A 72,089-nucleotide genomic window follows, 5' to 3' on the forward strand; every position below is an offset into this window, starting at 1 on the left:
AGTTCATAGATTTTACAAAAGAGAGCATCCAAGGAAGAGAAAGCTGGTTTCTCTTCACCCAGATTTTCCCTCTTGAGGATCACAATTCACTTAATTATTTATTATAAAAGTAACTATACGCTGCCAACTATCAGAACTTGTGAGATGAACCTAACAGTGACTGGTCAAGTTCCAAGAAGATGAAAAGGAATTCTAAAGCTCAGAATTTATAGTATTTCACTTGCTTTGCTAAATCTTCCTTTAATTTATTTGTTGCCAATTTTCTTAACTGAATGCTTTTTTCGGATGGAGGGAATAGGGAAGGCTGTCGTTTTTCCCAGAATGTACCTCAATAAATGTTTACTGAATTAATTATTATTCATCTTATTCATCTTCTTTCATATTGATTTTTTTGAGCAACTGAATGGAACAATTTAACCTATGCATTCTATTAAAAGCCATTAAAAGCTGAACCTAATATACAGGACTCTCCAAGTATTGTCTATCACATCCTATAGTGATGGATTTCGATTTGTGATACTGCAAAGACTCTGTATTTGATTTCAACATCTTGATAAGCATGGTTCATGACTTTGTCTGGGTGTATTTCTTTAAAATATGTGTAACCCTTTCTACACTGAAATGTCCAACTCATTGAGCAGAGGAAACTTAATTTCATTATTATTGATCCCATTTTTAAAAATAAGTAAGGTGGTCAAATAAATTTTGAAATAAAAACTGAAGCCATCTTAGACTGTATGCTAATGTCAGCAAACACGACAGAACATTCAGATACAAATCCATTTGGGAAGCAACTGCCAAACATTTTTCCAATTCATTGATTTTCTATTTTGAAAACACAGTTTCCAATTTGATGTTATATAGTGGGGAGCAGAGTGATAAATGGTGACAGGTCACCTTTCCTGGGGATTCTCAACTGGATTCAAGGGGAAGGGGTAGGAGATGATGGGGGGGGGGCTTATCAGATTGATCTGTGGAGGTTTTTTTCACAATATACCTGTAGGACCGCAAGAAAATCTGACTATGGGACATGTAAGAGAGATGGCTACCTGTGTGTATGTCTCCACCTCCCAAGTTTGAGAGCTGCCTATGTTCAAAATCTAAGCTATCCTGGGTAATATTTATGCACACTCCATATTTTAAAGGCCCTTTGGGAGATTGAGATTGACATATACACACTACTATATGTAAAATAGATAACTAATAAGGACCTACTGTATAGCACAGGGAACTCTACTCAATACTCTGTAATGACCTATATGGGAAAGGAATCTGAAAAAGAGTGGATATATGTATAACTGATTCACTTTGCTGTACAGCAGAAATTAACACAACATTGTAAATCAACTATACTACCAAAAAAATTTTAATATAAATAAAGGCCCAAAAGAAAATTTATATGCAAAGGAATACCCCTTTACAATGAAGATACAATGGTCTCAAACATAATAGTTTCCATACTGTATAGTTGATATAATGTCAACTTTTCCCCCGACCAACTCTAGTTGGTCAAAAACAGCCTAGATACAGCAGAAACTAACACAACATTGTAAAGCAACCATACTCTAGTAAAAATTAATTTAAAAAATAGCCTAGAAAACTTGATAGTCATTTTTCATGTCTAATGGCATCCAAACTTCTTTATAGAAATTCTGTTAGTTGGTAAATGTACTTAAGTTAGTGATGCTGTGTTTACATAATGCTGATTTCGTACAGGCACTGTTCTAACTGCTTTACATATATGAGATGATTTAACCTCACAACATCTCAGTGAAGTAGACACTATCATTATCCTCTTTTTTAATAAATTTATTTATTTATGTATTTAGTTTTGGTTGCATTGGGTCTTCGTTGTTGCGTGTGGGCTTTCTCTAGTTGTGGTGAGCAGGGGTTACTCTTTGTTGTGGTGCACGGGCTTCTCATTGTGGTGGCTTCTCTTGTTATGGAGCACAGGCTCTAGGCGCATGGACTTCAGTAGTTGGGGCACTCGGGCTCAGTAGTTGTGGCTCGTGGACTCTAGAGCACAGGCTCAGTAGTTGTGGCGCACAGGCTTAGTTGCCCCACGGCATGTGGGATCTTCCTGGACCAGGGATGGAACCCGTGTCCCCTGCATTGGCAGGTGGATTCTCAACCACTACAACCAGGGAAGTTCCTATCTCCTTTTTTACAGATAAAGAAACTCAGAGGAGTTATGGAACCTGTGCAAGGTCTCAAAGGTAGAAAGTGTAAGGATCTGAACGTGCACTTGCAAATTTAGCAAAGTCCCTTTCATAAGAATGTGTTACAGAAACCAAATGATTTTTTCTGTACCTATAGAACCCAAAGAACTATCCAAGAATGTCAGATGAAAAACATGATAATTGAGGTCATTTTAAAAACAGGTAAGGAAGTCAAAGCTCAGGAGAATTTAAGTTATGTGGACTATCAACTTTCCTTGATTTTCTTTCTCTTACGGGGTCTTCCATTCTCTATTTATAAGAATAGGAAAGCTGAAAGTATCCATACAAAATTAAAAACAAAATACACATTCCTTGTTGAAAGTTGGGGTGAAATCAGGTATCTTATATCATCATTATTCTTCCCACAGAGCTATTTCAGAATGGGTCCTGAATAATTGCATGTGAATAGCATAGAGTAGTTCAGGAGCCATTGATCTAATTGTAGGTATACTTTAGGATTTTCAGAGATGAAACAATGTATCTCCATACAATTGGACAATAGCTTCCACATACCAGGTAAACCTCTGTCCCACAATAGTTTTATGCAAGAGGAAAGAGGCAGGGAGGGGATGCTTAAGAGCAATTCAAATACCATCAAGATATGTTCTATATATATATATATATATATATATATATATACACACATATTTTTTAGCCAAATATTATCATTATTATTGCTAATGTTATATTGTCTTGCCCCCTTCTTTCCTCACCCAATGTGAACATGAAATCCTTGCCACCAAGAGGATTGGCTGGAGAGGAAAGGCTAGACTGATGACACAAAATCACTCATCTTCACAAGTGTGGACCTATTCTGTAGAAGCATCATTGTTGGAATATGAGTACAAAAATCACCTTAGAGGCAACATGGGTGACAATGCCTGGTAAACAGCCTGTGATGTTGAAATTTCTGTATCAGTCAAAGTGTATATTCAAGATGACAAAGCTATAAAAGAAAACATGTTTTTGGATCTCAGCCACAGATTGATCATGAGGGAGAGAGGAAGGGCAAACACTCTTTAGACAAGACAAAAAGGAATGAAAAAGTATTTCTAGCTTAACAATATTTTGAGGGAATTGAGGTGGGAACTGGATTTCTGATGGACAAGCATTTGGGTCAGCCAAACAATCAACAAGACATAATCCGGGGAGGCCACTTTGTCCTTCATTCCATTGGAGGCAAAACTGTGTTGATGTATAAATGTGTCTCCTGGCTTCCAACTGTTGTTCTCACTCAGCAGTGAGGCATGAAGCCTGGGAAACCACACATATTTGGATCTAAGAAGGTATTTTATTTCCCTTCTCCAGGGCTGTAGAGTGGAAAATACACAAGGGTACTTTATCTTAGTCCTGCGAGTTCTCATGGACCTATAGCTCTCTTCCTCTGAGCTTCAAGGTTATTAACTTGACCTGTATGTAATTTCATTATCAAGTGGGCTCCCTCATACACACATCCTGGGCCAGGAAGAAGATGAGTGAATTTCTTCCCTCGTCAAAGGCCACACACCTTATCCTTCTAACTTTTCAGGTGCCAGAAACAAACCACCGTAAAGCAAAGCAGGAACAATCTCTTTGCCTAGTTATTTACCGTCCATAGGCTTTGTTTGAGAAAGCGTCTCACTGAAAAGGAGAAAAATGGTCCTCAGCCCTCCCAACACACACACACACACACACACACACACACACACACACGTGCACACACGCACACTTCCTTTCCTGAAATCTCCATATCATCTTAATTCCTTCAGGACCTAGTCAATCCCAGTGTCTTCTATGGGGTGGGGGGGTGGGCGGAGGGGAGACAGAGCAGTGGATTCAGGGCTTCCCAGCATGGTTTTTATTTTCCTGAATCCACAGAGACTTCCCTCCACAACTTTTTCCCAGCTGTACTTGGAAGCAGTAACAGATCCAGAGACCATTTTAGAACCTCATTTGTATTATCCTGACACTTAGGAATCCAGTTTCTCTTACAGGGATGTCATCAAAGTTGGTGGGCTCAAAACATGACCTACTTTTTAAAGCCCATCTGTTAGGAGCCTATAGATTTTCTTGGTTTGTTTGTTTCTGACTGTCTACAGAAAGGGCAACAAAAATGTTCTCACTTTCCAAGCCCACCCCCAAATAGCAATCAACTAAATGCTCACCATGAAGGGGATGAATGCCTTCCAAATATGCAGCAGGCCAAAAAAAAATCCAGAAAACACTGATTTTCCTTAATCTGGAGGGAAATGGGTGAGGGCAGGAAGTAGTATTCAGTTTAATTTATGCACATGTAGGCCATTTCCCATCAAAAATTCACTCCAGACCAAAGAGCGGTATTTGAAAGTAGAGCGCGAGATCTACCAGTTAGCTTGCCAAGCTTTCACCACCGTGGGGTCATGAGGTTATGCTTCCAGCTAACAGTGAAGTTCCGAACATCATGGTGCCAAAGAAGGAAGATTTGGGGACTGCAAATTGATGTTAATGAACATAACATAACATAAACCACTAATGGCCTTGGATAGTATCTCTTCGGTGTGTCCTATCAATCGATTTTTACCCTAGTTCCATGGCTAAATGTACGCATGTGTGAATACACACACACACACACACACACACACACACACACACACACACACGTGCATGCAATGAAATCTCTAAGTTCCCCAAAGTGATCATTCCTGGATTTGAATAAAGCTACAAATAAGGAGGGTAAAGAGGAAGTAGGGAGGGAGACAGAGAAGGAGGGGGAACACAAGAAGGAAAAACAGGACTTTCATATATAGTGACTATTCAGCTAAATTGTTCATCTCTACCTAAAAGTCAGGTTCCAGATTCTATTAACAATCAATTTTACATCAAGGGCACCCCAACCCAGTTTTAGTTAGTGATTCAGGCGTTCACCGTAATATGGTTCAGGATCCTAGTTTAGAGTCTTTTGATTAAAGCCCAGCCTCCTCACGTTCCTACCTCCGACCTGCAATTCTGTAGCATCTCCCCTCTCTACAGTTGACCCTACACGCCACTTTACCCTTACGACTCTTTTTTTTTTTTTTTTTTTGCGGTTCGCGGGCCTCTCACTGCTGTGGCCTCTCCCGTTGCGGAGCACAGGCTCCAGACGCGCAGGCCCAGCGGCCATGGCTCACGGGCCCAGCCGCTCCGCGGCACGTGGGATCCTCCCGGACCGGGGCACGAACCCGCGTCCCCTGCATCGGCAGGCGGACTCCCAACCACTGCGCCACCAGGGAAGCCCCACCCTCACGACTCTTAATGCTTAAAGCTGTCAGTGGTTCTGTCTGGCCCCCGGGAAATGTCCGCAGTTCATGGTCTGACATACAAGATCTCTGCATCTTGCTCAGATCTTCCATTTTAAACTTATTTTTAGTACGCCTTGATTTTGATGTTCACAAAATGTCTCTTCTACCTCTGTGATTATATCTGTGTTTTAAGTGAGCAGAAGAATAAAGGTGGAAGGGAATAAGAAATCAAAGGTGACACTTGTGGCACAAAGGAAAGCAAAACTTTTTCAAATTTTTTCAAGCACATCAGTTTATATCTTACTGGCCTAAAGTCTTCACATAGCCAGTAACAGCTGCAAAGGAGTCTGGCAAAGCAAATAATTCCCAAAAGAAAACTGAAGTTCTGATAATGAGGAAGAAAGACAGAATGGTTACTGGGTAGGCAACTTGCAGTGTCTCGCAAAGAGTCCAAAGTCAATAGTGCAGAGAGGTTACAGTATATTTTGGTAACAGAAATTAGACAAATACATCAATCGAGCAGGGATAAGCTCTGCATAGCAGCCTGCGAAGTGACATAGGATTTTGTTATAACCAGTCAACTCTAGACAGATGGGATGTAAAAAAAATTATTACATCCAGATATAAATATTTTTACAATCTTTTTGTTCTCTTTTCTGAATTCTGAGACCAAATCATGAATTGCTAAGAAACAGAAGGTGGTATACCCAATGAGCTAAGTTACCAGAACATTGACTACTCAACTATTCTTCTTAATTAAAAGAAACCTAGTCCAGGAATAAAAATGAATGTCAAAATCACTCAGCATTGTAGCAAACTGCTTGAGCTCAGGCACATTGAGGTGATGGATATTTTTGCATTGAGTCAAGCAAAAATTGTATATTTACATAGCATCAGTCTGAAGGAAAAGAATCAGAACGACAATAAATCAGTTTCTATATGAGGATTTGCATTAAAATGGAAAATAAATGCAAGTGTGGTATTTAAAAAAAAAGTATCCTCCATCGCTTTCAGATAGGTCAACCCTAGATATGACGATGGGCAGAAGCAACTGTTTTTGTGATCTGGCCTGCAAGCTCAAGTGAGTCACATTCTCTAAGAACTCTGGTAGACGATGCTGAAATGTGACCTGGAGGGAAAAAAAAAAAAAAGGCGTTTTTTCATGACCACCTCGAACTATGCGAAAGCATTCCTTAAAGGAACTCTGGAGAAGTCTTTCCTGGGTGTGGCAACAGCAGGAAATCTTCCCATCCTTCTTCCATTCTGTCACCAGTATCTGCTAATTTGGGCTGGGCTTTCTTGCTGGTACTCTTATTTTGGCCTCTGCACCATCTTCTCTTTAAAATATAAGCTCCCAGATGTCAGGGTTTTTTGCTTTGTTTTCATTTCAGCAAGCTTCTAAGCCAACCCCAAAGATAAGTGTTCAATGCTCAGATCTGAAGAAACGCAGGCACAGCCCAGGGACTCAGCTTCCAAGCTGCACTTTGCGACTGACTCACCGTGCGGGCTTCAGGCAATTCATCTCTTTCCTTCCATTCACTCATCTTTGCAGTGGGAATAATAGCAGCCGTCCTCACTTACAGCGCTGTTTCCTTTGTCATTAAATATTTATTAAGCCTCCACATGCCTGACACAAAGTTGGAGCTGTACAGGCTATACCAGACAGACCCCGTCCCTGGCTTTAAAAAGCTTTCGTGATGCAAAACACAGGCGGAATCTGAGCACTTAAGTACAGGGCAGGAGTGTGCAGATTTGTGTGTGTGTGTGTGTGTGTGTGTGTGTGTGTGTGCGCGCGCACGCGCGCATGCTTGTGCACTAAAGAACAATACCTTTAGCTACGTCTCATTGGCCATCTTTCTAACTCCATGTGCTTGCCTTGATTTTAGGTTATCTTTGACCATTAATATATGGAAATATATTTGAATTTCCAAAGCCCTGGAGTTCACAGGAGAGCATAACCAGATTCTGCCTCCTTTTCTATTTGCCCAAAGGGCATTCCCAAAGATGTTCCCAGAAGGTATTCACATAGCAAGTTCTCAAGGTGACCCTCACAGAAGAATAAGGACAGACATTCACAGCACCAACGAGATTTCTCACGTGTTGGTGGCACCTAAGTGCATATGACCACAAGGGCATCATTCTGTATGATAGAGGTCAACATGAGACTGAACTATAACAGCCGTTTCTGCTAAGAAAATACAGTCTCTGGGCAGAAGTGGGCATTTAAGGGAGTGGAAACCAAGAGGGTGCAGAATGGTTGTTGCTATGTTAGTAAGTGTCCAGCTACGAAGCTCCAGTCCTTCCCATTAACCTTGGGTCCATCTGTCTTAGCAAGAGACAGTCAATTACACGAGGTACGCTATCATTCTTTTTTTAAGCGAGTAGTTGGAAGTCTTCATCCGGGCCCTAGCTGCGTTTCCCCTGTTTGCTTAATCTAGGCTTCCGCTCTTCCCGAAAGATGAAAGCCTGCCATTTTAGCCTCCATGCCTCCTAATATGTGCGTTAAACCCAGCACCGCCTCATTATTTATTAATGTCAAGTTATGATACTTGAATGGAGGATGGGAGCTGAAGCCGCAATGGTGACAGATGTTCCAACAGATCAGCTTATATAATGAGAAGTTGGGCCAAATCTGAGGAAAGGGGTGTTTTTTAAAAAAACACACTGACTTCAAAGAAATGAGTTGTGGCATCTGTAACATCTAGGGCGCAGCGCCAGCGGAGGCGAACGGGGCTGCAGCCGGGGGGGAGCAACTAGTGCGCTGATTGGAGCTTGCGGCGGGGCTGGAACAACATCTGGGCTGCAGCACGCCGGCCAGGACGTTTTAAAAGAGCTCCTGTGGTGCCTCAAACTTTGATTTTACAGAGCTGCCAGGAAAGAAACAGGCTGCGTTCAAGAGCTCGTGTGTTTTGGCTCACACGTTTGTCCTCGGACGCTGGGACAGGCCAGTCCGCTGGGGAATCAGGGACGGGCTTGGACCGTCGTTCTCTGTCCACTCTGCTTGCTCTGCGGGTCTATGCCTGGGCCTGGGCAAGTGATCCCTGCAAAGGGTATAAAATAAGAAATACCTCTTGCCAATCCATGAAAATTACACTTATTCTTTCTCAGCAAGAAACTGCTCAAGGGATGCATTTGTGCAGGAACTTGACACCTATAGCTGGTTTTGGGTAGTGCGCCAGTTGGCAACGAAATAGGGTATTGTCCGTGTGTGTGTAGTGAGGGAATGAGGACCGTGTCCTGCAGCTGGGAATTAAGAATAGCCATCCATTCCCACAGTATACCTGTATCTATTCCCAGCATCACAATGTTCAAAAAAAACTTTTTCCCTGCCTCCTTTCTAGAATATTCATTTATTCAACACATATTACTGTGAAAACAACCCAGTGTGACATAAAGTACACAGAGTCCTGGACAGGGACAAGACCTGGGACTGAATCGCAGCCTTGCAGCCCCCCTGCTCTGTGAGCCTCAGTCACTGCTCAGATGCTTTGGAAACCCTGACGTTCGCTAACACAGCACAGGTGGTGGGATAGCACGGTGATGAAAAGCATCATTTCTCCGCTTCCCTGCTGGCGCAGTGGTTGAGAGTCGCCCTGCCAATGCAGGGGACACGGGTTCGTGCCCCGGTCCGGGAAGATCCCACATGCCACGGAGCGGCTAGGTCCGTGAGCCATGGCCGCTGAGCCTGCGCGTCCGGAGTCTGTGCTCCGCAACGGGAGAGGCCACAACAGTGAGAGGTCCGCGTAACGCAAAAAAAAAAAAAAAAAAAAAGCATCATTTCTGGAGCCAGAGTCCTTGGGTGCAAAACCTACAGGTTGTGTGACCTTGGGCAAAGTATTTGATCTCTCCTTGATACTCAGTGCACATCTATAAGATGAGGGTCATAGTGATAGTAATAGTAATAACAGTAACCTATTACAGAGCTTTATTCTTATGACCAAATGTGTTAATACGTATGATGCATTTGGAATTTTACTTGGCACGTAGAAAGCCTCGTATAAGTGATTGCTCCTTTAAAACACACATCTGCACGCTCCTGTGCGCGCACACACATATACACACACACACACACAAGAAAGGTGTTATTTCAGAGCTGAAGCCATCAGATGAGAACATCAAAACTTCCCTTTCTTGTTTCTGCATCCTTCTCTTTTCACCCCTCACTTGGCCCAATTCTGTCCTGGATTTCCTGATTCCCTTGTTTTTACAACTTTGTGTGTGTGTCTTTTAATCAATGTAAGCTTCCTTTGCCAACTTTTTATGCATTATAAATTTTGGAAGCTTTCCATTCCCAAAACACAAGCAGGAGCAGAACCCAAAGGGCAGGTTGTACGTATAAATTAGAGATGGAAAAGGAAGCACAGGAGCCTGGAGAGAAGGCAGTAGGTAGAGGAAGGGGCTGGGGCCAAGGAGACTGAAGTTTAAGACTCTCACTTACTATTCCCTCCTACATTTAAGAACCCTTGATAAAGTGGGCTTTGGAAAGAATCAGACCTGGTATGAGTCTTGTCTTGAATAGTCACTAGCTGTGTAACCTTGGTAAATTTTTTAATCTGGTTGAGTCTTAGTTTCCTCATCTGTAAAATGAGGGTAATGATATTTCCTCCCTCCTAGCACAGTTACATAGGTTATATGATATAAAGTAGTGGAAGGACTTAAGAGAGTATCTGAAACATAGAAAGTATACAATTAAGAGCAGCTATGACTATTGCCACCGGCTACCCCTTAGTCAGGGAGGAGTGTAGGGTAGGAATTGCCTCCACCAGGAAGAAGGAAGAGAAAGGAAACCTCCCAGGTCTCTGCCTTTCTTCCTTTCAGATACTGTTAAGCATCTGAAAAAGCCTTCTCCTCATGCTTGATAGAAAAGAAATGGGCTAAGGAGAAACCCCAGGCTGTTTGCTCAGGAAAAGAGACTTACCTTTAATAGAATCAACATGAAGACCAAATTTCAAAGAATTTAGGAAGAAAATCTTGTTTTGTAAAGGCCAGTGACCTCAGTTCTCTGTGCCTGAAACAAACAAGCAAGCAAAAACCCAAGCCAAATAGCCAATAGAGCGGCAGAGCTGGGGGAATTCAAGAATGACTTTAATAGGATCATAATCTTCACGAGCTATTGTATTTGTTCCATTCTCAAAAAGTGACACTCATCAGGGTTGAATGGTTCAGCTTCACACGCTTCAAGGACTTACAGAATCCTCCCACTGTGGAAGCCCATAAATGAGTCACTTTGGGAACAGCACATTTTTCTCTTCTTCCTACAAATGCAGCAACAGCAGAAAGAGATCATAGTCTCTAGAAGCTACAGTGATAATCCCTCTTATCCAACCTATTTTCACTTCAGGAGGAAAGATGGTGTTGAGACCCAGCAGATTTTTCTTGAAGTTTATGATGGGTCAGCTAAACAGACATAAAGTCCAGCTTCCTCTCTGATAGCTGCCTTTCCCCCCTTATCTAATGCCAACTCTACTTTTTATTGGATTTCCATTACTTCAGCGCTCTTCATGGAGACTCAGCTCCTGTAACTGTTACAGCTGAGGGTATTTTAGTACTTTAAACATCATTAATTAACTCTCTGCATCGTGCAGGCTGGACACATTTCCATCAAAAGTTATCATCTTGTCCTCCAGCCTTGTCTTGGCATGGTGCCCTCTCAGAAAGCCTGGATTACATCTAAAACCATGTGGCAGAGAGAGAAGCCAAAGATGGGCTATCCTGGGAAGATTCAGGCTGGGAACAAACCTCTACTGTCCAAACAATAGGGAATCAGAATCAACCACACTCAAAACAGCTCCACTGGCCAGCCCACAAATTTCCACATTTCTCTGAGCAATTTTACTTGCTTCCATACCAGCTGCCCCATCGTGACCCCCTCCACTTCTATTATAGTGGCAAATAAATCCAAAATCCAGTTTCAACTATGTCTTCTGTCCAAAATACATACCACTTTAGCATACCAGGTATACCTAACACTTGTCATAAGCCAATAATCATTTTCATGGAGTATAAAAGAAATTCCTCTTTTCTGCAACAATCTTCCAATGGTTGTCTTTACGAGAATCTATCCTGAGTCACAGCCATTAGTCACCCATTGGGATAAATAAGCTTGTTTCTATCCTTTTACTGATTAAGTTATGCATGGCTACTACAATGGATATGAGAAAAGAAGTAAAGGGTATTAACACTTAGTAAGTACCTATTATGTGTCAGTCCCATTCTGTGACTTTAAGGATCTCACATTCATACTATTTATATAAGGCTAACAAATTCACAGTAATGGCTACTGCCTTTTTTTTTTTTTTTTGCGGTACGCGGGCTTCTCACTGTTGTGGCTTCTCCCATTGCGCAGCACAGGCTCCGGACGCGCAGGCTCAGCGGCCATGGCTCACGGGCCCAGCCGCTCCGCGGCATGTGGGATCTTCCTGGACCGGGGCACGAACCCGTGTTCCCTGCATCTACAGGCGGACTCTCAACCACTGCGCCACCAGGGAAGCCCGGCTACTGCTTTTTAAGACATCACTTGCAGTGATCCTGTTGTCTGCTTCTATGAGTTTCTCTTCTCAGCCTTTACTTCCTAAAGAAAAGATGCCCTTTAGCTCCAAGTCCCATTCAAGCCCTCCTGGGGATCACAATGCCCACACTTCTCATTTTTCCAATAACTTGGGTATAAGACTGCATATGTTCAAGTGTTTAATAGAATGAAATTAAATTCCCAAATCACAGAGATCTGGCTCTCACCGAAGCTTGAGGATTATGCTGTCCAATATGGTAGCCACTAAACACTGGTGACTGTTAAGCACTTGAAATACTGCTCATGTAATTACAGAACTAGATTTTAAATTTAACTCAATCTTAATTAATTTAAGCTTCAATTTCAAAACAGAAGCAATGTAAAATATTTTTCCATTAAACAAAAATTTAGTTTTGAAAGGGCTGCCCTGAAAATTTAGCATCCAAACTGAGATGCACTGTTAGTGTGAAGTAGATACTGGCGTTCAAAGACTTAGTCCAAAAAAAAACAGAATGTAAACTATCCCATTACTTGTTTTTATATTAATTCCATTTTAAATGATAATATTTAGAATATATTGGGCTAAATAGAATACTTAATTAAAATTAATTTCACCTGTTGATTTTTTTAATGTGTTCGCTAGAAAATTTAAATATCCACATGTGGCTCGTTTTATATTTCTATTGGGTAGTGGTGCTCTGGAAAAGTATTATAAAGAGAATTGAAAGAGTAGTTTCTACACTGAAATGTAATGAGTAACTATTCATTTAGCCCATCTAACTTTATGAAAGGAAAGTAATTTTATTTGAGACAACACCACTGGCTCATAATTCCCTGTAGGGTTAATTTTCCATTCCATGTTCCTAACCAAAACCCTTCACTGGCCACTTCTGAGTGGTGAGATTGTTCTGTGTGACACTGACTAAATGCCTGGACATGACATGTCCCCTCCTCTTATCAAAGTGCTTCAAATGGTATAATAAACACACAGCTTACAGTAATGGCATGAAATGTTTCCCTACAGGGTATCTGTGTGGAGCTTGATTAGATGGAAGGATTACAGGAAAAGTTTGTGTCATAACGATTCTTTAAAGTGAAACCGTAGATCAAAGTTCACCACTGCCAAATATACAACTTGAGAACAAACTCAAGAGCTGCTATTAATCATGGTTTCTGGGGATTTGATGACACAGATTAAACTGCTGTAAAGAATACTGCTGTGCATCACGTTCTTGCAACTGTCATCAACGCTTCTGCCAAGTGTTCACAGAGCAGGAAGAAAAGCTGTTCAGCCTTTGCTGTAGGGGCCTCTCTCACTGAGATTAGTCAAAAATCGGCAGCAGGTTTAAGTTCATGACAACACCTCAAGGGTATCTGCAAAGCCTCTGCTTTCCTAGAAGGAGAGAAAAGTCTTGGACAGATTGAGAGACAAAGTGGAGGTGGAACATAGGGGGACAAGTCAATTGAGATCAGATAACACATTTAATTTCACTTCCATTGAACTTCCAGTCGGATATAAGACTTTCCATAGAGATTCTATAACGTGTTTTAAGTAACTTATGGTAGATCATATTTCAAAGATCTGAGGATATGTAACTTTTTTTCACATTTTGAACATCTTCCAAACAGAAATACTTCTTCAAATTGATGGCATCTTATAGCCGCTGTAGCCAGGCAGCAGCTACGATGAAATCATTGTTGCCTGCACGCCGTGGGCCCATTCAGTCATACTGGTCTTATTTTAATCACTTTCTTTGAGTTCTATTCTTTTTAAGAATTATTTTTAAAAATATTTATTTATTTATTTGGCTGCACCAGGTCTTTGTTGCGGCATGTGAGATGCTTCGTTGTGGCACATGGGATCTTGCAGTTGCAGCATGCCGGCTGTTAGTTCTGGCATGTGGGATCTAGTTCCCTGTCCAGGGATCGAACCCAGGCCCCCGGCATTGGGAGCACAGAGTCTTAACCACTGACTGGACCACCAGGGAAGTCCCCCTTTGAGTTCTTTGCACTGTTGGTACAACAAGGGCTGAGTTCAACTGCAAAATAAAATGTCTCTAAGAAGACTACGTAAGGATACTGTGTTGAAACAAAAGGCTATTGCCTTTTTGTTGCCTCGCATTATGTTTTGTAACACAGGGATTACTGTGAAAACAAATCTGGGATCAGATGGATTTGAGTTCAAATCCTGATTTTGTTCCTTTCCAGCTGGGTGGCCCTGACTAGGTGAAACCCTTATTTTGCTTCAGTTTGCTTATTTATAAAATTGTACTAAATAATACTTGTTAGGATTTTTTTGTTTTGTTTTTTTGTGTTTTTTGCGGTACGCGGGCCTCTCACTGTTGTGGCCTCTCCCAACGGAGCACAGGCTCCGGACGTGCAGGCTCAGCAGCCATGGCTTACGGGCCCAGCCGCTCTGCGGCATGTGGGATCTTCCCAGACCGGGGCACGAACCCGTGTCCCCTGCATCGGCAGGCGGACTCCCAACCACTGTGCCACCAGGGAAGCCCCTTGTTAGGATTTTAAAAATTAAAACACATAAAGGAGCTTTGGGATCATAACTCATGTTAAAAGATTTTCAGGCAATGACACCAACCATCATAATATTTAAATTTGAAGCTGGTGCACTTTTCCTTGAGCCAATACGGCAAGATCAGTGAACTTTGGCATGAGGTCAACTTTTCCATCAAGAAACAAATTGATACAATTCTCCTCCACTCTATCTTCACTATCTCCACATATTTGCTCCCTTTTTTAAGAGGCGTAGAAAAAAGACTTTTCTCAGATGAAGGCTTGACTTCAGAAATAATGTCCCATAGCATTTTGACATTTTGTACACATATTTCCAGGGGGATCATAAGAGGAAAAGCTGACCATTTCATTTTTCCTCTTTTCAATCCCTTAAATTGAAGTAAACTTAAATTAATTACACAATGAGGCCATTAGACTGCTGCGGCTCTAAGTTCACCTATGTAAGCAAACCCAAATCTAAGCCTGCAAAGGCTTCAAGGTTCCGAAATCAAACTCCCAGGGACAGCCAATCAAACAGCTGACTAGGCTGGGCTGTGAGCTAATAGTCAAGCCGTAATTCCCTCCCTTTGCCTTGCTTTGGAGTTTATAAAAGTCTGACCCCGAGGTCCTGTCTGTGGAGTTCTCCTAACCACTTCGGTTTAGCACTGCCAGGTTAGAACTGATTTTCGCTCAGATAAACTCTTAAAACACTTAATATGCCTCAGTTTATCTTTTAACAACTCTAAATTTAACCAGGACTTTCCCACTGGCTTCGAGCCAGCTCTGAATCCCTTAGCTACCCATCCAAGGTAGGGGCTGCTCCCGGGAAGCTGGTGAAAAGAGGGAGGAAAGCTGTGGTGAAGGGTTTGTTTTGAGGATTATTCCTGCCAACCAATTGCTTCCCCTGGCAGGAGTTTCGGTCATGCGGAATCAGCAAGGAGCACTTTCTTTCCCTTTTTTCTCTTCCCTCCCCTCCCAGTCAGGCTCTCCCCTCAGTCATTATTTTTGCCCCAATCTCCTTCCTTCCACGCTGTCAGACGCTCTTCAGGCAACAGCAAACAGGCTGAACCCCAGTTTGTCACCTGATGGCCCGGTGATTGTGGGCAAGTCCTTAACTTTTGTGAGCTCCAGTTTCCTCACTTATAAATTGAGGATCGAAACATCTCACAGGAGTGTTGTAAAGACTAAATGGAATAATGTATGTGATTATGCAGTATGTTCTATAAAATGCTATGCAAACGCTAGTCATTTTTTAATATCTCCTATGAGGAACATTTTGCATTAATTTTTCCCCATCTTCCGCTAAGAGGAATTGTCTTCTTAATTCATTTAATGGGGGTAAGGCGAGAGAAAGAATCACATTCACTAATAAATGATTATCTGGGCTTTAATCAAGGGAAGAGGATGACAACCTTTCATCCTGTAATTCACCAGTGGGCACTGCACAGAGAGAGTAAAGAGCAGAGCAAGGAGAAAGGGGCCAGGGCATCCAAGTCTCCTCAGCCCGGAAGAGAACCAACGATACCAGAAACTGTCTTTCCTGCTTCAGAATTAATAACCGCTCTCCCCAAAACAAGCCTTGTCAAAGAGAATTACAATGTGTAAATGCCCCCGAAAGGACTCTCTTGGCTTCTTCCTGATAGAAGGGAAATGACCTGAGGCCTGGGTCATCACCAAATGACTGTGCAACCAGCCCAGCCATGTGGAGGACAGAGGAGAACTGTATAGGTGCTCAATAAACATGTACATCATGGATGGGTTGCCAGGCAGAGTCTTGTAGCTTACTCAGTTTTCAGCGATGGTACAGTCACCGCCTACTGGTAGTAGCCCTCCAGAAGTATCATCCACACAGTGGGGTGAACTGCATATTGAGGCAGATTTATTCTCTCCATTGCCCAGTATCCACACTTCTCTTAGGATGTGCATTGCTTTCTGTTTCACAGAGTTTTCTAGAGCTTCGCTGTTCAACGTGGTAGCCGCTAGCCACGTGTGGTTTTGTTTTTAAATTTAAATTTGAAATAACTAATATTCAATAAAGTTAAAAATTCATTCCCTGAATCACACTAGCCTCATTTTGAAGTACTCAGTAGCCACAGGTGGCTACTGTATTGGTTGGTGCAGCCAGAGAATATGGTCACTGTTGCAGAAAGTTCTTTTGGACTATTGGAGTATTCTGTTCCAGAATACTCACTCCTCACTTCCACCACCCTTCCCTGGCCTTTATCAAATGGTGCCTCAGCTTCACGGCTTTTCTTGATCACTTCCTTGTGCCCCGTATAACCTTGGTCACACCCTCCAATGTTCCCACAGCTCTTGGTACTACCTCTATTTTAACATTTACCACCTTGTGTCAGGACTCTGTGTTTAACACGTGGGACCCTCTGATGAGGCTCTGAGCATCCCCCCAAAGAGCAAATTCTTCTTGCTAATCACATCTCCAGCCACAGAATCTGGCATGTGGCAGGTGTTCCACAAACACTAAATGCAGGGATGAATTAATGATTGAACCACATGTAAATAAGCAAACACATGTATTAGGAGGGCAGGGTGTCATTCACAGCCTTCTCCCTGGGGTTCTGACAGATGCATCACACACACACAGGAAATTAGAAAAAACACAGAAACAAAGCACAATTTTATCAATCTGGGCAGATAGCTGGTACCCCCAAAGCACAGCTATGGTGGAAGTTACTTTGTGGACACTGCCCAGTAACAAAGTTACTTTGTGGACACTGTGGGGCTGCCTGCTTTATGGTTGCTCCCTTCCCCTAGTCTCTGCTTATGTCACCCCCAACCTCTTAGGTAGATCTTACTACTAGAATCAGAAGAAATACCAAGCCAAGTTCTCTCCTGCATACCAGAAAAAAGGAACGGGCAGAGAGCAAGAAGGGGCATGTGTGCCCCGATATGCAGTGCCTTGCTCATTTAAGCTGTTCACCCCCTGTACACCAGAGAAAAAGGAACGGCAGAGAGCAAGAAGGGGCGTGTGTGCCCCGATATGCAGTGCCTCGCTCATCTAAGCTGTTCACCCCCTGTATACCAGAGAAAAAGGAACGGGCAGAGAGCAAGAAGGGGCGTGTGTGCCCCGATATGCAGTGCTATTAGGTCAACAGTCATTGTTACAGGTTTCCTCACAGCAAAGAAGTTTTTCTCCAAGGTGTCTTGGGTCTCCACCAACAGAGAAAACATTTTTATCCTGACAGAGCACCCCCTAATCCATGTGAGTTGGAGAGATCTCTAGGTACTCTTCTGTAATTTTATTTTTTAATCTTACAAAATAGGTGCTTTTTCTAGATGAAATGATATTTATTGTAATATCAACTCACTTGCACAGATGTACAACTAATAACCTACAAGTAACTATGTTAATAACCTCATATGGCAATCCCTTTAGAGCCACTGGGCCCATAGCTCCCAGGATACAATACATCCATCACCTGTGAAACCTGGACTTCTCTACCCATCTCACTTCAATCAACAACACATCTGTGTCCAGCTGGGTGTCCTAGGATGTAGAAAGCCCCACTTTCCTCCTCTTATTGCTAGACTAGACTCTAGGGATGCCTGCAACAGAAACAGTCAATTCCTGAAACTATAGCTTTGCCTGCTGAAGCTCCCTGGAATGAATGATCTCCATGCTGCATATAATACATTCTCCCCTTAGGAGTATTTCCCCTTTGATTCATATAGTATCCTAATAGCTTTTGAAGACAGTCATGATAAAATACATAGAATATGGGGAGGAGTATCTTATGTAGGTGTCAGCCACAACGCTAACAGGAAGGAAGGAACAAAGGAACGAAGGAAGGAAGGAACAAAGGAAGGAACAAAGAAACGAAGGAAGGAATGAAGGAAGGAAAGAAGAGAGAAAGTCTTTCCTTTCCTGTCCTTTTGTGAGGAACTACTGACCTCTGTGTCTCTGCTGATAATGGCAAATTGGCAGCTCACCAAGCAAAACCTCCAGACCTATCAAATTTTAGGTTCCTTTGTAGGCCTACAAAATTTATTCAATTTTTTATTAATTTATTCACACATTTACTCATGTATCCGCTCCTTCATTAATCACTTTTTTATCTTCACTGTTCGCTGTGGCAAAAACAAACGAGATACAGCTCTCTCCCTTATGGATCTCCCATTGTAGCTGGGCTGGTTGGCCTACATGAAGAGCATATACTGAGTTATTTTCCTTTGAGAGAGGTATGCATGGAGTGCTGTGGTAACATTCTAGAGGGCGAGTTTATTTCTCCTGGGGAAAGGAATATGGAAAGAATGGTAATTGGGAAAGGCTTCACTGAAGAAAGAGTAAGTAATTCCTTAAAAAATGAGAATGCAGGCTTGAAGGACATTCAGGGCTGAGGGAAAACCATGAAGAAAGACAAGGAAGCTTGAAAGTGTTTAATGTCATTGATGGAGGCTATCACTGAAATTTTCTGAATATCTTGTCTGAAGCTTGTAGATGGTCAACATTGTTACCTCTGAAGGTCAGTTGCTTCTCCACATACAACTCTCTTAATTGACCACTCAGGCTCTTCTAGCTCTAATTTTTATATTTCTGTCTCCCCATCGTGCCCTCCCAAGGTAAAATTGAGTGGACAGCAGACATTTAAACATAGGCAATTGCTATTTCCTCTCTTCTCCACACACCAAGGTCATCAAATGCAGAAAAAAAAAAAAAAATTGAGCAGAAGCTACAAGGGACCTGCCATGATGTTCATTCATTCCTTAGTCCCTAAAGCCAGGGACTACTGGAACTTTGTAACATTCCTTGATAGAAATGACTTTTGAAATTGTCTTTATCATTGATGAGTGAGAGCTTCTATTCTCTTTGAAAAACATACGGTTCAACTAATTTTCCCTTGAAATTCATTTAGGCAAATTAAGAAAAAGAAATCTGCAAATCTCTGCAATCCATTTCACAAAACACCTTTAAGAACAATATGCAGGAGGTTTCCAAAACCCTAAACAAGTAAGGTTTCCCCTTCCTGTTATTAATAGGGAAATATTTACTACAGTTCTGTAAACAGAGCCAAACTGAAACAATTGCATTTAAATGATGTTAGGGTTTCCAAAGAAAACCACGGAACACACTCAGAATTAAGGCGATAATGCATCCCTGTTGTACCTTGGCATAGGAGCAAGCATTTTGCAGTGACCATCTGGGATATGTAATATCATGGTAAGGGCGAGGGCACCAGCTCACAGAGAAGCCAAGAGGCAACATTTTTTTCCTGCCAACTGTGATATGTTACAGTATGAAGTTTTCTTCCGTAGGAAACCAGCATTTCAACTTTTACAGGGCATTTGAAGACACCAAAATTTTTTTTCACTGCAATACCTCAAATGTCTAAGATAATGCCAATGTAGATGCTCAATAAATATTTATTGATTGAATAAATACTGAAAGTGCCAACCTTTTTCTATGGTAATAAAAACTTCATGATGCTTTGGGATCTTTTCACTCTCCTTTTAAGGCACTTAAGGATGTAAAATTATTTACCCAACGACAACATTTCAGGTGTGTTGGGAGGAGGTGTAATTTATCAAGTACTATTAAGTTTATACAACCAAAAAGCACGCTAAAATGCACTTCTGTTACTACTACTTCTACTAAGAATGTGAAAAGGCAGATCTTAAAAGTTCATCAAAATGTCTTGGCCCACATAACAAAAGTACAAGCAACAAAAGAAAGAAATAGATAAATTGAGTCTCTTCAAAATTAACAACTTTTGGGAGGCAAAGGACATGAACAATAAAGTTAAAACACAGCCCACCAAATGGGAGAAAATATTTGCAAGAAATATATCTGATGAGACTTGTATCCAGAATATATAAAGAACTCTTACACCTCAATAATTAAAGGACAACCCAATTAAAGATGGGTGACGGATCTGAACAGACATTTCTGTAAAGAAGATATACAGGAAAAGATGCTCAACATCTTCAGTCATCAGGGAAATGAAAATCAAAACCACAATGAGATATCACTCACACCCACTAGGATGGCTATACCCAAAAAGACTGATAATAACAACTGTTAGTAAGGATATGGAAAAATCAGAACCTTCACACATTGCTGGTAAAAATGTGTAATGGTGCAATGACTTGGGAAGACAGTCTGGAAGTTCCACAAAATATTACGACAGGATCCAGTAATTTCGTTCCTAGGCATATACTCAACAGAAATGAAAACATATGTCCACACAAAAACATGTACGCCAGTGTTTTTACCAGCATTATTCCTAACAACCAAAAAATGAAAACAATCCAAATGTCCATCAATGAGTGGATAAATAAAATGTAGTGTATACCTACAATGGACTATTATTCAGAAAGAAAATGAAATTAAATACCAGTACGTGCTACAACATGAATGAACCTTGAAAGCATTATGCTAAGTGAAAGAAGCCAGTCACAAATGACCACATATTGTATGATTCCACTTACATGAGAAACACAAAATAGGCAAATCTATAGACAGAAAGTAGATTGGTGGTTGCCTAGGACTTTGGGTTAAAGAAAGAGTAGAGGGAAAAGGGGTGACTTAATGGGCATGGAGTTTTCTGCAGGGTAATGAAAATGCTCTAAAATTGATTGTGGTGATGGTTACACAACTCTTATTACACGAAAAACCACTGAATTGTTCACTTTAAACAGGTGAATTGTATGGTTTGTGAATTATATCTCAATAAAGCTGTTATTTAGAAAAATGTCTTTGCTTTATTATTAAGTTGTTCTAGTGACCTGATTAATATAATTTTAAAATTATCAAATATTTTTAAATTAATACAGTTTTAAAATATTATTTTTAAATTAATATAATTTTTTAAATGAACAAAGGATTGGTATGTTGATCCAGCCTTGTGCAAACTAAATGAATTGCAGAGTAATCAACTTTTTAATATTTTGTATCTGAGTCTCAGCATGCATAAAACCCTTCAAAAAGACAAATTCATGTTTTTTTCTCAGTGAAGATTTAAATGAATTTTGAATGGCTTGGAATGATCTCTAAATATTTTACTAGATTCCATAATTATTTCACTTATTTCCAAAGTGAAACAATTTTATGCCATGCCACTAACAGCATCATGAAAAGGAAATTTTATTAACATCTTTTTCTGTTCACTATAAAGTAGCAAATACCTAATTAAGTGCAGCTTCCTTCAAATACTAATATACAAAAGTATGTCTTATATATTATAACTAAATAAAGCACAGCTCCATTTTTTAAAAACTCTAAGTAATCCAATAAATTTTAAATAATCCTGGTGGTGTAATGTTCTGTATAAAGGTAGATATATATCTAAAATAGTTTTATAAAAACATACCTTTTGGAAATATATATATCCAAATATATGTACATATCTCCCAAAGATATATCTTTATAAAGCTATTTTCCTACTATCAAGCTGAATATTTTTTATGCACTAAGGTCATATGAATTTGAAACTGAAAGGAATCGTACAGATTCTCATCCCAGACACTTCCTTCACATATAAAAAAACTGAGATCTAAAGTGGTTAACTTTTGTCCAAAATCCTGATTAGGAAACCCATTGTTTGAAACCAAGTTCCCTATTCTCAAGGAAGGGATGAACTCACCATAGCAAAATTCCAAAAACAGAAAATTCACCATTTGAAAATCTATCAGCATGCAGACGGATACTAAGGTCATAAACATCTGTTGGACGTTTCTATGCTTGAAAAAAATATATACATATATATATTGGTTCATTTCCATCACTGATACTGTTTTCAAGTTTTAAGCTCCTAGAAGGCTGTAATCACATATGTCTACTTAACTGTTCACATGTTCAACCTCACCTACTGTTTATCTGAGCACATATTTTAAGGAATGATGATCAATGAGATTAAAACACAATATGGTAATAATTTAATAAAATGACTTAATTACCAATGGAAGGCTTAAGAAAATCTCCATGCAGATGAGTCAATAAACTCCCCATGAGGAAACCCAGCAGAGTTACACTTTGAAATAAAGGATTCTTTACAAACCTGTCTAATTAAAGACAGCATTCGCATAGCATCCACCAACTCTACCGTGACCCCTGAAAGAAACTCATGAAATTAAATAATGGCTGGTATAATGGCTTTACACCAGGCTTGGTTAGCGATCACTTTTCTTGCACCTTCTTCTTCGCATTCATATTTTCCCAGAACTTCCCTACTCCAAAAATTACTCCTTTCTCTTAATCAAACCTCCAGCTATCTCTAAAACATCTGTTTATCTATTTCATACTAAGGTGTGAGTTGCTAATAGGTTTAAATCTAGGGAGTGAGGTCTCAAGAGGAATTCACATTTTAAAAGTGAGGTGCATTTTGCTCAAAATTCCACTAATATAAAGAGTGAGTGTGATCCTTTGCTAATCAGCAACACTGTGCCCCAACCTTCTCTGGGGGCCACCAAAGTCTCCTGACCCCCTACATTCCAGAAATCAGGGGTCAGCAAGGGGGTGCCCTGCTTGTGAAAAGCTGGTGACCTCTGGGAGGGAGCTTGTATGGAAGCAAGTGTTAATTTTCAAAATGTGACTGGTTGTGATAGCAGCAACCTCACCTCATCACAATGTCCCTTGGAATGTTTTCTGAGTAAGGGGTCTAAAAGTGATCTGTCATCACTGGTCAGTGGTACAAGCAGCTCATTCTTATATCCTTGCCCTTCCCCCCCACCCCGGACCCGAAACAAAACATCCCGCTCTGCCCTCCTCTTCTCACATGTGAATTTTCATGTGTTCAACATTTGTCAGGTCTTCACCTTCAATGAAATGGTCAAGGCACCAAGAAATTATATCGAACACATCAAAAGTGAATACCAGGCCCGTTTCCCCGTGCCTTGTACTCATAAGCCACAAAATTTGTGTTTGGAGCATGCGTGTGTGGGCCTGTTCTTGGAAGAACATTTATAGACACTTCAAATGATTCCCCTCCAAAGCCATGAAAGGGTTTAGTAACACACTTTAATATATAATTTCTTAAGCATTTTTTAATAAAATACAGATATATAATTATAATTATCAATGCCTGTATGTCATTTAATATAATGATAAAAGGCTAGTCTTTGAAGTGACATGATGATTAATATTTACAGTAAAGCCTAAAGGAAACAGCATTTGTACAATATTGCTAAATCGAAAAGAAAAGATTAATTAAAAATGCTACTTGTATTGTGGTGTCATCTCAAATCACAAAGAGCAAAAAGGAAAATTCTCATCGTATTAATGCATATAGGTGTAGATCATTACTTTCTATGTTTTCTCCAGATGGAAAACTCTCTTGTTCTCCTTAAATTATACCAAGCACTGAGGCTGGGATGTACTCATCATAAGGACGTTTCCCAAATCTTTGTCAAGTTATTAATACCATACACAAACATCTTATGTAGATCTACCTATTGGATATATGTCATGTGCCTTCATGCTAATTTTAAATTTAAAGATCAATACTAATTGGACAAACTGTTAGAGAACCCATGAGGAAATTTATCAGTATATATAAACAGAGTCACATTCTGTGCAAATACTGTTTAAATAGTAATCTCCCTCAATATGTAACAGCCATGCTGTTTTAAAGTAAAGAAGCAAACCAGGAGCTTCGCCCTAGCCCCATCTAACCTAGGGATCAGTTAAAGCCATTCTGTTTAGCACTGAAACACACTGCTTTTGCTTGGCAAATATATGAAATGTAGTGAGTCAATGAACAGACACATGATTTTATCCTCAATAGACATTCGGTAATCCTCTTCACCTTGCATTCTTAGCCTTTCCTATTCATCTCACTATGTGCTATCAAAGTTACTACATGCTTCCAAACCCTGTATACATTGTTTTAGGGGTTTTTAAAAAATAATACTGCTTTCATTTTCTTTTTTTCAGTTTTGAGGTTAAAAATGACGTTGAGGTTAAAAGTTTTACAGCTCCTTTATCATAATTGGTATCTTCCTCCTTAGTCTTCCAAGAGGAACTTTATAGTAATGGGCTTTGGCCTTTGCACTGCAACCCCCAAAAGACAGATTGCTGGAGATAACCCCCTGAAATTCCTTACAGCGTTATTTAACACCATGAAGGCCTAGAATCTATCTGTTTTGAGAAAGACTTCAGACAAAGGGACAAGGTTCAGGAGGGGGGAAGGTTTCAATTTGTAGGAGTTATGAGATATAAATAAGTAGCATAAATGCCTTTTCCCCTTACTTATAGACCATGGGTCAGGAATCTCAAAGCAAGGTGGAAAAAAATCCTGAATTAAAAAAAAACAAAACACTATAAAAACCTAAGGGATAGCTAACAATATAATTCTTCTTGATTTAAAAAGCTAGACATTTCTCATTGGAATCAAAGAATTCGAGGTGGATTTATTTTCTTTTTGCCATTCCAGTCATATCATATATTCCTTCCCTGGTGAAAACTGGAATTTAAAATGTCTATAGGACATTCTTTAATAGTCTACTTGATACTAAATAAAATGAGCAAAAAATCCAAAATACTGGAAATTTATTCTCTGCAGATGAATAAATACCTCTTACCTGTCCAATAGAAAGTGAAAAAAATCACAAGCTTTTCCATTTTCCTTAAGAAAGTAATTACTATGGATTATGAATTTTTATAGGACCAAAGTCACCTAATACCTGTGATAAATAAGAGCAAGTAGGAACACAAAAGCTAATCCTTCATGATTACAGATACCTCAGTACTATTACTAAGACTTCTACTGACTTAGGTTCTCACATTGTGCCCAAGAATAACAGAATTCACAAGACTCTGTGTGCTGGTTACTGCTGGTTATCAAGCCTCAAGTAGGAAACTGTGTAGAGCATTTTCCTGATAAATTAAGTTATATGTCTTAGTCTGGTGAGTGTCATTGCCAAGTTTTAAGTTTGCTGTTTGGTTTTTTAAAAAGTATGAGAACTTTGGTTAAACATACTACATTTATGCCAATACTCTGTGTAACTGGGGGGAAAAATAGAAGGAGGATGTGGTTTTGTAGGCTGCAAAACCCCACAAGCCATATACAGTATACATATGTACCAAAGATAATTACAATCTCACCATGAGAAAGTCAGAAAAACTCAGTGAGCCTTCATTTTCTATTATATGTACATTTTACAAGCTACTGATAAGTTTCTTTTCATATTGCTTTCCAAAAAGAAAAGACAAGGAAAACGAAGAAAGAATATACATTAGCCAGATTCCAATGTAGTTTAACTTAAAGGCTTCATCAGACCATATGTGCAGACACTTGAGATGATGAGAGAGTTAAGCTTCCTAGGGTCCTAGAATCAAAGAAACTCTGCTGACCCCCACTGCTAAGCAGGTGCACTCCTTCCACGGGGGGCAACATCTGCCGATCCGTCATGGTCCCACTCGGTGAGGACCCCAAGAAACTTCCTTGGGAAGAAACAATTTTCTCAGGACTGGCAGCCAGTTTGGGGGATGTGGAGAAGTTATATCCATACAAGGCACAGGGGCTGTGTAACCTGAACGTGTTATAGGAACCCTGGTGTGTCTGGTTAGCAGCAAAGGCGTTGCTGGGGGGTGAAGGCATGATGTACTGGAGCTGGGGGGACATCCCGGAAATCTGCATGGACAAGCTGGTCTGTGGGCAGCTGAAGGTGTCCCCATCCGTGCCGCCCATGGACATGTTCACCGAGGCGCTGCCGCTCACGCCCACGTAGGAGGGAGTCCTGGGCGGGGCGAAGGTCTCGCCCGTCTGATTGGTGAGCCTGTTGTAGGTCTCGGCCAAGGACGTGCTGTATCGGTTGAGGGTTAGGCTAGAGCGGGCGCATGCGGAGTAGTCAGCCGGGGCCAGACTACACAGCTGGCTGGTGTTGGGTCCCAGGTGGAAGGCTGGAGACGAGCAAGGGGAGCCGGACAGAAGATGAGGGTGGGTGGCCGCAACGCCATTCCCAGAACCTTGGAGTAAGGTGGAGGAACCTGCATTTCCTACAAAAGAAATTGAAATGTAAAGAGCATCTTTTCCTTTCAACTATGTACACATGAGCTAGACGGACTTGTTACAAGGGGCGGGTACAAACACGAAAAGGAGATGGTCTCCGCTCTCAGGAATTGTAATTTAATTGAATTCAGACTGAAATATTTTAAACATAGATCCTCCCAACATTTTCAAGGAAATTATCTCCCCAAGGAGTGACTTTTTTTTTTTCCAAAAGGTATTAGGACACTATCACATAGAATTTTCACATTTTCTCCCTCAATTACCTTTCTCAAAGTTTTCTCATTTTTTAATAATAAACACGACAAATACTGACTTTCCTGGCAACTTTAGAAAATATAAATTTCATCTTACTCTGTATCTTGTTCCAAAAGTTCCATCACCTCACTTCTACCCAACTTTTTTTTTTTTCTTTTTTTGCTGTACGCGGGCCTCTCACCGTTGTGGCATCTCCCGTGGTGGAGCACAGGCTCTGGACATGCAGGCTCAGCGGCCATGGCTCACGGGCCCAGCCGCTCCGCGGCATGTGGGATCTTCCCGGACCGGGGCACGAACCCGTGTCCCCTGCATCGGCAGGCGGACTCTCAACCACTGCGCCACCAGGGAAGCCCCTACCCAACTTTTACTCTTTCTTTCAGCAGAGCTTCCTCTGGAGCAATATATTTTCTTGCCAAAAAAGAAGGAATTCAAAGAAAAGAGCCAAATTGGTCAAAGACACATCCTGCCTCAAACAAACTTGCAACTTCCCACTGCAAGCTTGTGTGAATCAATGACTGTACCACTCAGGGCTACTGAAATAAGGCAACCGTCTAGAACTTTATTTTTTTTTTATTGGAGTATAGTTGCTTTACAATGTTGTGTTAGTTTCTGCTGTACAATGAAGTGAATCAGCTACATGTATACATATCTCATTTCCAAACAGAAAATGGTTTGGTGAATCACATGCTAACACAAGAGCAGAGGTCCAGCAAATAAACAGCCCTGTGAAATAGAGAGGGGGGTTAACCCTGCATCCAATCAATAACAGTGGTGGCGGCTGACTCCCCCCTCTGGATTTGCTGACAGATTGATGTTTGCAACTTGACGGAACTTAGGGGAGAGAAGAGAATTCCAATGGGCTGGATAGGTTGTAAAACCTTCATTGCTCTAGTGACAGTGTTTTATACAGCTTCTTAAAATAATCTAAAAGCCCAATCTGCCCAATGATAATTATCTAAAACCCAGCAATGCTAAATTCTCAACGGGGTGCTGGGCAGGATCAGACGTAAAATGCCTGAGTGCAGGGGTGAGCCGTGAGTCCTACCTACCAAGTAGAGAAGGAAGTGTCATCCCTTTCCATGCTGCTCCCTCTGAGGAAACACCAGCCATGGGCTCGGAGGAAATACTCAAAGGGGAGCTCAGGGAAGGTTGCCTCAGTGTGCCTGACCTTCTCATCATAAATACAAGAGAACCCTGCCTAGAGGCAATTCTGCTGAAGGAAGAGGAAGCTGGCAAGAAAGGGTAAACCGGGACCAGCATGGGCAATTATCTGTGAAGTACACCTGGTACCAGGGCCAACTAGTCTACCTCTAATTTTAAGAAGAGATTTAGGGTAAAGTAAAGGTTATGAAATATATAAACAGCCTAAAACATCCAAGACAACCTTTGATCACAACGGCCATTTTCCTGGCCCATCCCCATAACAGAGAGAAAAGAGAAGGATCCTGTAATGGGAGGATGTTGGTAATGAGGTCGCCATTATAGAGGACAAGCAATGACTTGTGCAGTTTTCAGTGCCTGAGCATCTAGGCAGGACCTGGCTGATATACATGAGCCAGGAGACTTCTTTTTTTTTTTTTTTTCGTTTTTAAGTCTTTTTTTTTGATGGGGACCATTTTTAAAGTCTTTATTGAATTTGTTACACTATTGCTTCTGTATTATGTTTTGGTTTTTTGGCCGGGAGGCATGTGGGATCTTAGCTCCCAGACCAGGGATCGAACCTGCACCCCCTGCATTGGAAGGTGAAGTCTTAACCACTGGACCACCAGGGAAGTCCCTGACCCAAGAGACTTTGTGATTTACCTTGCTTGGGAATTCCAGGGATATCTTCAAAGGTGAGGGTCCGTAGTGAAGGTCTCCAGAATGCATATGACTCCACAAGGGCTTCCAAACCCATTCTAAATGGAAGGGTCAGGATGGGGGTGAACACAAGAAGCTCAGTTAGGAGCAGTTGGAGTTTGCAGCCATAATAAGCAGCTCAGAAAACACCGCTGCTGTTGACAGTGGCCCCCCACATTGGCAGGTGAGGAGCTTGGCACAAACAGAAAGAGAAATGGTTCAGAGATGAGCTAGCATTCTGTCACCAGGAGCACAAGAGGATGGAATCCACCCAGGATGGCCTGTTAACGTTCTCAGAAAACTTAGCTGATCTCAGGGGATAAAAAGCTGTACCCTTGTACCAGGAAGTTGGGGTGGAGAGAGTCCATCCTAGCTGCCGTGAGTCCACGGCTTTGCTGTGATCTGGAGCTCATCCTCTCTCCCTGTTACACCACTCTCCCTCTGCTGCGGAGAGCTCTGCCACAAAAGCACGCCCCGTAGAGGCATTTCTATCCGGCATCCGGTGCCTCGGCAGCCAGCGGAGAAGAGCACTCATCCTAAGAAAACTGACTTCTCTCTCAGAGGCATGATCACCACACGCAGGGCAGCCAGGGCGGGCTCTGGGGAAGAGGGGGCAGCCCTGGCTTCTCAGCCCAGCCTGGAGGATGATCCCAGGAAGGTGATCTCACGGGGCGCTACGGTATCTGGAGCTAGTATCAGCACCAGACATTATTTTAAAGCCCCTACACACACTTAATGAATGGACACTTAGAGAGACAGGATAACTTCATTATGGGCTACTTACATGGATACGTGTATGTTTTAAAACAAGGGTGACTACTCTAAATACATAATAAATGTATGTACCTCCTACCGTAAGTGATTCAGATACCACTTCCATACATCAGATAACTAAGTCCTCTAGGTCATAGAAATGAGGCCCTTCACTCAACTAGCACATTCTCAAGGCCTCACCAACTATTTCCTCAATCATCTCAGTGCTAAGCAATTTGTTAATCTAGGTAACATTGTGCTTTTCATGAAATATATAGCTCCACTGTAGGAAGTGTCTGATTCCTGAGTGTCAAACAGCACACGAACACCTCTTGTGATTGTCAGATACAGTTTTATTTAATACAGATAATCTGTATTTAATGCTGATATTAAAGACAGGGTCTATCTTTAATAGCTTAGACTCCACGTGTTACTTTCCCTCCATCCCCAAGTCATGAGCTATGAACTAAGACTAGAGAAAACCGCCTCACAGAGTCACACCCCCTGTACAACATGGCGAGAGCTCTCTAAAGACCCATGGTAAGTGACCTGTGCGTGCAGCTAAAACCATCTTCCGCCGCTTGCCCTGGGCTGCCCTGAGCATGAAGGACAGAGTCTGTCTTCGGATGGAATCAGTGTGCCCCAGAGAGAGGACTATTTTGTGGTAAGGACACTGGATTGGAGATCAGGAGAACTGGGTTGTAACTACAACCCACTAACCTTGAGTAAATGTTTGAAGCTCCCTGGACTGCAGTTTCCCACAAAGTGAGGACTGGAGTACAAAGCTTTAAACCCTCTCCTAGCTCTAAAGTTCTTTACCACGAAGTGATTTTTTTTCCAAACGAGACATGCTATCTGTGGCTGACTACAAACCAGATCCAAGACCACTCTACTCAGCAATATTTTATGTACATTAAAGTATTGACTGGGGAGAAGGTTGGCAGCCTGGTCAGTCCCAAAGCCCCACATGACCTGCAGGTTTCATTTAATACTCAACTTATGAACGCTGGGTGCTGTTGAGCTGATTGCTCTATTTTTAGCTTGTACTAATACTCAATTTTTATGACTTTCTAGAAACAAGCTTTTTTAAGCTAAAGAAGTTAGGACACAGTTTTGTATAAACTGCTTTGTGAAACCGCATAGATGAGTTTTCGTAATTGTAGTTTTAAATATTCAGGATACCAAAGTAGTCCTGGAGTGACCTCAAGGGGAATTTACAAAGAGGTAGGTCCTGAGCATCGATGGGACCTAGAAATTTATGAGCTGTGGAGATGACCATCAGTGCCTTATTTGCTTTAGCAGTGTAAACTGTATGATGCTTCAAATACAAACCCACAGACCAAATTTTTAGGGAGAAGTTATTGATCCTCACAAATATATAACCCTAAGCTGTAAAGGGATGCTCTGAAGGTGACAGATCTACATGCGATCTGATTTGGACCTATTGATATTTTTCTTGAAGCTGTTGTTTCACACTGCAAGTTCTAGAAAGGATTTCAGATATTTTGCAGGAAACAGTTATAAAATATTTATTAGCTGAATCTGGACATTTTTTTTAAAAAGCCTTCATTTTCTCCAGTAATGGAGACTTTTTCCCATCTAGTTAAAGAAAAGATAAAAGACACCTCCTGCAGGAGTGTAGCCAAGACGGTAATTTATACAAGATGCTTTTGAACAATTTCCACATTTTATCACCTCGCTAATTTATGCTATCAAATGGCCAAGTTTATTTAGTAAAATGGTTATGTTTTTCCTGAAGTATTTAAAGAGAAGAAATTTTTGTACCTTCCTGAGTAAAACATTTTATAGGGTCAACCGTAAGGCCTAACTGAAGAATGAAACTATTCTCAGCACATAAATTCTCCTTCACGTAACAAATGTCTTGCAGGAGAGCTTTTAAGGGCTGAAGCTACTGATTCCTATAAAATAGGCTGCAGAACCATAAATAGCCAGGAGGGTATAATTTTTAATTCAATTGTTTTATAAAGTTAAAAAAAATCACAAGTCCAAGTTTCTTTCTTGCCCTGCATAATTTGTTTATTTCATGTCTAGGGAAAAATAAAAACAGAATGTGTATTAAAAAGCAGTAACAACAGTGCAAGAAAACTGGGAGTATTAAAGAAATATTTTGAATTTTTTCTCATGGGCTTTTTTCTCTATCAATATATGAAAACATATCACCCCTCCCCCAAGTCCTCAGCAGCAACGCACCTTCCTGGTCTTACAGATAACTTTCTTTTTAAAGGAAAATAATACATAAGTTAGAAATCTTTAAAGCTGACCAAATTCTCTCTTTTCATTATAAGTGTCTTTTGCATTTATCAGTGGAAAATGTTAAAATCAGATTTTTTTAAAACTGGAAATACTGGTCCATAGATATTTAGCATTCCAAAATGGGCACTGAAGAGCTTTTCTGTGATAAGCAGAAGTCATTTAAATGAGAAAAAAAGTGAAACTATTCATTTCACTAACAAGAAAGCTATGTATAAGTTCAACATGTTTTTCCTATACTATGATATTGTTTAAAGATTTGGAGTAAAATAAAAATTTAAAATTTTAACAACCTTTAAAAAGTGTTAAAACATAATTTATTATTTTTTGCGTGTCGATTAAAAACTTTAAAAGGTTTAGAGTCAGGCAATAAACAGCAAGCACCATGGATGCCATGCTTATATACTCCTGAAACAGCCAAAGGGAAGAAAAAATTTCTATCAAACCTAGCATTTGACCTCATGGTACCAAACAAGAGACTTAGTGGTTTATTTTCACCAATGCCTCTGAGTTTTTTTCACTGATCAAATTTTTAAAAACTAACGTCTTTTCATTGTGCTGACTTATCTAGAATTCTTCCTGAAACCTTGTAATATGTATCTTATCATCTCACTTCTACTTATAGGCTTATCCACTATGACTACTACCCAAAATACACCTTTAAAAATATGTTTAAAGTTATTGCTTCAAAAACAAACTGACAGTAATGTGCAACATGATAAATATAATGAACACTGCTGTATATTATAGAGGAAAGTTATTAAGAGAGGAAATCTTAAGAGTTCTCATCACAAGGAAAAAAATTGTTTTTCTATTTCTTTAATTTTGTATCTATATGAGATGATGGATGTTCACTAAACTTATTGAGGTCATAATTTCATGATGTATGTAAGTCAAATCATTATGCAGTACACCTTAAACTTAGGCATGCTGTATGTCAATTGCATCTCAATAAAAGTGGAAGAAAAAAAAAAGACTGCATACAAGCCATGTGACCCCCCCCAATGTCAACAGCAGTGAGGTCTTTGCTAGAGCCATCCTACAGGAGAGCCTGGACTTAGTTCCTGGATGTATGATCTCAAGCCTAAATGCTGCCCTCCTGGAGTTTCAGTGAGTTTTAATAAATTTATTCTCTGCTTTAAAAAAAAAAAAGAACTGAAAGAAATTCAAGGGTCATAAATAGATACATACTCTTCGGCTATAACCAAAACCACAAGAAGATTCCATCAAAGTATTTGGCAAGGTAGAAAAGGAGTCATCCCAGGGGCTTCCTTCAGTCACCTTACCAGTGACCACCCCAGTTACTAGATTATTCAACTTTCAGAAACTCCTCTGAAAAGCAAAGTTAACCATGAGCTAATGCAACATAACAAAAGCCAAGCAAAGTTTTTCTGCACATGGAAAGAGACATCTAAAATGACAGAATCATCTCAATACAGCAGACAATGTATAGTAGGAATACCTGCAAATCTTCCTACAGAGTGAAGCCCTGTTATTAGTCAGTCTTGTTGATCTGCCTGCGCTAAGTTTAAGGCTTAGGGCAGGTGTTTAAATGAATCATTGCATATGAAGATGAAATCAAGTCTTTCTGCAAGCATTGGAGTTTATTCTGAGAAAAGGTCTCTGTCTACACTACCTTGCCCAGCTAATCAGCTGAAAGAACTAAAAGTCTGCACTACTGCTTGATTGTTTTCTCTCTACAATTTAAAGTGAAATTGTTCCTAAAATAAGATAATCGGGGATTTTGACCTCATGTAGACACCGCCTACCAATACCAAGTTTTCAAGAAGTATTTCTGGAGTAAAGTGATAAAAAATGTCTCAAATACTTTTTAAAAACAAAGTGCTTTTAAAAACATTTAAGTCGAAGTCTTACCCTGAAAGGGCATCTGGAGAACGTTAGTCTATTATTACTATCAACAGTTATTTTAGAAAACGTTGCACTGAACTGTATTGGGATAGAATCATATCAATAAATTCAAAAACTCTTGGCACACAGACTAGGGTGGTCTGCTTTTTGATAAAAAGTAATAGAGTGGAATTCATTATTGTAGCTCTCCCACTTAGTACAAACACCATAAAACACGACACAGAAAAAATAAACAAGTGTGTGGCTGTCAGTAGAGCCAAGACAAATTTGGAAACCAAAGAACATCAGCTGTCTTGGCAGTGAGGAGTAGTCTCATATTCTAGTTGGAAATCTGAGTGAACAAGAGTCTGTCCTATTTCGAAGACAGATCAATACATAATTGTGACATCACTAAGCAAATTCTAAACCAAGAGCAGATGCAGAGAGTATTTTGATTTGGGATATTAAAGCCCCTGGATCTTGAGGGGCAGGTTTCCACAAGGCCCCTTCAGAGGCAGCATGCACTGTACACCCTGAGAACTTCCGTTTTCACCCCAGCATTTCACATCAATATTAATCTTAGAAATGGGCAAAATGCCACACCCAAAATAAGTTACATCCAAGGCTCAATGATATTAGTAAATTTAAATCCTCATCAGAAGTGATTTCAAAACCATGTCAGTAAATTTAATTGTTTACTTTGTAATGGAAAGTTCACAATAAAAAATCAAATATATTTATCACAGCCAGAATGTTTTTCACTAAGGCTCACCTGTTACGCCCAGAGTCTCGGAAGCCTTTGGCAAAGGGATTCCTATCTATCTTCAGGCGAGTAATCTGCAGAGCAGAAAAAAAAAATCACATCAAGTCTTATTATAAATGCCAAGGAAGGTTATTAAAAATGGAAATGATGGAAGAACTATAAGTAACTCCAAAATTAACTGTCAGAAGATGTACTGTGTTCTTCCCTGTTTCTCAGGTATTTTATTATATTAGTAGCAAAGCTACATGAAAATTTCAGAAATCATCTAGACATTCATTTGCTATGAAAAGGACATTCCCCCGCCTCTGTTCAAGCTCTGTAATAGATAAAGTTTGCTTTGCTTTTAATATCCCTGGAGAAGGAGATTCTGAATCATCTGTTGATAATTTGCCCTTTGTTTGACAATCTCTCTAAACTAAAGTTCTTCCCTTTATTAACGCTGTGACATGTGTCTGTTTCTCTTGCAGTAGTGGTGATGCGGAGCAGCTAATATCCAGCTTCTATTTAACAGACATTTATACGCTCGAATGTTGTTAACCTTCTTCAGAAATAGGCAATATACATTCCTTTAACTTTGTCTCTCCTTGAATCATCTTTATGGCTCTCATCTCCTCTTTTATCTATGGATTCGTGACCTGGTCAGAGCACTACAGTGAATGTCTAACCAGAGGTAACCATGACTTGAAGGTTCTAATGGGATTCAATCTTATATATGTAGGAGAAATAAATAATGGCTTCATTTTAACTACAGTTGTAATTTGTTGACTCACAACCAGATTTTTGCCCAGGAAGACCCCAAGATTTGAGGGAAACATTTTTGCAAGTGGTCTAATCGTCTCCATTAAAAACAACTTTTTGTAGTCATACCATCCTGAAATTGACACTAGTAAACAACGTCCCATTTGTTTCTTACCAGATCTCCACTTTGCCCAAAGGAGTTAACAGCCTATTTTCTAAGAAGCACATCGTGCTTTGTTTTCTGTGTTCCCTGGTTTAGTGGAATCTCCAAAGTTAATGAACATCCTTCTTTCTTATTGTGCCATTTTGGCCAAGGACAAACGAACACTGCTGGACGACACTAAGGCAAAGAAAGGCACCCTTGGAAAGTCGTCCGCAATCCCCCTATATTATGCTGTGTATGCTCTCAACCGTCTGCCAATCAGCCATGCAACACCTGAGGTAGGTGTACTCCATATGCTACTGTCTTAGTGTGTGGATAAAACTACATTATAAATGAGATAATGTAAGAGTCTGCTAAGTAATTCACCATGTCTGCCACTCTGCCATTGAAAGAATTCTTTATAATTCATTATAGCTCAATTATCTGTTCATTTAAATCATGTTTAAAGAACATTTAATAACTTAAGTGTTCATTTAAAATAGTATTTTAAAAAAGAGTACATATTTATATAATGGTGCCTTGTCTAAATATAGGTTTTTCACAATTACTATTATAATGATTTTTTATTGCTGACATCACATCTGTTGAGTGCATACCATGTATGCTGTAATATGAGTTTTGTGCATATTATTTTATTGAATTCTCATAGCAACTTAGATGTAGTTATTATCCCAATTTTATGTTTCTTTTACACTGGGTTAAGTTTCCTATGATCATAAGGTTAACTGGCCGTAGAACTGGGCTAGCACCCCAGGCTTTAGAGCCCACGCTGGTAGCCACCAAGCATGGGCTGCTTACCAATTTTCCAAAAGTTCTTCAAAATGGCAGCCAGGAAGTTTAAAAAAATGAACATGGTTTTTCATCATCAATTTTCTTTTCTTCTAATTTTTCCATCCTCTTAATTGATTTGTCAACATTAGTGAATTGGTGTTAGTCACCAACATGTACCAAAAGCCCACTGCAGCTCGTTTATTGTATCACAGAGGCTAGTAGAAAATACACTTTTAACACAGTTAATTGGGTACGTTGGAGAGAGACTGACAGACAGACAGACAGAGAAAAAAGATGAACTGGGTAACAAATGCCTCTGCTCTTTTCTCTCCATGCATTATATTTTTCCTTTAATAAAAAACATTTTCTACACCTGACATATTTTAAGAATATCTTCCTAATTATCTCCAGCCCTTGCGGGCCTGTCACTTTTGCAGCCTCTCCCGCTGCGGAGCCCAGCCTCCAGACATGCAGGCTCAGCGGCCATGGCTCACGGGCCCAGCTGCTCCGCGGAATGTGGGATCTCCCCGGACCGGGGTACAAACCTGTGTCCCCTGCATCGGCAGGCGGACTCTCAACCACTGCGCCACCAGGGAAGCCCTCTCCAGCCCTTTTAAAGGTTAATTTCATGTTCCCTCCCAAAAACCTGTATAGAAGTGTGACAACGTGAGTATGAGAGGACAGGACAGCCTGGGCTGTGGGACAGGTGTCGTCACATGGACGAGAACAGATGAGCCTCTCAGCCCTAAAGGAGGACGCACAGGACAGGGCCCAAATCTCCTAAGAAGCTTTAAAACAACAGAAAACACAACAGAGAGTTTATAAAGCCTAAAATTGTTAACTGAGATGTATATAAATGTAAAGAGAAGTGGAAACCTAAAATAATTCTGCTGACCGTTGAAATTTTAAAAAAATCTACCACAGACCACATCAGCCTCAACTCCATCGCTATTTCTTATGAAAACTGTCCAGAATTGCATGGATCAAATAATTGCCTCAATTCAGTTATCCACCTGCTTGACACAGCCTTAAAGAAGTACATATACTTACTCATATAGAAAAGAAGTTTTTCACTTTTCAAATTATTTCCAATTTTATGAAAGGATTACTCCATACTCGCTCATCTCTCAGACTATATAAGCATATGCATCACCCTCTATCACAATTAAAGCATATCTTGAAAGAAATAGCCCTTTTGTATATATATACTAAAATGACTGCATAGGATAAATGCTTCTGAAATATTTCCCATAATATATGGATGGTAGCTTTAAAATAAAGTGAGCTGTCAAATCCCATGCCCTGTGACGTAACTCACTTTCATATCCTACATGTCTATTTCCTAGTCAATACACATGCTTTCTAATTTTAATTATGACATCAGGATTCAATGTCTCAAAATGGAAAGTAAACCTACACGGCCAGTCATGAGACACACTCTGGTCTGAAGAAATCCTCACTAGAGTAGCTTTACATGAGGAATAATGGATAAATAATTGTTATTACAATACATATATATTCTGGATGGCAAATGCTTTATGACAATTCATAACATTTAGATACAGTGAAAAGAAGAGCTAGCTTTCAATCTGCACATGAAATTAAACGGCTAGAAAGATCCCAATTCTGAGAACAGTACCTGCTGGTTCTGATAGGCGGTGACAGTGGTGAAAACAGTTTCTGGAAAGGAGAATGCCTTCACTCCCTCCCCACATGGAACAGGCTTGATGGGAGAAAGATCATCCCCACAGTCTTTACGGATGACATGGACTCGCGGTTGGTATTTGTGCATAGAATGAAGAATAATCTATGTCAAGGAAAGAGAAGCCAAATTTGTCAGCAACTTCTGCCTTGACTAAATCTTTAACGTGCAAAATGAATCCCAGTTGGAAATAAAAATATCCAAGGCTCTGAAAGTGCCAATTTAATAAAGTATATCAAAATTGGACTGAGACTGCTAGGAAGCCGTTTGCAAAGTGTGCATAAAAATACAAACGAAAAAAAGTAATCACTATTTTGGCAGAACCCTGTGTATAACCATACGAATGTAACATCAAATTTTCTGTTTCTGAAAACACAAGAATAAATTCATAAGCCTTTTATTTATAATGAGCCTAATGGAACACAGAGTCCAAGACAATAAAACTAAGAGTGAGACTGAAATGATTATTTGAATTCTACCACACCCATCCCCTAAAAATAAGTATTTGCACACCAAGGTTTTCTTCAGAAACATTTTTTCCCTTGTTGGTGACCACAACATGTCTATTCAAGGGCAAAGAGATTTTAAGGATACCCCAGGGTGTGACTTATGCGTGGCTCACAAAGTCTCTGGTTTGCCTGGAGAGCCCAGCGTCCGTGCTCCCATCATAACAAGGTTTCCAAAACCCAGATGCCTGGCGATGCAAAAGCTCTCAGACTCAGCTAGGGGAATCTGATGATATGGTTCAACTGCCTTCTGCCCAAAGACTCCACTTCTGAGAATTTATCCTAAGGAAATATTCCAAATCCAGAAAAGCGTTTCATATACAAAGATGTGCAGCGCACCATTTACAACAGTGGAAAAACTATAAACCACTGACATGAGTAGACTGGTTAGGTAAATGAAAGTCCACACAGTGGGATACAACATTATTCAGCCATTACTAACGCTTTTAGGACATCTTTAACCACATAATGAAACGCTTCTTTTTAAATCTTAAATTAGAATAAAGGATCCAAGTTGTTTTTCAACTTATCATAACTACATAAAAGTAGACAGTAAAAAGGACCCATACAAAGATATGAAGAGTGGTCACAGCTCTGGATGATGGAATTGTGCGTGAATGTTTTCTTCTTCTTTATACGTTTTATACTGTCAAGGTTGAGCAGGTGGGGTAAAGAAATAGCCCTAACCCTCTATGCCTACTTTCTGGAGATCAGCACGGTGCTTTGTGACCACCTAGAGGGGTGTGATAGGGACCAGGTGGAGGGAGACGCAAGAGGGAGGGGATATGGGAATATATGTATACATTTAGCTGATTCACTTTGTTATACAGCAGAAAGTAACACAACATTGTAAAGCCATTATACTCCAATAGAGACGTTAATAAATAAATAAATAAATGCAATGTGTGATTCTGGATTGGAACCCAGACAGGAAAAAACAGTACTCAAAAGATATTATTGTGACAGCTGGAAATTTTTGAATATGGACTGTGTATTAAAAATAGTATATGTCGGGCTTCCCTGGTGGCACAGTGGTTGAGGGTCCGCCTGCCGATGCAGGGGACACGGGTTTGTGCCCCGGTCCGGGAGGATCCCACATGCTGCGGAGTGGCTCGGCCCGCCCGTGAGCCATGGCCGCTGAGCCTGCGCGTCCGGAGCCTGTGCTCCGCAACGGGAGAGGCCACAACAGTGAGAGGCCCGCGTACCGCAAAAAAAAAAAAAAAAAAAAAAAAATTGTATATGTCAATGATTAAAAAAAAAAAAGAAACAGCCCTATCCAATGGGATTTTCTATTTGCTGCCAGGAATCCAAATTAATATATTCACTAATGAGTTTAGTTAATGAATCTATATGTTTCCTGAGCTATACAATTTGAATTCCGGTTTTGAGGAGTTAGGAGTTTGGAGAAATGCTTAAACAAAGGTCTGGGAAAAACACAGTGGTTGGTTGACCTGCCTCATGTTTTTCAGGATGTGCGCAGTTTAAATAAGCCACATTCAGAATCACTGGTCAGCCCAAACACAAATAGCCCTGTACCTGTAGAGTGTGTTTGCTGCCCCCAAAGGATGTCTTTACACTCTGTTATTAACCAACAGTTTTGGGGTTTTTTTAACCCTAAAATTTTCTTTCTATCAGTGGAGGAAATGCCTGGATAGCAGATCTAATGATGGGACCCACCAGACCTTCCTGATGGAACAATAGCATGAGTCTGAGGAAAGGACAAGAGGGGACAATAGCCTTCATCATCACCCAGGGACACACAACGCAAATCAGCAACCTCTGGAAAAGTCTGTTTCCAGGTTTAGAAAAGGACAGAATTTCAACTAACTCATTCATGGCTCACAAAATCAGTTTAAAGTGTTGCAACTGGAAATTTTAAAAATAAGTAAAATTAGCAAATAAAGCAGAAAAATAGAGTGTGCTGCTTGTAGTAAGAATAGATACTGTTTTCCAAAACACTGTCTGCTTTCTGTGTGTGTGTGTGTGTGTGTGTGTGTGTGTGTGTGTGTGTGTGTACACTAAGTCTAACATGAAATGTATGTCTGGCTGTGAGTCAGGTAAAAAGTATGAAAAAGCAAGATTTAATTCCAATGATTAGCAAATTCCAGAGCAGACTAAAAATTGGAAAAAGCCACTTTACATTAAACAAACAAAAATACAGTGCATGGCCAAGAAGACGAGAGTGAACTGGCTTGTAGTGAAGGAAACAAAAATTCATTTGGGTTTCTGTTTACTAGTCAATGAAAAGTGGGTTCTTGTTTTATAAAGTCTTTGTTCTCTCAAGCAGATTTCTCTGTATAGCTATATACACTTTAATTTCATTTATTTGTTTATATCCTTACGAAATCTCCAAAATGACTTAAGGTGGGGTATACTGGGGTAGGGTACAGAAATAGATGAGGCATGCCTATGTTTGCACATTAAAGGGTAACTGCCAATAGCAACCTGAAAATTATTCAAGGAAAATAATATACTTTCAATATGATCTATAGGAATATAGTATATCCCTGGAAATTTTAAGAGAATGCTAAACGAGCCTTAGTTATTCTCATAAAATAGCATGATTTGCTTTTTTTTTTCCATTATTTGCTTTTTAATGAACTATCAAAGTTATAATGACAAGTGTTCAAGAATATTTTTTTAACATCTTTATTGGAGTATAATTGATTTACAGTGGTGTGTTAGTTTCTGCTTTATAACAAAATGAATCAGTTATACATATACATATGTTCCCATATCTCTTCCCTCTTGCATCTCCCTCCCTCCCACCCCCCCATCCCACCCCTCCAGGTGGTCACAAAGCACCGAGCTGATCTCCCTGTGCTATGTGGCTGCTTCCCACTAGCTATCTACCTTACGTTTGGTGGTGTATATATGTCCATGTCTCTCTCTCGCTTTGTCCCAGCTTCCCCTTCCCCCTCCCCATATCCTCAAGTCCATGCTCTAGTAGGTCTGTGTCTTTATTCCCATCTTACCCCTAGGTTCTTCATGACATTTTTTTTTCTTAGATTCCATATATATGTGTTAGCATACGGTATTTGTTTTTCTTTCTGACTTACTTCACTCTGTATGACAGACTCCAGATCCATCCACCTCACTACAAATAACTCAGTTTTGTTTCTTTTAATGGCTGAGTAATATTCCATTGTATATATGTGCCACATCTTCTTTATCCATTCATCAAGAATATTTTGCTTATTTAATAGAACAAGTAGAACAAGGAGAACCACTGGCCTTATAAACAAGGAGACCACAATGATAGTGCCCATTTCTGAAACTCAGATAATTATAACTGATCTGCATGTTCCGTGCTCTCTGTTCTGTTCAGATGGAGGCTGTTTTTTCTTTGGGGCATTACCTAGTAGCATAGATAGTCACATGGACCTCTGTCCATAAACACGGGGTGCTTTCCCACGTGAAGGTTAATACAGTTTTTTCCCACATTAAAGATACTAGGTTTGAGTCAAAAGAAGCACGATGTTACGTATTTCTGATCTGATGGGCCTTAAGTGCCTGTAGTTTGACAGATACACCACCTGTCCCTCACAAAACAGCTCAACAGGGAAACACTACCTGCTGACTCTGGAAATTTTCTACATGACCTAAATGCCAGTGTTGGAACAAGTCAAGCAAAGGACCAAGAAGGAGCAGATAACAAAAACCTGGCTCCCTGCATTTTTGGTGATACCAGATGCAGACTTGCTTTCAATGGTAGGGATCAGGGTAGGTACACAGGGTCGCAAGCTCCATAGCAAAGTGGCCTGGGTTTTGTTTCAAGTGTGATGCTGTGCCCTTACAAATATGGACTTTCAAATTCATCAGCTCATTTGAGTCACTCAAAATTCTCTGGTTCCGATATAACCCGTGAGAGAACCAAGGCCCAGAGAGTCAAAGTTTTTTTGCTTATGAACCTTAGCCCTCTAAGCAATGGCAAGTTCTTTCCATCAGGGAGATCTAGCAATCTCCCCTGTGACCTCTTGCTTCCCCTTCTGATTCTCGAGCAGAAATGGGAAGAGGGTGAGGACAAACTCAGAGCTAGGGTGACTGTATCAGTGAATCCTCAGCAGCTGGAAGAACAGACCCTCCGACAAGTTTCCTGGCTGTAGATGCCTGACTGTGCTTCCTTCCAAAGTACACCAGCACTGTGGGTACAAGTCCTGCCCTGGTTAAAGGTGCACCATTACCTTAGATATAGAATTACCTTAGATATAGAATTATCTAATTCTGCAGGGAAATGTTCACCTGAATGTTTCCCTCCAGACAGCAAATTCCAAGTGAAACATGCACATAATGAGAAGGAAATACCCCACCCAAGCATGCTGACCATCTGCTCCCAGGTAATCCAAGAATCAGTCTTGGTTTGTATAGAATCCAAGACAAAGCTGACTACGGTCTCCCCAAAGGGCAAGTAGGGATTATAAAGTCTTCACAACATTCAAGATTAGCTGTGGAGATTGAAGTAGGTCAGAAAGAGAAAAACAAATACCGTATGTTAACACATATATATATATATGGAATCTAAAAAAAAAAAAAAAGGTCTGAAGAACGTAGGGGCAGGACAGGAATAAAGACACAGACGTAGAGAATGGACTTGAGGACACGGGGAGGGGGAAGCGTAAACTGAGACGAAGTGAGAGAGTGGCATGGGTATATATACACTACCAAATGTAAAATAGATAGCTAGTGGGAAGCAGCCACATAGCACAGGGAGATCAGCTCGGTGCTTTGTGACCACCTAGAGGGGTGGGATAAGGAGGGTGGGAGGGAGACGCAAGAGGGAGGAGATATGGGGACATATGTATATGTATAGCTGATTCACTTTGTCATAAAGCACAAACTAACACATTGTAAAGCAATTATACTCCAATAAAGATGTTAAAAAAAGACATACATGTGTAGTCCTAAAAATTATAAGATTAATTTTTCTTTAATAAAAAGTTGACACGCTAAACAGAAAAAAAAAAAAACAGATTAGCTGTGGAGTGGTGGGACGTTTCTACATCTCTAGATTCTCACCAGTATTCCTCTCTAAACAATTCTTGGTGTTTGGAAAGATGAAAAATCACTTTGGGGAAAATCACAATGGCACATAATCTCATGTGCAGCCCTAGGTCCACTCACAGCCCTGTGACAATTTGTTTCCTCCAATCTCTCTGTGTTTCATAAAAGTCCCAGGTCTACATGGAGTTCTCAAGTCACCATGTTGAACACTTGTACATCTTTAGCCGACTAAAACTGGGAACTGAGAGGACAAAAAGTAGGAAACCAATTTAGAAAACAAATTACCTCGCATTTGAATCTACAGCTTGATTGGTTAGAGATTAGTGTCACTTCCTTTAGAATTGGGGGGTGGGGAGGCTCAACTGTATGAGGGCAGAGAGGTGAGAGTCCCTGAGAGGTCTCTGCATCAGGAAAGGGACTGCTGAGTTAGTCCCATCACAATGGTACTGCTGTCTTCTCAGACGCTGAATCACATCAGCAATAGAATAAGAAATGACTTCCTAATCTCTAATCTAACCTTATTTAGGGTCACCAAACTGAGCAAAGAAACACAGCAGACACCTTCTTCACAGGGCCTTCCCAATGTCTCCTGGCTGGAACAATATGGTAGCTGCACTGCTGTGCGCTGACATCACGATCACCTGTGTGCCTGTCCTCTCTCCCCATCTAGGCTAGAAGATCACTGAAGGCAGAGACTATGGCTTCTTATCTCTTACTACATTTTACAAAGTCTTCAAAACTTTGTTTTTAAATAAAGAACAGAAAAGAGCATTTTCCCTCCTACCTTCTCCTCTAGTATCAAGCGATATGTACATTTTTACTATTTGCAAAGGCAATTTCCTCGCTTCCAAAATGCACAGGTACATATTATTCTCTCCCTATTCCCTGCACACACTAATTACTTTCCTTTATTAAAGTATTACATCCTGTCACAACCTTAAAAGAATTTTACTGGAAAATGACACACTTCTATAGATTGTGTCTGTTTTCTGCTATGTTTTTATTTTTTTAAGAGTGAAATGTTATAATTATTTAGGTATAAACAATTGTGGCTCAAGTTGCAATCTATTCTTTTGTATTTAAAACAAATGCTGTGTGATAACTAACGCTATGTGTCAACTTGGCTAGACCACGGTACCTAGATGTTTGGCCAAACACCAGTCTTGATGTCGTTGTGAAGGTACTTTTCAGTTGAGATTAACATTTAAATCAGTAGAGTAAATCAGATACCCTCCATAATGTGGGTGGGCCTTACCCAATCAGTTGAAAGACTTAAGAGAAAAAAGGTGGAGGTCCCCTGAGGAAGAGGAGATTCTGCTTCCAAACTGCCTCGAGGCTCAAGCTGCAACATCAGCTCTTCCCTGGGTCTTCAGCCTGCCCACCCACCCTGCAAATTTCACACCTACCAGCCACCACAATTGTGTGAGCCAGTTCCCTAAAACAAATTCCTCCTCTATCTCTATCTCTATCTCTATCTATCTATATACCTATAACTATATCTATACAGTCTGTGGGTTCTGTTTCTCTAGAGAATGCTGTTTTAAATAAAGTCTAGTGAAATTATGAAGTTAAAATCAGATGGATAAATTACTAGATCTATATCTAATTTTGTAGACATGGTAGATATTAGATATAAAGCCAGTAATTTGATCTGAAAGAATTTGAATTATAGAATGACTATATTTATTTAAATTATTTAAAGGAGTTTGTCCCGTATATATGACAGTGTATAGCTTTTAGACCCACTTATCTCTTTAAAAGATATATTCTCAAACTATAGAACTCAGAAAAGCAGGGTATGTTTAAGCTTTGAAAGCAGGTAACACTTACTGCCATTTATTTTAAAAATTTTTTACTGTAAAAAATATTAAAGACTCCTCAGTGGATGCACTGGCAAAATTTCACAGTTGGCTCCCTCAATGAGACAGAAGAAACTAGTGTTCTTTCATTGAAATCAAATGAAAAATAACTGTTACAACCTGACTGTGTATATACAGAAAAAATAGAAGAGAAGCAAAGTAATGCACTGAAGTACAGGGCATGAAGTGGGATTCAGAAATAAACTGTACACTGTTACTTTTCTGATTCTGGTTTAGAATATGAAAGGCAACAAATAAACAAAAGTACTGGCAGTTTGAGAGAGATGAGTCTTAAAAATCCAGATGCTGCATCTGTACCACAATGAAATTTGTACTTGAATGTCTTCATTAAGGTCAATTTGCTTAAGATATTATCTAGCAACTTACAAATCACATCCTGTCATCACTGTATTACTAGCTTATGACAGTTTGCATTTTTGTTTGAAAAGATTGGCCCATAAATATGCTATCTTCATGTCACCCCTTTGAGAAATGAACTAGTTGGTATTCCTTTTACGTACCATATATGCTCTTTAAAAGGCATTTCAATCCTGCTTCAGTCAAAACCCTCTCAAATAACAGAAACCTAATAGAAATGCTAGCATTGAGTGGAAATCAGCATGTATCCAGAGTTACTTATTTATTAAAATAATAAGGGTAGTCTTGCCTAGGAACAATACTGTGTAAAAATTAATAAAGTGTTAAAAATGACTATATTATTGAAATGGCTGGCTTTAGCATATATATCATTTTTCAGCAGTTTTAAGACGAAAAGGAATTATTACAACGTATTTGACACCTTAGATGTCATTACAAAACAATTGGGAGCTTGCAGGTGGAACACGCAAACAGCATAAGCCTGGGCTGTTATTGAGAAGCATGAGCTTCACTGGAGAAAGAACTGGATGCAGGCAGGACACAATAAATCATTATCACTGTTCACCCAAGTGCTAAGAATTCATATTCAGAGTATAATAATTGGCACCTCACGGGATTTCAAACAAATGTTTTGGCTAAAAATGGCTGCCTGAGGTTCTTTCATTCCAATACAAATGCAATATCTAGTTTTCCCTATTAAATGCTTCATAGAATACTCCGGCCACAGGCATAATCTCTGATGCAACTACAACCTAGATTTTGCGCAGACTGTGCACAGGCTAGTCAACCAGGAGAGGAATTTCATGATCTTAGAAAAGTTCATTTCCTTCAGGCAGGAACAGTACAGATACAGCCCACGCCATCCAATGGAGGCAAATTAGGGAGGCCATGTACTTACATGGCCTTGGTCATCCAGTTCGTTGTTGGTGAGCTTCAGCTTGTCGAAACTGATCACTTGTCTCATCCAAGTCTCCCCTGAGGCAGGCGAGTCTGGATGAATGTACACCCGGGGTGGCACAGGGGAATCAGCGTTGCCCGCCACCATCCATTTAGAGCTGTGGTAAACATACCTAGAAGGCAATGACAAGGCTCAGTTTGTGAACTGTTGCTTTCTTGGTATTTCCAACTCAGTAGACTCAGACAAAATCTGCACCCTTTAAAAAGTCTAAAATTTGACGATTTGCTCTTTACATTCAATGCATATAAAATAAGACTTCAAGCACTTTTTAAAAACTCTCTGAAGCAGTGATAACCTACTGACCACTCAAAGTGGTATGTTAAGGATTTAGTGAAAAATATGCACACTATTCCCACCATAAATGCAAGTGTTTTAATTTGGATGAGTCACACTTAAACACATTAGACATTCTGTCTGTATTCTGATGTTTTCCATTTTTCATCTGGATGTTCAATTGACATGAAGAAACTAAGTTCTCAATCTCTCCTTTAACGAAATCTCAAAAATACTTGAGAGTTATACCTTAAAGTGTCCCACTTTCTTTATCACTTCCCATTTTATGCTTATGTTCAAACTGATGAGATAGATGGTAGAAAGGCAAGGGGAAATTGTCAGAACTTTCAGTAAATTTATTTTCATAGGGAAAAAAGTTCCATCTATTATCATTTATAATTATTTTTTCTAACTCTATTACACTATAAACTGAGGATATTCTGTTTAATTTTAAAAGTTTGTAAAATCATAAAACATAGGCCTTTATCTCCTATATTTCTCTTTGTTTTGACTATTGTAAGAAAATTCTTTAAATTTTTTATACCACTAATTAAAATACACATCAAACTTTAAAAATTATGATATATCTAATTAACATTACCTTTCTAACTAAGAGACAAAACATCTTATTCTATTTGTGTATGTCAACTATATTGACTCTATAAAAATAGTCATTTAAATAACAATGTTTCAAGTAGTATATAAGACAATAATGTTTAATCTTATATTCAGACCATAATTTATTAATGTTAATTTAAAATACACTAATTCAAAAACTAGAAACTAGTATATGGATGATTGACTTAGAAAAGGGTAGAAAATGAAATTATATACTTCGATGTTTTTCTTCCATTTAAAATATGGCATACAATTTAAAGCAACAATTTACAAATAGTCTCAGAGAATTCTACCAGTATATATGCAAATTTCTTTTTAAAATAGCATGAAACAGTTTCATAATATCTCTGGTGAGGCTCACTGTTTCAATATGGTCACACATTTCATTCTCTTTTGAGTTCAATATGCCTTCTAGTCTTTAATTCCTTTTCTTGGGAAAAAATACACTATCACAAAATAAAGAATAATAATAGAGACAATTCCCCTTAATTGATATAGTGCAATTTCAATAAATAAGCTCCTAAGTGCATGGCCTTTTGTGAGTATTAATTTTACATTCTAATAAATCACAATCACTTTTCATTTCACCAAATACCATTCTTTGATAGCAGAGAATAAGCCAAAAATATTTGTTTCTACCATTGTTGAAAAAGTTGGAAAATAAAATGCAAATCTTAGAAATGCAAGAAAAGCAGCACAATGAATATAGAGCTATTGCCAAAATAAATAGAGTGATATGCTCTGTCAAAACCTTGAAAAAGTATGCATATTGAATAGTTCAAAAATCCACACCCACTAAGAGAATAAATGCTACATGTTACATATTCTTTGTGAAACATTCTCAACACAAATGCTAAAAACAATTTTTTTCTTGAGAAGCAATATAAGTGAAAGCAAATTTATGTTTTATAATTTGACCTTTTATAATATGGTATCTTAATACTTGAAATTTTTCTTGCTTTATGTGTGAATAATAAGGATCAGTTAAGTAAAATAAAGCATCCAAAATATATGGAAGAGATCTGGAGAAAGAAATAGAAGACAAACTTAGAAGAAAAAGGAATAATTTCTAAGTTCATTAGAATTACATTGTCTTCCTAAGGGCAAGACCCAAATTAGAATATGGATTTTAAACCAAGTAAACTTAAAGAATAAACTTCAATGCCTTCTAGCTTCTATCATGTAGTAGATAATTTTAGCAAAGCTCCCTAATGAATTATTTAATTAAAATAAGGGATACAACTTTAAAGAGTAATAAAAACCAAATCTGATTTCATTTAAAAACTTACTAAATGCCCTAGCTGTTTATTTAAAAGACAGAAACAAAGAAATTTAAAGCAGCATCTTCCGATTTTCCACTCAGAATTTCCTTTTTTAAATGTTAGCATTTTTTAAAACATCTTTATTGGAGTATAATTGCTTTACAATGGTGTGTTAGTTTCTGCTTTATAACAAAGTGAATCAGTTCAGCTCCTCAGTAAAATAAAAAGAATTGCCATTGACGACTGTTGATTTGCTTACTTGCAGAAGGAAAAGCAAAGGTTGGTTTGATACTGAAGAAAGTATCTTTTCCAACTTTACTTGATATCTAGATAAATATATTCTCTCAAAATCCAAACACTACAAAACTTTTAAAAACTTACTGTGTTAACTACCAGCCAAAAAAACAACAGTGAAGTAACAAATTCATTGCCAGCTTAAAGATGTCTTAATATAGTAATGAATTGAGAATTTTTTTTCTAAATTGTAAAATATCTTCAATAATTTTCTCAAATTAAAGGGAAAAAAGCCTGTGAAGAAGCCTATGATTTTGTATGTAACACAATAAAGGGAAATTATTTAAATGTCCAAAAAATCACGAAGAAAATGAAACAATTTGTTAACTATTATGTATATCTACAAACTTGACTCAACATTTTGTCTCAAAATCCTAATCAAAATGTAAATCAACATTAAAGTCACATTTAGTTTAGCAACACTAAACTGACCCCTTATTAAAATTCCTCAACACTTAAAGACATTTCTGTATCTACTAAAAGCAAAACAAAATTTTTTTTCACATTTATTGTAAGAGAAGGCACCATCTAGACTACTGGAAGTGACAGGGTTTGGATCATGGATCTGATAATTCTACAGGCTTCTGGAAACAAATATCATAATCAGCACAGATTAAATAGGTGTATCCTGTAAAATCCCAGCGTTTTCTTATCCTCTGTATCCATCTGATCACTGTACCTGTATCTTTTGTTGTCCACTGGCACAATATCCATGGCAATGTAATATTGCTGGTGAGGATCTAATCCTGATATCTTCACTCTCATTGCTGGAAACATGCGCCTATGTATAAGGGAGGGGAGGAAAGATGGTTTGGGTTCTGTTTTTGTTTATGATTACACTTGGAGAATGAATAAGCAAAGAAAACTCTCGAATCTGTATTTTTCACATGGAAAAACTTATAACATTCACTTTGGTAATGTAATTCAAAGAATCTGAACACAGGACGTATCAAAACTGAATCATTTAAATGTCATTTGTCCCTGTACTTGCATTCCATGTTTACTGAAATGTCAGTATAGCTAAAAGCCAAAAAAAAAAAAAAAAAAACTGTACACTGAAGAAATAATGGCACAGAAAGCACTTTATTTTTTAAACAAAATTTGGTAAGCAGATTAACTTTAATAATACAAATAATAAAGTGTTCCAAATGGTAGAAATAGAAATTTTGAATTTCTAAAAGTGATAAAATATATTATAATGTGAAATTTAAAAAGGGTTATAAAAAAAAAAAGCACAAGGAGCCAATGTGCCACGCCATAACCAAACAATATGTTCTTTATTGAGACAGGACTTCCTGTCTGCAGCATGGTAAAGGTGAAGTGCAAAAGTTGCTCTAAATTTGAAAGGTATAGTAAAACTTCTTTATTGAAAGCAGAAACTAAACACAATGTATATTTGCCAAATCATTCCTTCCCCCACCATACCCTGAAAACACTTTCTTATTTAACCACACTTACTCTAAATTTGCTAATTAAAATAAATGAAAATCCACATTTCTCTTGGCTTCCCAGAGATGCATATAAAAGGAGATGCTAAAATAAACGCACCTATCTTTTAAAAAGGGCACAGCAGCAAGGAATACAGCAGCAAATTATTGTATATAAAAAAACAAATAAAGCAGTTCTCTTAAAAAAAAAAAAAACTTTCATCGAATGATTTATGTCTAGGACCCTTCCGGTTAATCTAATTTTTGCTAATTTAACCTTCTAACAGAAATTTTAGTACTGTTATTTACCAGAAATGTTTCCTATAACAATAAAGCCATTAAAGACCACTTCCAGAGAAAAGAAAGTCCATTATTCCTAACTAGGCATGAGAACAGTTTAATACGCTGGCTGTTTTAGTGTTATTTCAGTGCACCTGTAAGATAAAGAGTAAAGGTCTTTAACTACATCCTTTATAAGACAACTGTTGCTTTGTGTTGTTGAAGACTGAATTTGGATCATTAATAAAAAGCTCTGTGAAAATGTAGAAGGTAGCATATGGATTCAATAAAATATGCTTTTGTAATTTCTAATAAGTTTGGATACTTTTATGCTATCCAGGTTTTTGCCATGGGTACTCCCTGAAAGAGTTGTGTGTGCTTTGTAAAGTTTCTTTTAAGGAAGATAGTATTCACCGATTTCACTGCACTAAATGAACTGAAAACTCTAAAACGCAAATATTTCTGTCCCTCCCTCACATTAACATGACTTGTGCAACAAATCAATTTATTTTACTAACTGACGGATGTGCAAATTTCACACTTTCAAAAAATAGATATAATTTACAAATTTTTTTGGTATTCCTCAGCAAATTTAGGCTAATTTGTTGGATTTCATTTAGAAAAAAAAGTAATCACGTAACTGTGAATCTATAAAAAGAATGGTTTTTAAAAATCGGGGCAATTGTTTTTGCAGGGATTAAGCATGTATTACTGGTGATTCCACTAATTTTCATCCTAATCTAATATCAAAATAGCATAACACATCACGTTCTCATACTGCCTGCAAATCTTTTGATAAAGATCCAACTGGAAGTTTCGAATCTAAAAAAGCAAACGATAGTTTGCTAAAGAGTAAACTGCGTTTTTTTAAAAACGGGGGGAGGGGTGGATAATCTGTTCCTTAATTTCAGAAACATAACTAAAGCCTAAATAAATGCCTGAACAGATATGAAGTATGATCACGAATCTATAACTACCCTGCATGCGGATTATCAACAGTAACCGTTACCGCCTCCGCGGCGACAGCGATTTTCTCCTTAGCATCCAACGAGAGGACAGCCGGGCTGTGTCCCTCGCCGGCCGACTGCACTCCAGGTTAGGTAGGCAAAGCCAGTCTCAAAAATGAACCACTACCCGGGGCCTTGTCTGCAAGGCCAAGGCTAACGAGGCTGCAGGCTAACGAGAGACCCCACCGCTCTGGCAGGTCCTTCTTCCCAACCCACCAAGAGGTGCGGTGAGGCCAGAGCCGGGGCCGTTCGCGCCAGCGTGCCCTTTACCTGCCGGCCTTGGTGATGATCATCTCCGTGCCGATCTCGTGAAAGCGCTTCCAGAGCTCAGCTCCCTGCAGATCCACCCGCGGGGCCTGCGGCGAGGGCAGCGGGGTCACGGGCCGGGCCAGGGCGGGCACCGGGGACCCCTTCGGGGAGTCTCCTGGGGATGCCAGTGGGGAAGCGCCCTGCAGGAAGCCGTCCTCACAGCCGCCTGGGCAGCAAAGGGCAGAGAGGGGTAACCGGTGAGGGCTCGAAATGGGAAACCTGGTGGGGAGATGAACCCTCGAGGGCGGCTGGGGAGAGGAAAAGGACCGCGAGGAAAGAGGAAGCTTTCTTGCCATCCGGCCCTTACAACAAACAGGCCCATGGGTGGGTAAATACGCGCTCCGCCAGCCAAAGGGACGGACACTCGACTTTCAAGTAGAGCCCTCTCGGTCCCCAAGTCTCAAGTCCCGCAGAGGCGTGCGGCCAGCGTCCACCCCACCCTCCCTGCTTCCGCCCGGTCAAGGCCCCAAAATAAGTTTTGTGCCGCAGCCGGAGTCTGGGATGCATGCCCAACGGAGCCTGAGATGGGTTCCCGAGTCCAGATCCGCAGTGCAGGCCCCGACACACCCCACGCCATGGAGAGCACGGAGCAAAAGCGCCTGGCGCCCCGGCTCCTGGTCCCAAGCCCTTGGGCCTCCCTTCGTAATAGGCGTCCGAGGCGCCTTGCTTCGGGCCCGGCCGGAGGCATCCTCTAGAAAGCTCTTCAAACACCGCTCTCGCCAAACTCCCCGGCCGCCCGGAGCTTCTTAGCAAAGCAGCAGCGGGAAGAGAAGAGCACGAAAAACAAGCCCACGATCGCCGTCGGCCTTGGCAGCGGGAATCAAGAGAGGAAGGCAAGGGAACCGCTCAGCTACCCCTCGGGAAACCACGTTTGCAAATATGCCGCCCTCTTCCTGGTTTGCCCAAACCGTTTAGGCATTCGTTTCGGTTTCGGGGGTGTGGGTATGCCGTCGCTCCCCCCACTCCCATGCTTTTAAAAGTTAGGAAAGAAAACAGAGCACCCAGGGGCTGGAAGCCCAAGGGAGGCAGATGCGGAAAGCACAGATGTGCACCGCCGAGCGCCGCAAACTGCAGCTGCTGAGGGCGCGGTGTGAGTGGGCGGTGGCGGCAGCAGCAGCCTGAGAAACCAGGCTGAAAGCGGCATTTTACCGTCTGGAGGGTGACCCGAGTTGCGCGGCGAGAGCGTCCAGGGCAGCGCGAGCTCTGCGCCCTGACACCCAGGCTAGCGCTCTGATGGCTGAGTTGCCCCGGGCGCATAGGGACACCGCGCGCGCGCACGCCCACAACTCGCAGTAGTTCAGGTTCTCCGCGGCGGTACTGGCCCGTGGGACCGGGAGAGGACGTCTAAGGAAGAAGTTAGGCGGGAAGGGGCTGACTCACCCGCGGCTCCGCGGGAACCGCAGCTCCGCTCCAGGTCTGCACAGCTCCGGATGGGCCCGGATGCCGCCCCAGCCGGCGGCGAGAGCGCAGTGCCTTCGTCTCCCTCAGAGGAGCCCTTTTCTCCGGCGGCGCTGCCGCGGCTGCAGCCTCCGTCATCTAAGGCCCCGGCCGCCTCCTCTGCGCCCAGCTTTCGCCTCTTCTTCTGAAGCTGTTGCTGCTTCTCGGCGCCGATCAGTGCCTCCACGGAGAAGGCGTGCGCCTTAAGGCTTAGCATGCTGCACGGCGAGCCCCTCCGTTTCTCGGCCATCCCCGCCGCCCGGCGCCCGCCCCTCGCTCATATACACAAGCGCAGGCACACGCACACACTCGCTCTCCTTCCCCTACCAAAATCTGAACGACTCTCGGGGCCTCCCGCAGGCCCAGATCTGCCCTCTTCCCCGCCCGGGCAAAAACAAATTTGGCGTTTCCTCTCTCGTGCTTGTGTTGGGATCCCAGGAACCAGCGACGCGCCCGCCAAGTTTCCTTCCCTCGGTCTCTCGCGCGCTCTCTCAGTGATGGACTCTTTCGCTCCCACCCTCTCCACCTCTTCCTGCAGCTCCAAGATCTGCCTCGACTGATGCGCCAGAGAGAACTAACATGGGTAAAAAACACTCTGCGGACACAAATTAGGGATTGTAATTGAAATTTGTTGCCTTGATCTGTCAGCACTTCCAGGCAGGAGAGCGGTGGGAAGAACTTGCTCATTAGTGTCAATAAAGGGGCGGGGGCGGAGTCCGGGGCCCTGTCAATCACCGAGACGGCCAGCCAATCAGGAGGCGCCGACTCCGCTCCGCCCGCGCCCACTTCCTTACAAGGTCGCAAAAAACCTAGAGTGGAAAGCGCCGCCGTCTGGCTTGGAAGTGCCAGCCCGGGCCCTGAACCGGGTCAGTCTCCCTGCCTCCCACAGCCAGTCCAGTCCGGGAGTCTCCAGCTTTCCCCACCGGGACCTGGAAAGGCTGAGGCTCCTGGCTTTAAACCGAAATGATCACCACATTAGAATATCAAGAATTTTTCAAGAAACCTTAAGTTCCAGTCCCATTCCCTTATCACTTAATATTGCTACAACTCAGAACATTTTGAGGAGTGGGGAGAATTCACATCCACCAGGCCCGTCTTTTCTCTTGGACACATTCTGCATTTAGTAACACCCACTCTGCGCCGGGCGTGGCACTAGACTTACTTGTTTTACTCCGTGGATTTTTCTTGGGGAGGGAGGGGAAATTCAAGATACGTTTAAATCCTTTATATTTAGGAGAGCAAAATTTTACCCCATTATTGCTCAGTCCTTTATATGAACCTGTCAGAAAAAGCACGCTCTTTCCGGAGTCTCCCATTTCTTTCGAACAATGATCGCTAATTTAAACCTGGTATTTTAATTTTTATGTCTTTAATGATAAGGACTTAGCTTTAAGACCCCTAAACACTTCGCAGAGTGAAATAAGTTTTAAGATGCAATAAAATTTCCATTGCAGTTTTAGAAAATTTCTCTGTGATTTAACGTAATTTCATGTTTGCCCTGTTTTTGCCAGGTAGCTACTTCTTTTCTCAGGCTTTTAAAGAGCCAACATGTTTCTTTAAAACAATTTTTTAAAACCTCTTTTTAATTGAATAACACTTAACATGTATCTGTACAGTTTGTTTTGTAGTTTCAACTCGACTTTTGCTCTGGATTAACAAAAATAATGGATGTGATGTAAATAGAGCAAGTCTCTTTGTAGAATAAAACTCATCATGGATATTACTCTTAAATCTCTGGTATAAAATACACGACAAAGGATTGAGGGTTTTTTGTTTGTTTTTTGTTTTCTCTCCCTCGCTCTGTTTAACCTCCACACTGTTGGCTGCCCCATTATCTCTTACTTCTCTCTTAGTTTCCAGTACAGTGATTCAGGCAGTAGCTTCGCCACTGCGATCTTTTTACCGTAGCTCCAGGGGGAACTCGCGGTTCCTCCAAGGAAACCAGAAGAGCGGGAACCAGAGCGGGCGGTGCTCAGAGGAGTCTCCGCACGCGCCGCCCGGCGGGCCCAGCAGCCTCAGGGTCAAACACGACTCCCTAACTACCTGAAGAGGATGCCTCTTTTAAAAGATTGAGAGCCAGACTCAACTAGGAGGAGGTGTTTTGCATTTGCAAAAAATGGCTTTGCGAACGGTCTGGAGCGGTCCGGACCTCGGTGGACCTCCAGAGTCTGCGGCGACCTAGGCGAGTAGTACAGCCTTAAAGTAAGCGCAAACCTGGTTTCTGAAGCCTGCCCGAAGAAGGGCGCAAGCCCGGCAGAGCGAAGAGGCCGCCTGGAGGGCTGGGGCAGGGAGTGGGGAGGGATGCGCTGGAGGGAGGGCCGCAGACCTGGCAGGAGGCTGCCCACCGAGCTCCGCGTGTCCGGGGCATCTGAAGCCAGCATCCATCCGCAGCCTGCGGGGACCGAGCGCCCCGCTCCACGCCCAGGCTTTCAGTGGCCCCAAGGAGGAGCGACCCGAGGCTCCTCTGAGCTGCCCTTGCGGACTTGGAGAGGTGAAGGCGCTGAGGCCCAAGGGTGGAGTCGCCGGGGCCCTGAGGCCTACTCCGGGAGAACGGCTCCTCTGGAGAAACCCCAGGCCGCCAGGGACGACCGCGGTTTTCCAGACGCGAAGCCTGCTTTGTAGACGGGTTCTTGTCCGTTTACAGGCCCCGCTGCTCAAAACTGATTTAGAAGGGACTACACGGGCCTGCAGGGTCCCAAGGCCTCCGATATCCCTACACCGCTTCTTTCTCCTTTACCCCAGGCAGCGAGGGGCTCAGCCCTCGGGACGCCAGGGACTTGCACCCTACAGACAAGCTGGAAAGCCGGGCCTCACACACATCCACTATGTCAGATAGAACGTGGCCCTTAAAAATAATCCAGATGTGCCCTGGGCGCCCTGGACAGGACCAACTCTGGTCTCCTTAGTCCAAATCCAGGCTGGGCTTTGGGAACCACAGCGACAGAGCCGCACCGCCGCTCTCCACCTTGGGCTCGCATGGAATCCAGCTCAGACTCCGGGACCCAGCGGGACCAGCTGCCCCCGACCCCACGAAGCAGAAGGTCGCAGACCTCAGCTCACCCCCGACCTTCGCTCCCGAGAGGGGAAGCCGAGCTTCTCCAGGAGCCTGAGGGGAGGAAGGCGGGTTTGGCAGGCTGGCGGAGTCTCGGCCTTCGAAGCGCTGGCGAAGCCACCACACTAATCGGGCGTTTTCTCAAAAGCATGGCACGCGCGTGCCAGAGTAGAGTCAGGGCCTTGCACTTTGCCAGTCAAGAGAGCAAAGGAAGCGGGGACAGGGCGCAAACTGGCGGGAGAAAAACTCGACAGGGTGCGCCCGTGCACGTGCCTGTATGTGCGTGGATGCGCGTGTGTGCACCTGCGAGGGTGTAAACATGGGTGGGCACGTGTACCGGGGAGCGTGTGCCTCTCGTCACTTTAAGAGAGAAACTGTCTGTTCCCAGTATGAGCTATGTTAAGGAAACGATTAAAACTGAATTAAACTGTCAGGCCTCTGGCATGACTAGAACGGCTCTATTTCAAATAAAAGTCATCCAGGGAAGAACGTTATCAGAGTGGGCTTCTCTCAGGAACTTGGGCGGGGAGAGAGGGAAGGACACAAGAGCCTTGCGAATGGTACCTAGTGGAATCTGTGTTCAGCCAGTTAGCAAAACTATCGCGGGAGGGGGGTGGGCGTTGAAAAGCGTAGTCAGTTCCTCTTCCTTATTTTTCTCTGTGCATTTTTAAATTAGACAGTTCCAAAAGATTTTTTTTAAACGCATTCTGTCGGTTTCCGCTGTGCTTTCTCAGCCTAGAGCCTGTTCACACTATATATAGTGTAACATATATATGTTTGGAGAGAGCTTGCTATTTCCACTTTACCTGACGTAGCTACTTGTATTTATAAACAGTTACTTATTTTTAAATTCTGAATTTAAAAATTCTATGCATTAGGATTTCATTCTCTAGATAGACTTCTTTTTTCTTTTACACTTGACGGTGGCCATAAGAGTTTCTAACCCTTACGATTAATTTCCCACACTCAAGACATGACACAGGAGGTGAGCCCTGGCACACAAGACAGTCTGTTCTTGGCCCTTGAGTGGGAGTTGCTTCAGGTGGTCCCCAAGTTTCCGAACAGGCATGATCCGGACTTCCTTCCCATGCGCTAAAAAATAAAAATTAAAAAAACTTTATTATTAGCTAGAAGATTAACCTAGAGAGAAGTACAGAAATAGACGGGAGAGTGGGGGTGAGCAAGGGCCCAATCCTAGCACCAAGGGGGGTACTTATTTGGCTGCCTTAATTTGTAACAGTTTGGGAAGAAGGTACATCCTAATTGGGGGCGTGGACGTCAGAGCCGCCGAGTCACCAGGCAGCACCTTACTCGCTGGCTGGGGCTCCCTCTCTCCTCCTTTCCTTCCCTTACCGTCTTCCACTCTCTTCGTTATCTGCCCTGCTATTCTTCTCGCCTCTCCCTCTGATCTGGGTTAATAAACACAATAAATTATAACCTGTATAAGTTTACAAAGAGTAATTTACGGGAGTAAATTCAGTCGGCCAGGGGCTGGACCGCTGCGCTCTCGAGGGCTTCCTTCCTGCCGGGTCTCCGGCTGCAGCTGCAAACCCAGGCCCCGTGGAGAAAGCGATCCCGAACCGCGATTCCTCGCGGCTTGCTTCTGTCGTGGATTTGCACACACACACACACACACACACACAGCACTATCCCACATGTTGGCGATTGTTTACCATTCTCCTCCTCCAACAAGTCTCTTAAGTATTCTCATCAGCTGAGACCAAGTCTCGATAGCAAAGAAATCGCGCAGCCCACCGAAGTGCTCTTCGGGGCTCCCGAGCGCCCAAACTCAGTTTGGGGTCCGGAGAGATTCCTTTTAGTGCTGGTTTTTCAATCAATGCTCAATTCTCGGTGAGGTTTAGGGGAGGTGCGCTGTTTGGAGAGAGCAAAAGGCGTGTACTCTAATGGTAAGCTTGTGGTCATTACTCCCTCCCTCCCTCCACTTCCAGTTCTCCAGGGAAAGGTAAAGGAAGGGAGAAGTGAGGCCCCTGACCCACCAAGTCGAGGGGCTGTGAGGACGTAATAAACCTGTAATGTATCCGGAAGAAAACTCACTCGGCTGGACGAATGAGCTTCGCCACTCATGTCCAATTTCCAGCAGTATCTGCTCTACCTCCAGATGATGCTGGAATTATTTTTCACCCTGTGCATGAAAAACCGCCCCCTTCACTTCCTCATTCATTGACCTACACTCCTCTGACGACACTACTACAGTAAGGGGTTAGTAACAGAAATGTCCAAGAAGGAAACACTTGTCTCTATCACTAATACCTGATCCAAATACAAGCTGGCTTCAAGGAGGTAATGAAATTAACACCTAGATGTAAATGGATACCCAAAGATGGGTAGATGGACATTGCTGAATTGCAACAGGTCAATTTGGACATAAATCAGACTGAGACAATGAATGGAGAAATTAATATTCTCTAAATAGTTAATGGGCATTTTAATAGTTTATGCTTTATAAAATGATGTTTAAATTGATATTTAAGATATGCAGCTTCACATTCTTTGATTTAAATATTTAATGCTATTTTTCCCCATAAACAAAGATTTTCTTGAGTCTGTTGGTTTAATTAAATGAATTGAAAAGGGAACTGAGTGCCTGTTTAGGCTACAATAACTAGGTAGGATGTTTAGCTTTTTATACAAATTATTACACCCTCTAATTGGCTGTAAATTGGGCCCTGTTCTCCTATTTCACATCTGTAGATACCCACAGTTATTAAACAGTGAAAATTCTGTGGGCATTTATATAATCTGCTGAAAGTACGAACAATAAAGAATGTGGCTGAAATTTATTCATATTTTTGTACTGACAGATGAGGCATTTCAGTTTCAGCTGAATGAAAAGACTTTTAACAGATTAATTTAAGGCTAGCACTGGAACTGCACAAAAAGAAGTGAGCTATTGAAAAATTCTATTAAGAATGATCCCTGAATTTGAACACATGGGCAAAAAATTTGAGGACAAGCTTTGACTTTTCTACATTACTTTTGGTTTTGCTTTGTTTTCACTTTTAATTGTGTAAACTTCTCCATCCTTTAACGAGTGTAAGACGAACAATTAAGATAGCTGAAAAATGAACGAGTTTAAGGTTTTCCCCGTTTTTGATATAAAAATATTAAAATTTTTCTCAAACAAAATAATCTTACTGGAATACACTTCCAACCTGGGTTTTCAGGAAGAGCCAAATTAGAATCTTCAAGCAAAAGAACAGTAATAACAAGAGGATCTTTACCAAAACGTTTAGAAATTTTGGAAATGTTGCTTGTAAAGAATTCTCAGCATATATAACACTGCATTTCCAAATTCAGTCTCAAGAAGAAAGAGAGGAAAAAAGCTATCCAGGCCAAGCACGATAGGTGATGTAAATTTTGAATAACTAGCATTTCTAGAAAGACTTGTGCTTTTTTCTGTTAACCTTTACTCTTTGGTGCAGGTTCCTTCTCAAATTACATAAAATGTACTTTAAGAAGCACTCACTACCTGCTACAGATGTCCAGGAAAAACTGAATTATGGAAGTCGGAAACATATGGCAGTTGCCTATTGCAAAAGGAAGGTACATATGAAAGTTATAAATTTCTTTCTTTAAGTCCACATTGTAAATGCATTTTATAGGGTTCACAGTATGTATTACACCTGTAGATTTAATTTTTGAAATACACGTTTTTAGGAGAAATTTGTGGCTTGGGATTCTAAGAGAAAGAACTCATCTTGATGTGTTAGAAATAAAGAAAAAACAACAAATAAAAATAAATATGTGGAGAGGCAAACATTTTTCTTTTAATTTCCCAGTTGGTTACAGTGAAAAGGACATCAGACCATCTATTGGCAAAGGATTACTCACAACACAGGAGTTGCCCGTCAGCAGAGCACGCTGCATTTACTGAGTTCCAGCTCTGAAGAAGCAGAGATGTCAACCTGAGCAAAACCAGTTTGGGGTCGATATAAAAAACACCAGATTAAGAACTGGATCACACAAATGTCAAAACCACACCAATATAATTTGTTTTTGAGAAAAATTTCCAACTACTTGCTGATCTTTTTCCCCATCAAAATATTAGATTTAATTTAATTTTATTTAATGCCTTTGAAACGTTTTTTTGAAGTCATAATTTAATATTATATATTCGGTATGGATACCAAGCACTATCAACTACCAAGATATCTTCTCTTAAACCTTCAAAGTTATTTGAAAATAATCCCTCCAACTTTCTACCTGAAGCCCCCTTTGGTATCTTTAAATTTAATTTTAATTTGTGGATCTTAAGAGTCACAGTCTCCTGTTCCATTTTGTTTGGAGAAATGTTAGAAGCATGTTGTGTGAATGGTCTTGGTCAAAAAGAAGTTTAAACAAATATATACTTGTTTAATACCCTAAGACTGGGGCAGGTGCCTACATTTAAGGTCGCTGTGGTTTCACGTCAAGAAAACCGTCTTCAGATTCCCCTTGTGGAAGCTAGGGAAACGCTCCTGCCTGATCTCCGTTTTGCTGTGTTAGAATGAAATTTACTTGCTGGGGTGCGGGTTGTGTGAAATAATGCCAAAATAATAGCAGATGCTCTCCACCCTGGCAGAACTTTTATTTGGTTGCGTTTTGAATTCCCCTAAGTGATCAATTGTTGAGTGGTCGCCTGAGCGGGTTTTCTCTTTTCCAGATCCTGCCTTACTGAAGGCCAGTCCTGCCCAGGCTTTAGACCATTCGATCTATGTGCGGCGGTAAGATATCGAGCTTTCATTATTAGGGGCTTCCAGACAGGTGGAGGAGAAGAATGCCTGAGGCGCAGAAAAGACTATCAGATTCTTTTCTGCTTATTCACAGAAATTTGGGGACATGGAAAGTGCCAAGAAATTTCTGGTTTCCTTCTCCAAGTCGTAGGTCGTTTCCAGAGCTCCCACCCTGTCCTGCCCAGACGGTTCTCGTTAACTTTTACAATTGGAGCTCTTCAAGGGGACCCCCCCCAAGATAGCATATATTATTTAATAACAAAAACAGCAGTAACGGTAAAAAGAAATAAAGAAATCAGCCCAGTTTCCAGGGTACCCTAGAAACCCCAAGGCAGATCCGACTGGTAAAACATTTACGAATTCACATTCTCGATGAGGTTCCACGCCTAAAATTAAAATCCAGTCTGGGTGTCTGAAGCTCGTTTTGCTTTGGTCAATACCTGCGTTTTCTTTCATTTTGTTTCCGTTCCCTCCTGGGTTTCGTGCTTTTTTTTTTCCCCCCATTTGCAAAGACAATCTGATTTACAGTTTGACTGAGAGTTGCATTTCTGTTTAGAAGGTGAAACGTCCAAGTCAGTTAGCCAAATTATTCCCCGACGGCTCCAATATTGCGCCAGAGTCCCAGAGTCAGTTATTTTTATGTCTGACTGTATTTCAAATGTGCAAGGTGATAAATAAAACACGCCTCAAGCTGCAAACTATCTCAGTGTGATGAGGAACAATTGACAAAAATTAACTCAGCCAAAGCGTTGGGGTTCTCGCGAGCGGCTGGAGCATAAATCAGTATCCTGGCAGCTTCGGGAAGCAGCGCGCTTGAAGCCGCGCGCCCGCTGCAGCCGCGATTTTCCAGCAGCCGCTCGGCTCGCCTGGCTTGAGTGAGCGAGGCTCGGCCACGGGGATCCGAGAGGGAATCGGATTCCACTCCGAGTTCAGAGTCATCCGAGAAAGGGACATGTTAGGGGAGAAAGGCATGGCCACGCCTAAGCGACTCCGTAATTTATCACTGAGACTTCTCCAGTGGGTTGTGTGCGAGTGAAGTCAAAAGGACTAGGAAGGCAAACTCGGGGGTGGGGGGTTGAGCAGGGAGTAACAACCCCCAACTTCCTCTGGATCGCAGAGGAGCGTCTTTGATTGCTCAAGTCACTTGAAAAGGAGATTCGTCTCAGCTATTAATTAAACCTATTTTACGGAAAATCAAGGAAGGCGCCTGGAAAGCTCTCTGCGTTAGCGCTGTTACTGCTTGGAGTCCGGAGCCCGCCTGCATATTCACTCCCCAGTGCACACGCCGAGTCCTCGCCCCCTTCTCCATAGCGAGGTGGCTGGCCGCGACACCCAGGAGACATGGGTCAGGCAGGGCGGAAGGTGTTCGGGTCGGTTGCCGCCGGCCCTCGCCACCTGTTGGAGAGACCAAGCCTAAGATCCCGCGCCCCCGGGCGGACTCGCGCTCAGCAGCCACAGGGAGTCAAGGCTGACGAGCCGCGGGTTTCTGTTGCTAAGAGCAAAGAACAGCCCTTTCGGTGCTAAGTGCACAGTAAGTGCGAAGAATAAATACATCATCTCCCGGGGCTGCTCTCTCGGAAAGGCCTCTCAGCCCCCTGCAGTTCAGAGCCCGCTGAGGGTTATTGATTAGAGCCGGCGCCCGCGCCGCGCCGCGCCTGCGCCTCTGCTCGCTGGCTGAGAAGGGCGCGCTGCCCCGGCCACAGCGCACCACTCGCCTGGCGCGGCGCTAGCTCCTCCGAGGGGAACTAAAAATAAGGCTCATCAAAACCCTCAGAGACGTCCCCAGACCCAGGAGACCGCACAACCACGCTGACGACGTCCCAGGCCTCGCCCCACCCTGCCTGGGGAGCCTGAGGTGCACCGCAGAGCCCGGACACAGCGTGCGCGGCGTGTGCGCATGTGTGCATGCGTGAGCGTGCGTGTGCGTGCGGATTCGCCGCGGGCCGTCAGTCCCAGTAGCCGCGGGAGACGGGCAGTGTCTGGAGGAGGGGGCAGGAGGCCATTTTTGTCTTCTATAGCTTCGAATCAAGACTCTCCTTTTAAAAATGGGTTAAAGAACAAAGTGAGTGAAAACCTAAGCGCCCCCCCTCCCTCCGCAGGAAGCTCTAGTTCCGGGGCTGCGCGGGCCCCGTTTCTCCGGGGGTTAGCGCACGGGAGTTGGGCGCCCACCGCGTCTGCTGCTGAGGTCGGGCGGCCGCATCCCGGGGCACCTGGGCCTCTTCGTGGCTCCTGGACTCCACAGCGCAGGCCTCCTCTCGCGCTCGGCCCGGCAATCCCGGGCCCCTGACCTCTGTAGCCGAGCCGCCCACCGCTTCCTCCCCCGAGGGCGTAAACCCGAATCCACTCTGGCCTCGGGCCTCGGCCTGCGCCTTGGCCGGCGGACCGCCCGGCTCTGAGGATTCTGGGCGATGGGGAGGCGGGCTGAGCTCCCCTCCTGACGGGATTCCGCACGCATCTGTTTCGGGACCCTGGCCGTGTCCCGGCCTTAACCTCCTCAGCGTTACAACGGGGATAATAAACCTTGCTGGCTCGCCTGCCAGGTGGTGGCTGGATAATATATTCCGGTGGAGGACTGAGGAGGGTTGGCAAAGACTGTCGACTATTCCGCTGGGTGGCCGTTCACAGCCCTCCCAGATTGGAGGGTGGAGGGCGGGGGTAGTTCAGCCCCCGGCCTGCGACCTCCCGGAAGAAAGGGGCTCGTGGTCGTTTAGGTTGCGCAGAGCCCGCCACGCTTCCGGCTGGGGCACGTGGCGCCCTTGGGGACCTTCGGTCTCGAGCTCGGCCTGGGGCGGAGCAGCCTTCTCGGCACCCTGTACTCGGCTCTGCGCGGACCCCACCGTCTCGCCGAGGGCAGCAGCCGTAGGAGACTCCGGAACTTCTGGCCAGAGCAGGAGCTGAGCGTCCCCGACTGAACCCAGGCAGAAAGGGAAGCCCTGTAGGTTGTCCTGATCTGCGGACGCAGTGGAGGCGACCCTGAGTCTTGCAGGGAAACCAACCCCAGAGAAGACATTGACCTCTGATGGTCAGACCTCCGCGGAGAGTATCAAAGAAGGAAGTCCCACCAACTCTTCACAAAACTATAAAACCATCTAAAAAAAGTAAGCGTCCATATGGATTGAGGGAAACAGTTGAGAATTAAAAGGTAAATAGAAGGAGAAACTTGAAAGGAATATTAATGTACATTTTGTTTGCACCTGAGTTCAGGTTAACCCTCAAACAAAAAAGGACTTAAATTTCCCCAGGCCCTGGGCCTGCTAGCGCGTAGTTGCCAGGCCAGTTCCCGTGACCTGTTACCATTATCAGTGCGCCAGATAAGAGGGCGAGGAATGAACTTCTCGTTGGCATTTCCATTCATAACTGCAGGGCACGCTACTGATGAACTTTCTTGACTTTTCTCATTAGTGAGGTTCTCTTGGGTTTTTTGTTGCTGTTTGTTTTGTTGTTTAGAAAGGCACATTTCACAAGTTTGTAAGTAGGTCAACTGTTGCAAACTGTCCCATCTTGAATCATATAGCAGAGGAAAAAATGAATACAAAATAACCTGTATATGGGGGTAGTGAGCTAAGATGGCTATGGGCTTTCAGTTGCATAGTTATTTCTAAGAAGACTTCATTTGAAAAAATGAAAAACATTTTGGGGCAGTTACAGTTACATTAGTACATGTTGTGGAAATAAGGTTGCAGTTAGAGAAAAATTATTAGAAACAGCTGTGATGTTAATGTTTCAAAACCCAAAGTGCTCAGTACGCTCAGTACCTACTTTTCATAATTTTTTCTTGTGCATCCAAATAGTGCACTACTCTGTGTGTAATATAAGACACTTGTTTAATAAAGCAAATGATTGTCTGTGTCAGGGAGATTTGGTCCTCTTTCCCTCTCCCAGTCCATGTGCAGAGCAGATCAAAGACCTGATTACCTCTGTCTTTCCAAAGGCACCAGATGGTATCTAGATTTTTTTTCAGATATTTTAGCAATATAATTCAAAGGACTAAAGAATGTGTGTGATGCTACAGATGAAAGCTGTACCCAGGTAAATTATTTTTTAAATTAATGTCATGCCTACTAAATGTTATTCCACTAAAGTTTTGAGGAGTCTCATGAGAATATATATAATGAGTAAATATATAAATGGCAAGTAAAGATTAGAACCAAGTAAAATAGAAATCACAATCCAGAATCAAGATAAGAAGACAATAACTCTGATATACATGTGGAGTACTACACAGTTATTAAACAGGAACTTTGGATTTGTCTCCAAGCTTCCTAGCAGCAAGAGTAAAGAGCAAAACAAGATCCTTATAGTGCACAGGGAGAAATCTAATCAGTTCCTTATAGTAAGCAATAGTTCCCTAAAATGATAATGATGATGATAGTAACGATGCTAGCAGCAGCAGCTGTTCCATTTGGGAGATCAACTGCCCTTCCCCTCCCTGCCTCCCAACACATTCAGATACTCTTCTTGGGTTGTTTTTACTTTGTTACAGTTAGGCTAAAAGCTGCTTCTCTGCATAGAGGCAGTTTAGCATCTGGAAGGAACTTTGGAATCAGAGACAGCTGAATTCAGTACTGGCTTTTGCACTTAGGGTTCTGCTGTAACCCTTGGCAAGGCATTTAATCTCTCTCTCTGAGACCCAGTTTTCTTTATAAAGTGGAGACAGTTTATCCCATCGGCTTATAGGAGATAGTTTTCTACATCCTGACACTAAGAAACTCTTGGTGTGAGGCTGTTGCTGTTTTTATTTTCCTTCACATAACACAAATGTTAGTTTCCTTTCTCCTTTTCCACAGCTACACAGCATTCAATGCCACTTCTACTTTTGGGCCTCAGAGCAAATGAGAATGCCAGGCTTTAGACTTGAAGACCTGTCAGTACAGTTATATGAGCAAGGTCCCTGAGGTCCTTTACTCTCCCTACTTACCTGTAGTATTTTTCTGGGGAGAGAAGGGGGTATTGGTAAGATGGACCTTGTCTTAAACCAGCAAGTGTAAAAGGGCGTCAGTCCCTGCGGCTGCAGGTGGGTTCTATACAGCAGCTGCACTCCTAGTCACCAGTGGGGATGGCAACTGTCTGGATGACCTTGATAATGAGGTGAGTCATTCCATGAATGAGTTCCAGGAGAAGGCAGGTAGATCTCTTGAGTATTTTTTTGGAGGGAAAAAGAGCACTACAGTTGTGCAGGCGACTATAGAAAGTCAGTAATCTCGTAAGTATTGAGGATTTGGTGCAGGAGCGAAATACAAGGTGAGCCTCCCCTTTCCCCCATCCTCCCTCACCCTGCCTCTTACTGTGTAGAGCTTCTAAACTGAGTACTTGCGAAGAATCCAGTAGTGGCTCTAGGTTTTATGGAGACAGGTTCTCTGTCCTGGATCCACCACCTAAGACTATCCAGGCAGTTGGAAACTCTCACCTTTCTCCTGCTAAAGCTTGCAGGTTGATAACGGGTTAAATATCAATCTAGTGTATCTAAGTCTTTGTATTTTCCAAGTTAGTTGTATCTTAGAAAAGAATGAAGGTGTATATGTGCATGTGTGACCTGTTCTACAAGATTGTAAGCCTCCCAAGGTCAAAAACATCATGGTGTTTGTGCATTGACTGAATTTGGAACAGCAGATCATTTGTTTCAGGTTGAGGTGGCCCCAAGACTAAGATGCCAAGAAGCACACTTGTGCTTGTTGTTTGTGGAGTACAGGCCAAATGATCCAGAATAAATCTCCAGCTTCTGTCCTTAGCAAATGCACAGAATATGGCAGAAGGGAAGCAGCCTTATGATGGCTTTTTGGATTTTTTCCCAGCTAATTAGGTGCATAGTGGGTATCGAGCAGTGTGGTGTGCAGCCAGCAGTGGGGTCTACCTGGCCCTGGGGAGGGGTTTAGAGAGGCCTACCTGTTCCTGTGGCATGGATTTCGTGGCCACGTTTGCCCACTCTCTGAAGCTCTCTCAGGGGAAGGGAAAGAAGGAGTGAGAAGACAGCTATACTCTGTTAAAGTATATGAATCTGAATTCCTCTGCTGGTTTTAATGGATTCCAGAATTAAGGCTGAAGGCAGAACCAGTTGACTGTTTTCTAGAACAATGCTGTGAGAGAAGGATACAGTAAATTCTCACAATAAGGCATTTCCTTGCTTCCTCTATCAGTTGGGTCATTGAGCCTACAGCCCAGCCCATCCCTCCGTCCTCTATGCTTACCTTTAACTGGAGCTCCTCCGAGCAGCCCTTCATGCTGTGGCCCACCCAGAGCCTCAGCCTGGGCCAGCTGGTACAGCACTCCTGCATTTCCTCCCTGGAAAACTGGTGCTTCTAGAGCTTCTGCTACTATTGCTTGCAGCCACCAAGTTGCTAAACTTGCCTGTTGCCTTGGTTACTGATACTATCTCCACAGTCACCCCAGCTTCCCATCGCTGGGCCTGTATACATGCTTGGGTGTTAGATGTTGGAGGCCCTGCTAAAGTGCTTCCTTCTTGCCTGTGTCAGATTGGGCTGGGATGGTCCAGATCACTTGTCTTTTCTTCCTGCTGTGGATTCTTCTGGTTCTTCCTTCGCTTCCTTCACCCACATAGCCGTAAAAGTGAGCTAATGCACTCTGGCCATTCCTTCTAAAGGTCCCTTCTTTGACTGGCAGGCCCAAAGGTATGGAATGGTACTTCCTGTGCACCTCTCCTTGTAGCTGCAGGAAGTACCCATGTACCCACATGTGAAGGCTGGTTGCTGGTCCCCTTCAGGCCAGTTAGGTTTCCTTGAGTTCACTTGAACGCACATTCATCCCCATCCGTTTGTGGTGCATTTATCATATAAGTTTCAGGCTTATTTATTTTAGATAATTTCAACATTGTAGAAGTTACGTATTAGTCATGGAAAGTAATGCTAACTGCTATATCATACAATCCTTGAATAACAGTGGAATAACCCAATACTAGTTTACTTTTCACTTACTTAAGAGGCCCACGTGGGTCAGGTGGCATCTTTCCTCCAGTTGGTGACTCAGGCACCCAGGCTGACTCCTTGTAGCTATGCTATTTGGAACTTGACTTCCAAGTTTGCCGTGGAAACAGAAGAATGTATGGGGGAAGCACACCTATTCTTAATGACCTCAGCTTTGAAGTGACACTTATGACCTCTGTTCACACCGGAAGGCAATCCCAAAGCCCCTTGTACCTGCAAAGGAATCTGGAGAATATAGTATTTTTTCCCCAGGAAAATAGAAGTAAATTTGATTTTTCTCTGTTACAAGTTTTGAAGGGAAACCCCACTCTTTTCTGTATAAGGGAATGTCCAAGGCTAGTATGCTCCAGACTCAAAAGGACAGAGAAAATAGAATGCACTGTTTAATCAGGTATAAAAACTAAGATGAGTACTATAGGCCAATATTTGGTTTTTGCTTTTACGGAGCTGATTCAAGGACAAAGTTCTCTTTGAGGTCAGGGAGAATTACATTCCATGGAATTGAAACAAGGTGTCTGGAGGAAAATGAGGATGTGACGAGCCAAAGGATCTCCACTTATTGTGGAAACAGCTGTATCAGTGTTAAAAGCCCTAAATCCATCTATTACAGATCTCCATAGTGTTTTTATTGCCAGAGTAGTTTCCAGTGACTTGGAACTTGGGAAGGTTTAGCCAACAAGCTATAGTGATATTCCAAAATCCAGGAATTAATCATGTCTTTTCTGGCCTTTTACTTTTAGTCCTAATAGATGCTATCAGCACTCTCCCTTCCTTCTCTGTCTTGGTTAACATTTTATTTGTACCTTTAATGATTTAACAGATGTCAAACTTTGTTAGGGGTTTGACAAGGGTTGTGCTTGAACGTCCTTGCCCGGGGCCGGTTCGTTTATGAGGGGATAACAGACCACTGATGTCATTTTCATGTGCTTTGATGGAAGTTTTAGTGTCCCAACTCCCCTTTGGACAGAGTTTTACACTTCTAAAGTGGTTGCAGCCTTCTTGTTAAGTTCTTTTCCCAACACACTCTTGCATTTTACTTTCTCACTGAACAGTATATTGTAATACCATTTAGGATAGTTGGTTCAACACCAGTACGCTCAAATTTTCCAGATGAGAAGTATAGTTAAGAGAAGAAAACTCTAAATCTCCTCTTTTTTAAGAGAGATGATGGACATCACACATTGATCTGTAGTTCTGGTCTTCGAAGAGACTAGAAAAACCTTTGTGCTGTCTGTTCTTAGAATAGTTGCATTTATTGTTTAAAATAGCCTGACTTATTATTTTCATTCCTGAACTTATGTGTGAGGAGGTCTTAGAAGTCCTGCCAGAACTTTAGAAGCCACTTGGTTAATGCTCACTGGACAGATTCAAAGCACCTAAGGAAGGCTCTGGCCAAAGAGAGAAGCTAAATGGGGATCCCTTGAGTGCTAGGAGACATAAGTCATGAACTATACTGATCGTGGAGAAGACCTGGCCTTTACCTTCAGTAGTTTATAGCTAAATGAACTGTGTGAAAAATCAAAAATAAATTAACTGTATTAATAGGGCAGGAAAAGCATGGTCAGAGGCAAACCAATGATAATACCTAAAGGAAATGAAGGTGAAAATATTTGACTGGTATTCTTTCATGCAGAAATATTTTTAAAAAATGCCCAAATAGGAGTCAGGGTCAAGTGAAGGAATAAGAGTTGAGAGGTTGTTTCTGGTGCAGATCCTTTAACTTACTGCCTATATGACTTTGAGGGAAGTTCTTTAACTTTTAGGCGCCTCTGTTTCCTCATCCAAGAAATAGAGTAACGTGGACCCTGGCAAACACATTAACTGATTGTGGATCAGATGAGACAGTATATTTGAAAGTGCTTTAAAACGATAAAGTGCTGTGCAGGTAGCTTCCCAACCCCACATCCACACACAAACTGTTGTGGCTCTTCATTGCGGCACAAGGAAAGGATCCCACAGGAAACAGCATTTCTGGGTGGAGGTGGTGTGGAGGTGATCGTTTTTTTGGTATGTTGTTTGGCACCATAAGTACATGTAAAAACAGTAATGTTGGTAGAGACCATTTTTTCCCCCAAAGTTCACTTCCAGCTGCTAAAATCATTTGCTACGTGAATGGAAACATAAGTACGGTAGTATGTGGCACTTGGTGATGGCTCCAGATCAATTCTTTGACAGTCAATTTGCCAAATTACCAGTTGCTGGAAACCGTCAGGTATATATCTTTTACCAGGATGGAGAAGGTTTGTAAAGAGCCTTTTCACCAGCAGAAGTAGAGGCAGGGCCAGGGCATACACCTGCAGAAATAGAAAAGGCTGTAAAGAGTGTTTAAAGGAAAGCTCGTCCATCCACATCTTCAATGCTGAGTGCTGGAGAATTGCTTCAGCATCGGAAATGTGAATCGCATGGGAAATTGATAACTGAGCCGCCCTCTCCAGTCATTTGTGAAAACTACTGGTGCGAACAATCACCAAAACTCATCTTTTGAAAAAATTCAACAATAACTCAGTGAATTGGTCATTCAGAAACTTTGTCAGACCAGTAAGGGGTGACCATTGATCACTGATTCAAACGAGAGTGGGTTGGATCTAAATTGCTTTCCGTATCCGTGTGCGTGTGTGTGTGTGTGTGTGTGTGTGTGTGTTTTGAGGAAGGGGGGAGCACTGCAGTAGTGGCATTTAGGTAGTGGAGATTTTCAGAGCTCGATGAGAGATAGACTCATAGTTTTCTATAGTTTATTCAGTTCGGAGCAGGATCCAGAATAGTATTGAGGGTAAGGTAGGAGCGGAGGCAAATGCTGGGGGTGAAACGGCTCTTGGAACCCATGTGTACAGGGCCCGTCCCATGAACACTGGAGTTCAGACACAAAGAAGCCAATCAGATTTCAGAAGCACCTACAGTTGGTTTAGAGCTGTGGTTAGGGAATGGCTCTGGAGCCCTTCAGGTGGTCAGAGATGTGGGCTGGTGACATCAGTGTCAGCATCTGAGAGCAACAAAGGACCAAAGCAGCCAGTGCTGAGCCAGAGGTCAGGAACCCCAAGTTCTGGCCCCAGTGTTTCAGACTCTTTGTGCAGGATTATTTTTTTGAATGTCAACCCATTTTGGATTGACATGGTCCTGGTGTACATGACATGCACTCAGCTTGTGCCACATGTGACTTACCAGGTGAATTAGATGACACCCAAACTGGTTTACACTCTGTTCAATGAGATGAGTATACTACTGATCGTGGGCTTGCATGTCACAGAAATATCAAATTACTGTAAGTTTTTAAGTGTTTATTTTGTTTTTGATCTTATTTTTGTGAACTGATAACAGACTTTCAGTGGAGTGCATGGTCTCCAAGTTGTCTATTTTGACACTTTGTAAATGCAGATGTGGGAGGGGCACTAATCTTTCAAATACAGTGCTGCTTCCTTTATGGGTCATTATTGGAGAATGAGAATGTGAAACTTAATATAGGTGAATGCTTCAGAAAATAGAAGCTTAAAATACTGGTTAAAAGGAGACTGGTTGTTTTGCGACCTCCATTTCTTCTTCTCCTTAGTATTAGAACCCATAATCTTTGGTTGGACTCATGACCCTTGGAATAAAAACTACATTTCTCAGCTTCCTTGTAGCAAGGTGTGGTCATTTGCTAAATTCTGGACAGTAGCATGTAAGCAGAGGTGGTGTGGCCACTTCTGGGAAGCCTGAAAGGGAAAGCCCTGGAATGTGGACATAATTGCTGGGGCTCCAACACTGCTATGCTTGGCTGCTTTGGGAGTGCAGGCCCTGTAAAGCACAGCAACAGGACAGATGGAGCCTCAGCCCCTCTCTCCGTGGACTCAGTGTGGCACATCAGCCCCAGCTGCAGTGTCAGACGGATGTGAGACAAGGAAATTAGATTCCATAGTTTTCAGTGGTGTTTTATTTATTTGCTGAACCCAGTCCTTAATGATATAAGTATAATTTTAAAATCCTGATATTTGTATTAAAATATTTATTTAACAAAACACAGTTTATTTCCCTAATCCTTAAACAGTTCAAAATGTGATTTAGTCTCTTTATGATTAACAGGCATCACGATACAGGGCTATGATTATATATGCCATCATCCAGGAGACCACAACTACTTGCTTCTGAGGACTGTGCTTATAAGATTGTTTTCCTCGTCAGCTCTACCACTTCTTACTTTCAGTGTGCCTGCATCTACAAGGTAGGACTATATTCCTTTAAATT

At 41.7% G+C, this 72,089-nt stretch overlaps 1 protein-coding gene and 1 long non-coding RNA gene across 2 annotated transcripts; both read right to left on the reverse strand.

Annotated features, from left to right (window-relative positions):
* Positions 1 to 23,426: 23,426 nt before the first annotated feature.
* TBX18 (T-box transcription factor 18) lies at positions 23,427 to 53,822 on the reverse strand. The gene is made up of 8 exons (XM_004310561.4): positions 53,092 to 53,822; positions 51,673 to 51,877; positions 49,369 to 49,470; positions 46,183 to 46,354; positions 37,478 to 37,645; positions 34,176 to 34,240; positions 28,496 to 28,590; positions 23,427 to 26,424 (listed from the first exon to the last, which is right to left on the reverse strand). Exons 1-8 carry the CDS (start codon positions 53,396 to 53,398, stop codon positions 25,700 to 25,702), a joined length of 1,839 nt encoding a protein of 612 aa, XP_004310609.1. The 5' UTR covers positions 53,399 to 53,822; the 3' UTR covers positions 23,427 to 25,699.
* A 3,067-nt stretch (positions 53,823 to 56,889) lies between these two features.
* LOC141276076 (uncharacterized) lies at positions 56,890 to 58,243 on the reverse strand. Its single transcript, XR_012325015.1, has 3 exons — positions 58,198 to 58,243; positions 57,874 to 58,072; positions 56,890 to 57,292 (listed from the first exon to the last, which is right to left on the reverse strand). It is a non-coding gene; the product is annotated as an uncharacterized lncRNA (long non-coding RNA).
* Positions 58,244 to 72,089: the final 13,846 nt, after the last annotated feature.

Source organism: Tursiops truncatus, chromosome 12, assembly GCF_011762595.2.
Source record: "Tursiops truncatus isolate mTurTru1 chromosome 12, mTurTru1.mat.Y, whole genome shotgun sequence".
In the NCBI taxonomy this organism is placed as follows: Eukaryota; Metazoa; Chordata; class Mammalia; order Artiodactyla; family Delphinidae; genus Tursiops; species Tursiops truncatus.

Coding starts and splice junctions, on each gene's coding strand:
- TBX18 (XM_004310561.4), bottom strand. CDS start 53,398: ATGGCCGAGAAACGGAGGGGCTCGCCGTGCAGCATGCTAAGCCTTAAG. Junction 51,878..53,091: donor CGGTTCCCGCGGAGCCGCGG/GTGAGTCAGCCC, acceptor TTTGCTGCCCAG/GCGGCTGTGAGGACGGCTTC. Junction 26,425..28,495: donor CCCTGGAATTCCCAAGCAAG/GTAAATCACAAA, acceptor TTTCTTTTGTAG/GAAATGCAGGTTCCTCCACC.